Here is a 72,089-nt window from a genome sequence, read left to right on the forward strand (position 1 = left end):
TAGCAGGACAGACTGTCAGATAGGCAGCCATCCCGGACCACCAAAGGAGAATGTGGCAGATGAGGATGGAATGCCAACCAGTGATGATGCAGACATTCAGGGGAGACAAGCCTCTTCTGTTACATCAGAACTAAGCAGCTTTCCAGGTGAATCTGCAACAAGGCGAATTCTAGAAGTGGGATGTGGTGTGGGCAACACCATATTCCCCATCCTCCAGACGAATGCAGATCCTGGACTCATGGTGTATGGCTGTGACTTTTCGAGTGTGGCAGTCGACATCATCAAGCAGCACGCTGAGTATGACCCGAAACGCTGCCACGCCTTTGTTTGCGATGTTAGTGACATGGGAGCCACATTTCCCTTCCCCAAGGAAAGCTTAGATGTTATAGTCATGATCTTTGTCTTGTCCGCAATCAACCCCGATAAATTCCAATCCACCATCAATACCCTCAGTGGTCTTCTGCGCCCAGGTGGTATGCTGCTCTTCCGTGACTATGGACGCTATGACTTGGCACAGCTCCGCTTCAAGAAGGGTCGCTGCCTAGCGGAGAATTTCTATGTGCGAGGAGATGGCACGCGTGTGTACTTTTTCACCCAGGAAGAGTTGAGGACGTTGTTTACCAAGGCAGGGTTGGTGGAAGAGCAAAACCTAATAGATAAGCGTCTTCAAGTCAACAGAGGACGACAGCTGACCATGTACCGAGTTTGGATTCAGTGCAAATACAGAAAATCATGATTAGCAATAATTTGGGGGTAGAAAATAAACATGCAAAATCTTTTTAGTAATTTAGTGTTTTACTTGTTAAGATGTTAATTTTATGGTAAACAGAGCACAAAATATGGACACCTTGAGCAACTGAACTCTGTGATGTACTCCTACTCTCTCAGCATGTATGTTTGAGTTTTGAATGGTGCTCTCATTAGGAAGCAAATATCCCACTTGTTTGATCTGTATCTTCTGTGTTTGCAGGAAGTATTAACCCATTGAAGACGAGTCCTGAGAATGCTCGGTCAAGTATCTTATGGGAAACGCGGTTTATAGCAACATCAGCCCATCCTCCATGGGTTAATCACCATGAAACAAACCGTTGCCACACAGGCTACTCAGTAGAGACGTGCTCAGTCATTTTCCACAAGACATATTTTCTTCCTGATGTGAGATTAGTGACCTTTGGCAAAATTCATGATGGAGTGAGATATAATCTCCTCTGAAAATTTTTGCATATTATGTCACCATCATCAATCTCAAAGAGGTCGTAAATAAACTACTTATGGAGGATTACAGAGATATGAAAGATAATTCAGTCGGATTCCTAGCAATTTTGTCTGATTTTTTATGACTTACTCAGAGTTTTGAAGCATGAATTATGCCCTGAATCCCTTTCCTGCCATACCCACCTGTCACAAGACAATGGGTCAGTTCATAATTCCTCTCACAGTAAATACCAGTAATATTTCATACCCGATGCTTATTTCAGACTTGGATAAAATTGTTATTATCAGATATTTAACTATTTAATGAAAAACCATGTGTCACCTTTCTTTCTTTGTGTCCATATTGGAGCATATCTATCATAGCTCTCTGTTCTGAATTCAGCATGTGCTTGTAAACTTGATACAGTCTGGCTTCTGTTATCCGGCCATGTCAGGACCGGAGCCCCTCCCCATAAGTGATTGGTCAGATATGGGAGGAACAATGTTTATGTACATATGTACATGTACAAGCCAACCCAGTGGTAGCAAGGTAGATAGCACACACCTCAGCAGTGGTGTAATCATCTATGCTAGCCCACTTAATATCATAGTACGCTTTTTTTATGGAAATTCATAACAGACATTTATTTCTGTTGGTAATATTATTGGTAAATCATGTGAGTATTGGAGAACTTGTAATTGAGTTTGGAATATATATACAGTGGACTCCTGTTATAACAAAGTCCTCAGGACTGGTAGTCTTCTTTTATTATATCAAAATTTCGCTGTGACCGAACAAATAAACAACTAGAAAAGCACTCTGAGAGTGCAGACCTCCACCAAGCAGCTACTTTCCACCAATGATCTTGCTCTTCGATTTAGATCAGTGATTTTCACCCATACGTATGCATGCCGAAAAATAGCCTGATATCCCAATATAAAAGCCTTTGTTACGTCATAAACCCTTAGCTGCATGTCGTGCCTCGCCCTAGCGGAAACTAGAGCATGCACTTTAGTGCACGTATGAAAACCTCTAAAAGGCTCAGCTTGAACTCGCAAGTTCATTTACCCTACCTGCCAAAATATAGAAAATCCTACGTAAAATCCATAAAAATTTCTGGATCACTACCAAAATTTAATCATCTGTTCTTTGTGTCATTCTCAACCTTTCCTGCTAGTTTCATCCAAATCTGTGCTCAACTTTTTGAGTTATTTTGCACAAAGACAAACAAACAAACAAACCAACGGAATGAAAACATAACCTCCTCCCTTGGCGGAGGTAATAAAAAAACAGAGAGCAGGTAATGCTGCGGCCTGAATTTTTACTTTGTTGTAACCGGAATTTCGGTATAACTGTGTACATTACAATGGGAGTGCACTGTATAATTATACAAGTATATATATTTGTTTGTCTTCACTGCGTGAACATGTGCGGATGATAGAGAAATCCTGGTAAGAGATGGCCTGAGAATCGAGGTCGGACTATAGTTAGATTGCTTCAAGTGGTATGTTCATCTGATACTGGTCATTTATTTGCCCTGTAATGCTACCAGCATCACATGCATAAGTGCAACACTGTAGCGACAGACAAGGTGAGGATGCACCTAGCCCTCTTATGAGCTACTCACATGCATGGTTGTTAACCCGTTGAGGATGAGTCCCAAGTACAGTGTATACTAGGGCAAGGGTCTATGGGAAATGCGTGTTGTAGCAAATCAGCCCATCCTCAATGGGCTAATGGGCCAAAGTAATCAATGCCTTCAGTCTAGATGAATGGTGACCTACCTGACATTACCCTTTCTGCAGGTGCAATAGGTGCTACATCTGGGCCCCATGTCATAAAAGATGTTAGGATGGCAACTCTTGCTGGAATGCCAACTTTCAATAGCAACAGCCAATCACGAAGCTGGATTCTTGTCGTTGTCATGACGATTGCCATTCCAGCAAGGGTTGCTATCATATCAACTTTTTTATGAAATGGGGCCCTGGTGCTCACCTCTTGTGGTGTAGCTCTGCTTACAATAGCAAATTTAATTTTCTTTATTGTCATTATCATGTCATGTCAGATGGTTGCCCCACCTATAATGGTTCAGATTTCTGAAGGACCGAATCTCATACGACATACACCCAACCTTCTATTGGTGATCAATGACAACCAGCTCTGATGTCGTTCTTTGGCAGGTCGCTTCCGAATCTCCATAAGCTGCATTCCAGGCCATCTTCTTTCTTTAGTCACAGTGGTCCTTCCACTAAACTGGGATCTAAGTTGTCAAAGGTAGTCCTTTGCAGGTCAATTAGGACTTTTCGTTTGTGTGGACATGGCCGTCAGTCTCGTTTAGAGAAGCTCTAAATAGCTTCGTCCACTCGTCACGTCCACGATGTTATCACCCATTTCAATTTTCAGTGCACGCCGTTTGCAGAGTACTGCTATGATGTCATGGCCCCATCCCCTCCAGCGGGCTGGCGATTGGTTGCGCCATGCGATGATGTCATCATCACGTCATGAATCTAGGTGGCTGTAAAATCCCTCTCAGAAGTGTTAGTGATTCTGGCAGTGGACATGCTGGAGAACCTTGAGCAATTCCTTAAAATGACATCATTTCCTCAATGGCCACGTCCACAAGGTGAAATCGAAATGTCCCTAATATCTCTCCAGCCCCAATCAGAAACTCTTCTTGGAATAACTGCTTCCAGACGTAGCAAGTCATCTCCTTTTTTGCACATTCTTCAGCTCATGAGCTGTCGGGTTACCTCCGCAGATTTCACCACATATGACCTGTGACCTCTAGTAGACCTTGTTCTTGACAAGCCAGCACTATTTTCTCATGCACATGATCATGTAGACATAGAACGATAGTATGATACAGTTGTATCAATGTAACTACCATTAACAATGCAAGCGTAATATACTTTTTTTTTTGACATCTCCATAACTCAGCCACAAAGTCCAGTCAAATTAAAACTTGAAATTCTATAAGTGGATTAAAATTAGAAAGCCCACTGTATGCTTTGATTGATTGATTGTCTGTTTTGCATTTATGATAAAGATGAACTCTGAATAAAAGTCTTGACACTGCGTCAGGGTGAATTACAAAATTTATGTGGATTGCCTTAGACAACTATCTCTGGCATCGTAAATCATTGGTTACTTTTCATGCAGAGTTTCAGAATACATGTACATGTATTCTAAGTGTGTATGTGTATATTGCATTTGAGTGTGTTGTGAACAAATCATATTTTTGTGATATAGAAAACAATTCAATTTTGCTCGTAAAGATGAATTCTGGACCAATTAAACGTTAGTCTAAAAAGAAAGTAAATTTTTTTATATTTTTTTATACTGGTTAAAATTTGATCAATATTAGATGAAAATTCGGGAAGTTATGAAATGTTGAACTTTTGCTAACCTTAGCAACACAGTTCTTGAAAAGTTGTTGTGAATATGCAAATGAGTGAGCTAATTAAGTCATCACCTGACAGTTTTGTATTAATTGTGTACAAAAAACTGAGAAAAATTCACTTTGCTACAAAAGTGTAAAATGTAAGGTTTTTCCTGGCTGAATAAGCTCAATATAATGATCAGTCTGATATACAGGTATTATGATTTCACACTTATGCAAAATTGTGTTGATGACATCATCAACTCACTTCTCTGCATATTCATATTGACCACAAGAAGTGTTTTGTGAATACATGCATGAGCAAAACTTCACAATTCCATAACTTTTTTGATTTTTATCTGATTTTGATCAAATGTCACTGTTGTGATTTATAGAAATGTCCTCATTTCTTGATATACATTAACTGTCACTGCACTGTGTTAGGCATTTTCTGGAAGGTCCCATCAAGACATTTCAAGAACTTTCATGTTTTTCCTCATGTCTCACTGCATACATGCAAAAAGAGAGAGAGAAAAAAAAAGGTCACCGGTAATTTCTTCAGTTAAGGAAAGATTATTGTTGAGTAATTTTGTATGAAATTTTTTTTGGTATAGAAAAGAAATAGTACTGCCAAATTACTGTCAAAGTGGCGTGACAATTACTAACAAAACAAAACAAAAATATTTGTTGCCCATGTGAATTTAACTTGCGTAGTAATCAAACTTATAGAGACCACACCTAGCAGAATATATATATATATATATATATATATATATATATATATTATATTATATTATATTGAAACAAAGAAATGGAAAACTGACCAGAAACATATGATAAATAGTGAAAACTGAGTAAAAACAATATGGGTTTATTATCTAACCCATTTTCTTTGCTCAAAGTTTTCATTATATAATATAATATAATATATATATATATATATATATATATATATATATGCATATGTGATGATTTGTGAATGATTGCTTAACCCTATATTCAGAGATCATGTGAGGAAAAAAATGACATTTAGGTGATATTTCATTTAGCAACGATGTTGAAAAAGCGTACTGTAGAAAACAATAAAATTCATTCCATTCATGCACAAAACATTTGAGAAGTCCAATGAGAGTGATGGAACACTGTTTAAGAAAAGTACAAATTAGTGAATGGATTTCCCTAAATAAGACTGCGGATTTGTTACTCTTGTTTCAGTACAATGTACTAATATTGCACTTTCATTTTAAATGCGTTTTTGTGAGTCTATAGCCTAGGTCTTAAGATTTTTGGATATGACCCAGGTGATCCATTGCACATTTATTCTTCAATAGCACGTTTATTACCTCCTTTCTCCCTCCTCCCCCCCCCCCCATTTCTCTCTCTTTCCCTCTTTTTTTTTCAATTGGTCAAAGCTAAAGCTCCGAAGCTTCCACAGACAAGGGACAAATGAACTTCCTCATTTCTCTCACTAACACCGCATTCCATTACCATGTATAACTTGCTTTTTTGTGTCATCTCATGCCATTGAAAACAAGGAAGGGCATTTCAATAAAAAGACGCATGAGTTATGTCTTAAAAACAGTTGTGTAAACAGTTATGCGGGATAGCAGTGTAACATTCAAAACGCGCCGTACGATTTCTAGGAAGAAACTTTTACTGCAAATATCGAAGCTGAGATCGAGTGAACACAACCCATCCATTGTTACACATTGATAACATTGACGTATCTCTAAAATGGGCAAAAAGACATGAAAGAAAACACTATGTTGAGACACGAAAGCATATTACTGTTGGTGATTGAATTTCAAATGACCGAAAAAGTTACCTTTTTATAGAATATTGGACTGACTGCCAAAGAATTCATTCCTTACCGTATTTTCAAAACTTTTAGTCCACAGCCGTGCACATCAGAAATTATGATTAAACTAGAAATGTCGCTATGGCGACTGATGCCTCCGCCATAATGCATGATTCTCCCAATAGGTGTATAGTACAATGTCTTCACAATGTGTGACGACAGTTTCACATAACTGGCAAAATATTGAAATGACAGGTTTGTCAGAAATATCTTGAATGTTCATTTTCCTTGAACTGAATATGCTATTGTCTAAGAGTGCAGATACACATATTTAGGGAATTGAGAATTTTTACTTGACTTCTGACGGACCCTTTTATAAGTCTATGCATTGAGTAATTTCCAAGGTATGAAGAAAGAGTGTAATTACAGTACAAAAAAATTTGTTTGTTTGTTTGTTTGTTTGTTTTTTTTTTTTTTTTGGGGGGGGGGGGCATTGAAACCTGGCCTTTGACCCTTAACCTTTGACCTTTGACCTTCTGGCTGGAAATTTTCCGGAGAATCTCCATTAGGTAATGCATGTATATATCAAGTTTTAAAACTAATAATGCAAGCATTGCATATACTAGTGTATGAGGGAAATAGTAAAATTTTGAGGAGTTGACCTTGACCTTTGACCCCCGTGACTATTGACCCACGACCCCTAAATTCCCTAGATAATCCCTGCCAGTCAGTACATGCGTATGCACCAAGTTCCATGAAGATACATTGAACCATTTGCGAGAAAAGTGATATTGCAACATTTTCACCTAACCTTTGACCTTTTGACCTTTGACCTTATGACATGAAACTCTCTTTAGAGAATCTTTACACAGTAGTACATGTCTACACTAAGTTTCAAGAAAATACCTTTGGGCATTGCATAGATATGGGGGAAATAGCAACATTTTTAGCATTTGACCTTGACCTTTTGACCTTTGACCTCTTGCCAATGTCACTAAAATCTACTCAACTAATTGTACCATCATACATCATCCTTGGACCAAGTTTGGTGAACGCTGCTTCATCCAGTTTTGAGTTATCACGTAAACAGATAAATTTTAGGATTTGACCTTGATCTTTGACCTTTGACCTCTGTCCGATTTCACTAAAAAACTTGTCAAGTAATTGCCCCATCATACATCATCCTCCGACAAAGTTAGGTGAAATTTGCTCGATCCAGCCTTGAGTTATCGCGTAAACGGATACAATTTCATGATTTGACCTTGACCTTTGACCTTTGACCTTTAGCCAATTTCACCCAAAATCTTATCAAATAATTGCCCCATCATACTTTATACTTTGACCAAGTTTGGTAAAATTCCAGTCAATATTACTCAAGTTATCGCGTAAACGAAAGCGGACGGACGTACGTACGGACGTACGGACGGACGGACGGACGGACGACCCGAAAACATAATGCCTCCGGCACCACTTCGTGGCGGAGGCATAAAAATACAGTAAGGAAATATCCCAAAACATCATAAATGACATCTAAATAAAATGATAAAATATCCCCAAAACACCATAAATAACAACTACAAAGGGACAGAAATGTAACATTGGACAGTTTGCTGAATAAGAATATTGGTAACGCATCTTTCTGTCGTAAGGCCTAATTACGCAAAAAATATCATTTATATACTTCTCTTCCGTATGCGAACACTAAAAAATCCCGTCCTGTTGGTCATCATTAGTCCAGGTACAAATGTATAATGTGCTTATTATGGGGTTGATGCCCGTTTTTCGCTCTTTATCAATGAGTATGGTTATCATTATAGAGTTTAAGATAATTTACATCTTCCTTATAAAGGGAAATGCAGCGTCATAAAATGTTACCCCCGTGCCAGTTCTATGTTAAATTGAAAAACTTCTAATGATCAAGTATGAATAGACAAATTTTCTTCAAATTGTCAGGAAATGCTAAATTTTCTATATTTTGGTAGTACACTCTTGTTGATGTTACACACTGCTCGTGAAATCAACTCAATTGACTGCGTTACGAGATGCAGGGAAGACTTAAAGAAAGTACTATGTCGACGCTCTTTGCATGCTATATAACCTCATTTTAAGCAAAAATAAGCGCAAAGTACATTTTATATGAAATACTACCAATTATTGGTGTTAAACACCCATTGTACGCTCCTAAACAAAAACAAAAAAAGCCAAACAACCCCTCAAACCAATAAATCCAATACGAAAAAGAACAGAAGAGGCTGTTGAAAGCAACTTTACCATTTCAGTAGAAGTATAATACATGCATTTGTAATAAAAAAGTACAAAACACACACGAATAAGATATAAATGATATATATAAACATAATGAGTTAGAGATCTTATGGAAATTATGTCAGACTCAGGAAAGCTCTTACAAAAGTATGAAGTTTCATTATACATGATTCGTATAATGTTCTCATATACCTGGACAACGATAAAAGTGGATTATTTTTCCTTGGGTATATAGGTTCCAATATGAGTGAAAAATAGCGTTATCCTTGGGTTGTGCATGCTATGATAGTGATTTGGTGAAGACGTCCGACTTATTTAAGGCAAATTCTTCAGGAGAACAATTAAACTCCTCTTTGCACACTGTAGTGGAATTGTTCACTGAATACTAAGTCTTCAAAGTTACGTTTCATATTTATTATGCTAGTTTATGTTTGCCCCTTGCAACGCTATGTCAGATCATATAGCTAAAACTTAGACGGCCAATGCTAAAACAACAATTATCTTTTTTAAAACTTCGCCCATTATTGTTACTGATGTTTTGATTTATTACCACTTACTTTAAGCAAAAGAAGTTGATTCCATGCAGGAGGTGAATCCGCTCTGAAAAAGAATTTACCAAGATACATTCATTACGAGGTTACGCAATTAAACAGAACCAACCGATTGCAAATTATCAAACGAAATTCTCAGTCTTCTATTTACTTTCATGTCTGTTTTCTATGTTTTGCTGTTTTTTATGCATGAGTTTTGTTTTTCATTTCTGATGCATGCAGGTATTTATGTTGTATAGTTTATCCGCACGGACCTGTGGAAGAACAGTCTCCGGACTGAAGTATGTGCCGTGCTTGAATAAATGAATGAAATGAAATGAAAAAAGAAAAGATACTGTAGCAGTTTTGACGTTCTATTTTCTATGTCATCATTTAAAACTTCTTGTTCATATCTTAAATTACGTACTTTATAATTTAAAAAAAAGATAAATAAATAGCACTTGCGCAAATTACAAAATTTCTTTGTACAGTTGGTGGTTGAGAACTTTTATTTTTTATCTATCCATCCATCATTGCAACCTATCCATTAGAACGCATAATATAAAGCACATAAGTATGCCATGAAAAGGTAAAATAGCATACAAACTATATAAAGTAACATTTTCACCAAAAGAAACGAATAGGCCTTACATGTCCCGTTCTACAATAGATCAGTGCAATGTAGATGTAAATGGATGATATGACCAACATTTCATTTCGTTTTATTTTATATCCAACATAATGATTTCATCATTTGAATACACATGATAACACAGCAATGTAAATAAAAACAAACTATGAACTATGATACAAAAAAAAATTCATGACAAATACCAAATGACAGGTGTTGGAAACGGAGGGGACTGCTAATAAGCAGAGCTTGTAGTTTGCGGTCACCTCATAAAAATATCTAATGACAATTAAGTGACAATACAAGAACAACTGTTTGAAAACAAAAGAAGTGAGTAAGACAGAGAAGAAGTGCACACATGCAGACATATCCAACGTAAACCTAATGGAACACTGGAAATATAAAATGCACAAGATTTTCATATTTTGAACTGAGGGCTTCACAATTTCAAGGGTTTAATTTCCACATAAAAAAGTCTTGATCACTTGATACTGCAGTTTCAACTCCAAATCGAATGACACCGTACGCATGATTATGTACAATTTATTATGTATTTATTTAGTTATTTATACACGGCTTACGTAATTATAATGATTTTGTGTGTTACTTTCGTTCAACAATATTGATACTAATGGAATGACACTATAGCTGTGGGCCTATTTACTAAAAAAAAAAAAAAAAAAAAAAAAAAAAAAAGAAATATGTCATGTAAAAAAAGAGGAAAACATGCCAGAGTAAACAATTAACAATACGTACATAGGCCCTACGCATGTCTTGCATACAGAGGATTTGTTGTTGTTTTTAAATAAATTTTGTCATTTTTAAAAAAAAAATCTGATATGCCCTTATCGGTTAGCTCTGTTAATATCTTATATTATACTTATACACAATTCAAGACGTTATAACAAAATCAATTTATAGACCCACTGAAGGTCCTTGGAAATTTCATGGGAGACTATTAAAAACCCACGCACCCGGCCACTCATTGGTTGTGGTAAAATTATGTTATCGAGTTTTGGTGTTGTTGTTGTTGTTGTTGTTAATTGTTTAAGTAGAAGGATGGAAACTGGCTTCTATCCGACTAGTAGACAGAGAAAGAGGAATGTTTCATAAATATAGGGAAACAGTCACCGAACGTTAATTATTTGTTTTCATGGTGACGTTCACACTTACTTGCTAAGTTTTAAAGTTCTTTTGAAATACTTGCAACACTCTCTCTGCACTGATGAAAAAGCAGCGAGCACGATCTGAAACTCCTCGCAAACATTCTACCCCCTCCCGGCCCCATACTCTCAAAACTTGGCCCAAGCCTTATCCCCGCAAGAGCAAAAGCCGCACCCTCCTCAGCTTGCCTCAGATACAGCAGCTAACGTTGATCGAAACGCAGTCCCAGCAACAAAGAAGCATCTCCCTGCGCTTTCGCGCGAAAAATCCACTTGCTTCCTGGCCCGGCTTTCAATAGTGCCAACTCCCAGCTGCCAATCTTTTCCTCGCTACCTTTAAAGGTCAGTGGGGTCATACCAGTATGCAAATTACGGTTCACGTTTCCACGCCTCGCATCGATTTGTTTATCGATATATTGGGTCAAAGGTCAGTCAGAGTTTATGGGGAATGCGTACGCGCTGTCGACTTTGGACTTGTCCACTTTGCCTTTAGGGGTGTTTTGAGGTATTGAGGTCAAGGTCGGCAACGATGCATTCACGCAAATCAACTTTGACCGCTTATCAGTGCCTCTCATAATAGTTTCCCGTTACGTTTTATCTAAGGATACCATTTGCAATACGCTTTTGCAAGTTTATTGGAAACATTATGTCAATGTTACAGAGGAGTTTTGTTGTACTCCAAGAAGATGGGTGATTACTTCCTCCTCAAGAATGTATTCAGCGAGAAGTCCGCAAGGAAACCCCGCGAACTTACCGATTATCGATTATCAGGTCTATAATTCGTGTGACGTCATGACTAACTGTTTTCACTGAAGAGCACGGAGGTGAGCATAATCTAGGATAAAATTCAACATTATACTGCCTATAAAAATCGAAGTTTTTGGACTCGATAGAAAGTCTGGACTGTCCGTATCGTGAATGCAACGTGATGTAATTTTCTGTGCTTTGTACATGGTGAACTTGTGCGGTGATTTTTCCCTATGTGAGAGGATGTTGTCGGTATGTTTGACATGCATTCTGCACAGTGCAGGTAAAATTGGGTCATCGCAAGCTGCACTCGCACCGCACCGTACTACCACGACGGCGCAGCTCAACTGACAAGCGAGCACGGTAAGCGGTGCCATGTTGCAGCCGCGACCACGAACATGGTTGAAACAAATAAGGACTGCTGTTGAAGCAAATTTTCATGGCTCGTTTTGGTTTAACGATACGTGTCAAAGTCCTCTTACCATGTTAATGCTGCTTCATACATTGTATTAAACAGGCTGTCTTAGCAGCTAGATTTTCAGGTATAAAAAACCCTCTTGGTCTCACAGTCACACACAGCACACTGCACTAACTGTAAACCACTGGATTTACTGAAACTGAAGAGATATTGACCATGTTGACTAAGTTTACTTGTGATTCCTGTGCTGTAGACAGTACTTGTTCCTACCAACATTACTATCTGAAAAGGTCTCGACCTGTTAGAGCAGGGACTTCAAGATTGTGGTACTATTATGATGCAACTGTCTGGGTTTGTGGTTTTTAATTTATCAAATGACATGTGCATGAAATATATGCAGAAAAATGCACAAAAATAAAATAGGGAGGGCCGACTGGGAATTGTAACGATGAATGACCATGCTAATTGGGTCATTTGATACATTTCGATTTCATTGCGTAGCGTCTCGGCAAAGAAAAAAGTGGGGTATAATGTTCAGATGAACAAAACATGAACAAAAATCTATTCTGGACTAAATTTATATTATATTGTATGAGGGATGATGAGTAGACCTAACAGTTAGGAGAAGTAGAACTCACCGTTTAGAGAGAAATATGAGCTAATCATCTGCTAATTCCCTGGTGTCTGCTCCTGTATATTTATCTAAACTTAACTAAGGCATGGTCACCACCTTCTCCATTATTTTTACAGACAGCTAATGTTTAACTTTGCTCCACTGCTGATTCCACACCCCTCTTGTACACTCGTATCATTAACAATTCTCCTGCTTCATTCCTACACGGTCAGAACTAGTTTAGTAACAATTATGGTGCTCACAACATTTACAAGATCGCTGACTATTTTTCGTTCTGTGTCATTGGTTATAAATCCTGTGATCTGAGATATTGTGACTGTGAGTATCCTGCTAGCTCTTGGTCAATTGCAAACTTCTGATGGTTTTAGAATTTTATTTACAATTTCGTACTCCATCCTCATTTTTGTGAATATCTGTGAGAGAATTCCAGAGTTGTACTCTCTGCCATTGACAAAAGTACATGTGTACTATAATTACCAGTAGATGTTTTAAAAAAATGCTTTGATGTATTGCATGAATATGCATTGTGAAATGAAAAAAAAAAATTTAAGTGCCTATTTCTACCCTTTCCTTCTTTTTTTTTTTTTTTTTTTGGGGGGGGGGGGGGGAGGGGGGAATGAATTCATGTGCAAAACAGACTCATTGTAATGAATAGCGTTACAGTACGATTTCTAACACTATTTATTCCATGTAACATTGAGTAAATTTGACTTTACGATTTGCTGCAGGTCCTGACTTGACTTAGAGGGATAACACAGTTCTGCTTTGGCCTAACATTCACATCACACCCCCACCACCAGTGCCGTAGCTCCGAACAGCGCAGCCATGCAGGAGTTCCGGCACTTCGACCCACAGAAGCTAGAACTGCTTGAAGCCCGTATCAAGGGCAACCGTTCATCACAGCAGCCGATCCTGATCACGGATGACTCCAATCACAGCACGAGCAGCAGAGGTTCTCCCAACGATGAGGGAGAGGTAAGTGAAAGAACTGAGACATTAAAGCTTAGTGTTGCTTCACGTTCATAGTTGACTTGTATACAGTAAAATCAAATAAGCAGAATGGTAGGAATTTCATAAAGTCAGCCGTGATTAGAATTACAGCATTATGGAATGTCAGAGCTTCACTTGTATAATACACTCGTACATAAAAATTGGTTGCAGCCACACACCATTCGTAAGGAATGGATAAGCTAAGGTTTATTATAGCCTCACAATGCTACCATTGAAAAGACAAAAGAAAATACATTGATAAATGAGCCAAGTTTATAGTTGACAGCAACAAATATGTCAAATTCCTTTCCTGTAATAGCAATCAGTGTTTCAGATATTGCAGCTCTACATTCAGTTAATAATGAGAGGATACATTCTATTCCTTGTGATTTCACTTCAAAGAAAGAAATGAAGTAAATCATTGTTGACAGGTAGGAGAGGAGATAACCAGGGCTATGACATCATCACTTTGTCTGATTTGCATATCTACATGATCATGGCCAATTTGTTGAAAACACATGAATCATTGAAATTCCATAACCTTCTTTTAATCTACATATTGTATATCCTATTATCATGACGCCTTTGCTAGCTTTGTTTTAATTAAAGTCAACCACAAAATGGAATGGCATTTCACTTCAAAGGAATGGATAGACTTCTTGAGTTGCTCCTAAAGAAACCTTATCTTCAATGTGTGTAGTTGTCATGTAAAGTGTATGTTGTACAATGTGCAAAGGTGTACCGTAAGTGTGTGTTTTGAAAATGCAGTGTGAAGAGGTGAAATCAACAAGAGTATGTTAGTGAGGCAAATCACCTAAATGTACTACATGTAAATGCCAAATCAGATATATGCTTTGGTATAGTTTTGAGTTCTGAATTTTAGCATGTGCTGTCAAAGTATGTGGTTTTACATATGTGTGTGTGTGATCATCCATTTCAATTGTAGGTTGTGCTTTCTGAAACGCCAGAGAAGGAGAAGAAGAGAAGGAAAAGGAAAGGGGCACCAGATGGCGATCAAGGAGGTAAGACTTCTCAATTTGTATGCCCATGTGAGAATGAATTACAACTTCCTGGCATATCATATTTACAGATGCAGACCATGTCAAAGTTTGTCACATTTATATTCCTTATGTAGTAATTGTAATTTAATGGTGTAGTATGCCAAACAAAACAATTAACATCTCAGCTGAGGGCTGAATTATGTGTTACTTTTTACACTTAAATGGCATAGTGCAACAAAAGATTATTTACTGCTACTACATTTGCAGCCCAACATGTTTGTATGGGCAAAAACATCAGATATAAAGGAAAATCTTTCAAATACATGACATGGCACATCCAACTCGGGACAGCTGCATCGACAGCTTTCATGCAAGAGCTACAAGGGTCAGAAACACAGCAAAAGATGTTTCCAAAGTAACAGTCAATAGTATTGCCCCACCCACAGTGATGATGGTATTGGTGAAGATGTTTGCCATGTTTTGCTGTTTCTGTTAGACAATAAATACTGTAGCAAAATGATAATAAGTGGGATGAAAAAAAAAAAACAACCATCAAGTCATGCCAGTAGCAGTTTGGCTTTCTACATGTATTGTGGTTAGGTTTTGAGAAGCAGTGGCAAGGATGGTCGTGATACTGTAAAAGTTACAATTTTCATGGTGGTGAAATTTTTTGCACAATTTGCACTACCAGAAACCATTCAAATGTAATGAATGACATGACATGTACTGAGATATAGAGAAACACAACAGAAGTTGATGCCCAGATATGACATGTACATGATTTTGCTTTGTTTAAGAAATGATGTGAACTTATGGTTTCATATTGCTTTGATATAATGATCATAGTCTTTATCCCTTCAAAGACTATTTGTGCACAGTTGCTATTGCTTTCCTATGGGATCTCTTTTTTTTGGGGGGGGGGGGTGGGAGAGGTGTGTGTTTTTCCTCTGCACTATGGTAAACATCAATTCAGTTTGCTGTTGATATTTGATGATGCGCATAGTAAGGAAGCTGATAACTGAAGTTGTGTAGGGAATATGATGACATGTATTTACTATGACATTAATCCTATTTTTTGTTTGTTCTTGTCATTATCTCTCACAGGTGCAAAAAAGATCAGCGAATACTTTAGGGTAAGTTAAGAAGGGTAAGGTGTTGGTATAATTCTTAAAACAGAAACTATGTCTGAGGGGAATTTTGCCGTCAATGAAAGAATCGAAACAAAAGCAGAAACTTGTTTATTCAAGTCATACAAGATGTGCATGACCAATCATCAGAGCAGCAGATGTGATGTCTTGATGCTTTCAGATAGCCACCATGCCATGGACACGACTTGTGTTGCTCACATAGCTATTATCGTCTCTGTGCATGATTTTTGCTGGTTTCACTTTTCCTTTGCAAAGAAACACTATCTCAGCAATTAAGCTCAAGATGTAGCTAGGCCATGAGATATTTCTATGCAGAGGGATATGTTCATGCATATGATATCAATGTAGTTTTTTGTCAGTTTTATCTGACTCTGTTTCTGAATGCTAGGGAAGGAGACTTCGCGAAGACACTTTACTAGGTTGTCATACGATCATGTTATTTATCTGATTTGCATAATTTTGCTCTTGTTGTCGCTCCTGTAATGTTACTGCCTGCTCTATAAAGAAAAAAAAATCAGTGCTCTAGGATAGAATTTTCATTCAGCCTGTGCAATATTTGTTAGAAACTGGAGATGAAAATTATATGAATCTATTGGAATCATGCACTTGTTGTTTTCCTTTGTGACTTTCCCGTGAGCTTGATAAATTTGCTGTTTTTATTGTACAACATATGTGACCGTGCATCACAAAACGAACAAAAAGTCGCACACAGTGATTCTGTGTGAGGACTGAAAATAGGTGAAATGGGTCAACCTAGCCAATCTTGAGTTTTTCATATTTGCTGAAAGAGCAAGTCTTCTACATTATATTCAAGTTTGGGATCATAAAACAAACAGGAAACTGTGTTTTTAGCAGTTTTTCTCAAACGCTTTTTTTAGAATCTACCTCACATCCAACTGGACCCTATGGAAGACCAGCTTAATGTAGCTGAATATGGGCTATCCAGCCATCTTCTCAGATGGAAAATGAACAAACAAACAAACAAGAATAGTGTGATTAGGTGTGTCTAATAGAGTCCCCTTTTCATTTCTTTAGAAACCTTGTACACACTCTTAACTTTCAACTCTAGTAACTTTAGAGGCAATGATGCTACTACTTTGAAAGTTGGCATTAATCATGAACAGAATGTGTTAATCAAGCATGTTTAATTTCAGCTTAATCTGATAATCCCTTCATTGTTGATGCTCTTGTGGTTAACATCCTGTTTTTTGTCACATTCATCACACAGCTTGTGACAGGTTGGTCAAGATTAAGCACTTGAATAGACCCTTTACTTCAAAGCCTCTTTTCTCAGTCCACACTTTCCCATAGTGTGTTTTCTTTCTAGTATTTGATAGGTTAGGAGAGTCCATTTGAATTAAGTTATGCATCATTTTTAAAGCTTAGATTCTGCTCTTTTAGAAAATGCCCTTGCCTAAAAATCAATGTCTGGCGACTTTTTGTTAGGTTTTGTGATGCAGAGTCATGTATGATCATACTTGTCAGCTTTGTAGCACCTCCTATGGCTCCTCCCCCGACTGATGTTATTTGTCTTTGTGTGCGTGTGGTTTTTTTTTTTAGTCCACTACATCCAACAGCCCAGGTAGGGCCAACTCTGGCCTTGGGGTCGTGCCCAAATCACCTCCAGCAAGTGTGTTTCCTTCTGTAAGTATTGCTTCAGAGAGCAAAAAAAATCTGTTTTCACCATCGTAACTCAAGACTTGATGGAATGCACTGAATCTGGTTATTACATGCTCTACTTTCAGGACTACATTTCAGTCTCTCTCAATACTCTCTTGTATGAAGATCTTTCACCCTTCTGACATAAATCATACATGTAGGTTCTTCGCCTGATGAAAGAGACACACCCCATTATTTCCTACTACTTTCTGTCTGATTTTTTTGATTCCAAGTATCTATTGCCTTTGCACATGTGTTGTGGCTATGAATTCATCATGAATGTGTATATTACAAATGTAATGCGTATTACAGTAGCTCCTTATACTAAGAATTATCTTTCTCTTGGTGAAAGTGAAACCTAAGGGAAGAAACTGTAGTTCAATGTTCTGTACGCCAGTGGCCATTTTGTCCATTGATGTGGTACATCTGATGGGAAGAATGGACAATGATGGTGACAAATGGTAGCAGATATGCAGTACTTTTAGGTGTCACATTTTGGCATGGAACATCATAATCGAATGCAGGCATGATCATGTGTATCCCATTATGTGTGCATATTAACATTGAAATAAACAGCGTTTACCATACTTTGCTGAACAGTGACACCTTTAGATAAAAATGCCATATCAGACTAATTGAGAAGACATGTTATCACAATTCATAGCAATATTAATTCTCTTTCTTTGTTTCTGTCTGTTTCTCTCCATATTTCTCCACTTCGTAGCAGCTGTCATCATCACCGTGTAGCAATAGTAACGACTTTACGAATCTCTCAACGCATTCTCCAAAGACGCAAAGAGCGAGACCTGTGGATCTTAGCTCATCAGCAACTCAAGTAAACACAATCTTTTGGTAGCCCTCATACCATTGAGTTTTTCATCTGAAAAGGTCATGATTTCAGAATTAGAACTTGCAAATATCAAATGGCTATAGTGAGAGTGACAGAAATATTGTAATCGCTTAAAATGTTGATGCAGGGTGGTCCACGAGGGGTTTCACCATGTTGCTGCAACATGCTCAATTTCTTGTGCAATATCCTCAAAAGCCAGCAACATGCTGTGCAACATTCTCAAGAATTTGCAACAAGCTCAAAATAAATGTATTTAGATATGTGAAAAACATGTGCAAAACTTGCAAAACATCAAACTGCCTGGTACTTCGATATTTGTGTGCAAAACATGAGAGAGGACATTAAACGTAAGCAGCACAAGGAGAGATAAGCGGCGAAATATTGCGTGCATGCTCCTGATGTGCGCTCCACACGCATACAATTTCTGCAACATTTCCAAAATTTGACTTGCAACATGCTCAAATTTCAAGTTATGGACTACCCTGGTTGATGCATGTTATTAAAGATAATGATCCAGCCAAAGTCTGATGACAGAATTTTGTAGGTTGAAAGACGATTGCTTCGTGCAGTGAAGAAAATGTCTTAGCCTGAAACTTCAGCCTTTTTGCATATATGGGAAGTTAATTCATGTATGTGAATTCTTTCAATATGACAGCATTATAACTGTTTTGGCAGCATTATGTACAATCCTGACAGTACAGTACACAGTAATGTAAATAACCAGAATCATGAATGCATTCTTGCAGATAGTTGAGGCTAATCAAAGGTGAAAAGGCTGATTAATCTTCGAGAGACGTGGTCACATACAATGGACTACCATTATAATGAAGTCCTCATGACCAGCAGTTTTCTTTCGTTTTATCAAAATTTTGTAAAACTGAACAGATAAACAATAAAAGACATAGAGGTGATAATATTGCAGTATGAATTTTTGTTTCATTGTAACCGGAATTTCATTATAACTGTGTTTGTTATGATGGGAGTGCACTGTATACATAAGAAGAAAAAATGTAATTTTGTGTTCGTGTGGTCTGATTGATTCTCTGTATCCATATGCCTTATTATTGTTCACAGACTGACATGAGTTTTCATGACTTGGAGCAGAAAGAACGGCAGCATCAAACAGAGCTGAGATTGAAGGAGGAAACTATAGAAACCCTTAATAGTGTAAGCTTGCATTCATTACCTTTTACAATGTGTTTAGGAATGTAATCAAAGGAAATTAACAAATTGTGTGCTTTCAAGAAACATGTTCACTCTCCATTGTAAGTGCTTACATGTATTATACTGTAAATGTTCTATTTGTGACAAGAAATTATATGTGTACTTATCTGAAAAGCATGTCTTCTTGTGTGAATCATTATTTTATGATTTTGCCCTATTCATACATCTTGTCTGCTGTGTTGTACATAGCACACAGTTACAAGAATTTACTGAATGCATGCACACTTTAGTTAATAGGCTTTTTCCACACACGAATATCATAGGAATTTGTAGAAAATCTGGTTTGATTTTCCAAAGCTATACATCCTAGAAAATCACCAGAGAAGTCATTTAAAGGTTTGGCTGAAAAGGATTATATGTTTTAAGCATGTAATATGTTTCATTGTGCTGGCCATGCAGACAACTCAAGAATTAACAAGGAGGTTAGAAACAGCCCAGAAGCTTCTAGAGAAAGTGAAGGAACAATCAAAGAGGAGCACGGAAAAAATCAAGTCATTGCTGATTGAAAAGGTGAGATCAACACACACATGCAAAAAGAAGTACTGTTGATTGTTTTAGAACAAAATCTACATCTTGGCCCAAATCTCCTTTGTTATCCCAGTGATGAGAGAAATCCACATCAGCAAAAAATAATAATAAAGAATAATAGTAAATAAAATGAATAAATAAATAGATAAATGAAACCAAAAAAATCATAGTTTGTTTACATGATTTCTTTCTTGTGAGAGACCGTTTTTTCAGTAAGATGTTACAAGAAGAGTCTACAAGCTGATGCGTGTAGCTACTGAACTTGGTGTAGACAAGTCTCTGTATTGCTGTAGGATCTAAGGTGACTTTCAGTGTGCTGTTCATTTCTCATGTTGCTCTATTATCCAAATTTTCATTTTTAATTTTACTTTAGAACTTCAGACTGTCTCTGTACGAATGAGTCTTCTTGGGACTTGTTGTCACAAATAAAAGTTGCAGTAGTAATGACCGCGTAGTGAGGATGACCTGAGAGTAGGACCCTGTGTTCTCAGCCTTAAATGAGGCTTCAATGCAAAGTAGTTGCCACTTTGTTGCAATCAGCAAAATTTAGGTTTGAAGAACATTTGCTCCCACATGGATGTTTTGATTGAAATTGTCAGTCATATCAGTGAAGCGAAATATGAGAATTTGCACAATAAAACATTCAGTATACACTATTGTAGATATATGACCATGTTTTTGTCAAAGTATCATCCTGTCAGCTGCTGAAATAACATTTATTCCATTCTTTCAATCAAAAATAGAATTCCCGTTCTGTAATATTAAGCTATCAAGTCAACAATTTTATGGTTCATGCATATTCCTCAAATTTGAAAATGCAAATGTAATTCTATAAAATTTTGCTATGTGATTGTCATATTAATGTATGTGTTGCGACTGATTCTTGTAACCAGGCCAAAGTTGAAAACAAAGATGCCAGAACAAGGAGCATGGAGGACCGACTAAGACTTGGTCAGTTCACCACCCAGCGACAGGGCGCCAAGTTTGTGGAGGCATGGAATGATGGCTATGCATTCGCAGACCTTATCAAGTGAGTCAGGACAGACACATTTTTCTGACTTGTCTTTAGTTTCCATAACCTCTTTCAACACTCACTTTCCCTCTTCCCACTTCCCCCTCCCATCCCAACACACACAGACGTCAGGGGCGGATCTAGCTTTTTATAAAGGGGGGGGGGGGTTAGGGGTTGGGGACGGTATGCGAGGGAGCGTGGCGACCGAGCCTGAGCAAGCGACCGAGCCCAAGCGAGCGGAGCGAGCGAGGGGGGGAGGGAGAATTTTTGAAAATCTGTGTGTGAAAATGGTGTTTTTTTGCATCTAAAACACCACTATTTTTGGTATAGAGGTCATTGCCAAATTAAAAATTACAAGTTTAAAAAAAAAGATAAGATTTAAAAAAAAAACGGTCCCCAGATTTTTTTTTTTTTTGGGGGGGGGGGGTTGCAACCCCCCAACCCCCCCTCTAGATCCGCTTCTAGACGTTATTCTTTTCTATGCTTATTCACAAGTTGTTTTGGGGTGTTTTTTTTGTGTGTGTGTGTGTGTGTATTTTCATTTGTGACTGTATAAGTATACTCGTCATTTCATTGAATCTGTGGAAGGCAAATTCTTTGGAGGATACTTTGAATTTGTTGCCACTGCCCTGTCACATTTGCAGTATTTCATTCAAATTTGCCGTGATGGTATATCATTGGAAATTCTAGGGGTTTATTGTTTTTTATGATATAAATACCCGCTTCAGATGAGTGTTCTGACTTTTTACAGCAAGTACACATGTATAGTGGATGTTGGAAGCCCCACTTGTGTGTACTCTTCAAGCTACTGTAGTCTTTTGTGACACTGCCCCCTGTATCACATTTATGTTAGCAGTTCCAGCCACGTTACATTTCGTGGCAGTAACATAACATTTCTTGTTCTCTAATCCATTACAGTTTCTTCTTGCCAAAAAAAAGCCATCTTCAAACATACAATTTCTTTCTACTCTGACTTGATTTCTTATGCTTTTATTAATGTATACCTGTGTTATTACTTAAGAATTTGTCCACTGTGAAACATAACAGTTCTGGGTTTTATTGTTTAAATGTTTAGACCAAATCTAATCTTGCCAGCACTGAGAAAAGGCCATCACAAGTTTTAGTTCAGGTACAGCTAAACCTGTCTGTAACGGCCACCCAGGGGAGACAAAATAAAAGTGGCTGATATAGACAGGGTCTTTCATATAGCTTTTCTCGGGGGAAGGCCTATACAGTAGGTCGCCACTACAGACAGGTGGCCGCTGAGGCAAGTTTTACTGTATTTACAACTAAGCCTGTGCTCCCTAAAGATACATCAAAGAGATGTGCCCAAGTAGAATTAAAAGACTAAAGGTATCGTCTCGTTTCTCATTGTTCATGGCTGTCCAACTGCCAGAAGGCAAGAGGGTATCGCCAAGGAGAGGGAAGAGCTAGACCAACAGAAGAAGTCACTGATGAAGCGCAAACCGCCAAACAGCCCCCACCCCGGCGGCAAGTCACGCCCGAAGCAGAACGGCCCCGACGAGGCCTTTGCCAAGCCCCTGCCGGAATTCATGAACCATGTGGAGTTCTACGAGCGGGATGAGATCCTGAAACTGAGGCAGTCGGCGTTGAAGAAGGTTAGACCACACATGTGACTTGCATTTGTCAATACTTGGTGAACCGCAGGAAGTTTAATAAGATAATTCAAAAATCACACGAGACGTTATATTAAAAACAGAGAACCTTGGAGTGCGTCACGAGCCAAAGACATCAAAACCATGATTTCAAGCATTAGATATTAGTAACGTAATGAGCATATGCCATCAAAATAACGCAACATATCTTAATTGATTAAAAAAAAAAGGTGTATGCTGAAGCAAATATTCTTACTGTAAAAGCTGTTATTTTTGCGCACAAATATTTTCGCGAATGAGGAGGTCATAGACATTGTTGTGAGATGTTTTTCGCAATTTGACACTGATGCTACTGTTTACTCCTCCACTTAACTGTACATGGCGATATCTTTTGTGTGTTGTTAAATTCACGGCCCAACAGTGATTTGCGAAAATAACAGCTTACAGTTTTCATCCTCTGCACAAGATTTTTGTGGTCTTTGGATGGTTTTTGGCTTGTTCATATGAGTAGAACTTATGCATCTTTGCAATATATTTGTGTTAGTTGTGATGTGGTGCACATGACATGGTTTGTTCTGTACATTACTTTGTAATCAACCAGTCAGAACCAAGCTTTCAGACATATATTATACAAACTGTATGGCATTAACGACAGTGATAAACTCCCCTAGCATTTCAAAAAATGCATGCAAGCAAATCTCTCTGCAAGCCTACTTGAATGACTCGATTTCATTACAGCATACCGTAGTTTTATTGCCAAAATATAGTTCTCAGAAGGGCTCAAAATCCATTTTTCACCATTAGGAATTTGAGTGCGATACATCAAAAGGATAAATGAAGAACTTTACTTGACTGACATGATTTGCTAGGATGATGAATTGTTTTGGATTATTTTGAGATTAAAAATGTAAAATAATTCTGATTGTACGCATATGACTTTTATTCTAGAAGAGCCCTCTCTGTTCAGCATTGTGGGTAGGTGGAACGTTAAAAATGTGAAGATCGATCATACCCTAGTCATCATATTTTCCAACATGTGCATACGATTTGCTCTACCGTGGAAGATTGGTGGATGCTGCTGAGGCCCGGTTGATAGGTTATAATCAATAATCGATAATTGATTATAAAAATTTACATAGCAACCACAATGGTGTATAGTCAGAGACTTTTTTGTTGATATTTTCCATTTTCATTGTTACACAACTAAAATTGTGTTACTATGGTGTTCTCTCACACATTTCTTATGCATCAGTCTACACATTAGAGCAAAAATTGACGGTTCTGCAGGCACATGAGAACTGTGTTTTCACTTCAAGGGTACAGTTTACCTTTGGGAGCAGAGATTTTAAAAAATGTTCAAGATATCATATTTGATGCGTAGGTTTGTTGTACTACAAAACATCCTACCATATAAAATTTTTGCAATAAAGCCTAAATGTAAAGGAGATATCAGTATTTTTCTCAATAAACCGTAACTCTAGACGGTTTTGTCTGGAAACATTTTTATTATAACTATTGTTCACATTTTGTATATTTAACAATACTTAACATCAGTTTTACTGATTCAAATTTTTACAGTGGTTGTTTCTATCACTAGCTCATATTTTAAAACTATTTAAAAGCACTAATGCTGGGTTTTTGTTTCATCTGCAAATGGTAAATTATGCCTTTCGTGTTCATCATGTTGTGTAATGTCTTCAGGAGGAGGCAGACCTCCAAGCGGAGCTAGAAAAGCTGGAGAGGGAGCGCAACCTACACATACGAGAACTCAAGCGCATCCACAACGAGGACCAGTCGGCGTTTCGGGACCACCGCGTGCTCAACGACCGCTACCTCTTACTTCGACTCCTGGGCAAGGGGGGCTTCAGTGAGGTCTACAAGGTGAGACCTGCCTGGCTCTCTGCATCGCAGAAAAGTGGATTATGCTAATTCAGTTTTTCATCTGTAAAATGTTTGTATCTAACCAGAACAATTTAGAGGTGCATGTTCGTTCCTCCATGTGCTGGGAGTTACTCATTAGGTCCATTTGTCGTATTTGCCAGAGTATAAATTATGTTGATGTATTGACTGCACCTGAGAGTTTTAGCCAATAAACTTTGAAAAAAATAAATAAATAAATGAATTAAAGAAATAGGTTGATACTCATGATACCTATAAATAATGTTGAGGTCTTATTTTTCTTTATTCAAATAGGGGTAGTTGTAGTTCGTATTAGCAATTACCAAAAGTTATCAGCACAGCTGTCGCTTTGTGCTTGGAAGCCCGATGAGAATTGTAATGTGAAATAACAATCCAATCCTCTAAAGTTTAGAAGTACAGTGAAATCTCCTTTTATAACGAAGTCCTCGGGACCGGCAGTTTTCTTTCGTTATATAGAAATTTCGTTATAACTGAACAAGTAAACAATAAAAGTACATAAAGTGGATAATGTTGCGGCCTGAACTTTTACTTCATTTTAACCAGAATTTTGTTTTAACCGTGTTTGTTATAACGGGAGTGCACTGTATTTTATAATCCATGTGGCACTGATATACTCCATAATTGATATACCACCAAAGATGACTAACTTTTGCACTCTGGGTACCAAAAACATTCTAGTGGAAATATCCTGAGACAGACTTTCATTATTAGCTCAAATTGTGAGTTTACCATGTACGGAGAGCACCTCCTATTTTGGGAGACCTTCTGTCAGCAGAAATGCATCTGATACACCAGTGAACATGGTTATTTGAATGAAAGAACATGAGTAGGTATTGAAATTTTTATCAAAGTTGGGTACATCATTAAAACTAGATATTACTATTATGTCATCTGTAAATTGCCGATTTCAGTATTTTATGGTATAATAAAATATGCAAAATGACCATTGTACCTTGTGACATGCAATACACGCCACTGTGTTTCTGCTGAATTGGGTTTGGCTGATGTTTGAACCGGGTGAGGTGCACGTCTGTTCCCTTTTGTGACCCCTTCACTCCCCCCTCCCCCTTCCAGGGTTACGACCTCCGAGAGCATCGAGATGTGGCTTGCAAGATTCACCAGCTGAGTAAAGAGTGGAAGGAGGACAAGAAGGCAAACTACATTAAGTGAGTGTGCGAAGTGATCTGTGTCTGAAATGGCACTCTTCGTAATGTAGGCATGGATTTAAGGTGTCGCTTTCATCAACTTTTTTCTTTCGCCATTCTGTCAGTGTCGCATCCATCACTTGTCAATAGGGGGAGCTGTCACAATTATGAAGTGGATGTTAAATTGTGCATGGTCAGGTGCAAATTTCTGCCATTAGCATGGTTCCAAGCTTGAAGTCCTACGTCCTTTTAAATTTATAATGGTAGTAGGTCATGATGGCATCATTCTAGAATCACCTACCTAGCTGAAGAAACGATACTATTGATGATGTAGTATGCACATTCACTACTGGGAAAGTTGCAACTCGGCTGAGCTGCTGCATCATGCATTTATGAAATGGATTGTAAGGCACAACACACTGAAGGGCACTGCACCTTCAATGTTGGTTGCTTCCTGCACCGCACTGCTCACTGCATTGTTTTGCAAAAGCTCCTTATTGTTATTCATTGCCTTTCAACATTCACTGCAGTTCCTCTGACATTGATGGCACCAGGAGAGTTGAGGATGGCAGATATATGTGCTTTCATGTCTTCATACTGTCTACACTATCTCTACTTCATGGAAATGTTCTCCATTTTCTGCCTTGGAACGGGTTCCATGTTGAATTGAAACGTTCCACCAAGCTCAATCTGGTTGGGATTGAATGAAATTGGCACCATTGAACCTTTTTTTCCTGAAAATAATGTGAACGTAGCATCTAGACATTTCTAAATCATGTGCCTATGTATGACTCTTAATATTTTGATGTATTTATGTAGAAATTTAATATTTCATCAATGATATGTTCTATTTGTCATTGCTAGAAGGCCATACTATTTTAAGTGGCATATTTTGTTGAATTGATATCAGTGGCAGTGTCATTGGCCATTATGGGGCTCTCTTCCAGATACTTATTGATACAAAAACATGTTCATTTAGGAGAATGTAGAGAACAATTTTGTCATTACTAATGACAGTATTACTGTTTATATTATGGTTTTCTCAATGTCTTGGAAAATGAATAGTCCAGTGACTTGTGTAAGCCAAGCAGAAAGATGTATGACACTGTGATATTGTTCTTGTATCAATACTTTTATAATCTAATCTTCACAATTTTTCCTGCCATCAGACATGCCTTGAGGGAGTATGAGATTCACAAGAGTCTGGACCACATGCGGATAGTCAAACTATACGATGTGTTCGAGATTGATTCCAATTCGTAAGTAGTCCTCTACAAAGAGTTTCTCTTAAACTCTCTTGAAGATAATGTTGTGTGTCATGCGTTGTCACTTGAGAGCAAGAAGAACATGAACAAAATTCAAAGTCTGTGGAGATAGAACATTTTTGCTTCTCTGATTGTGACGATTCTAGTACACAATTTTGTACATACCTTTATAACAAAAGAATACAAAGAACTTGCCCATGGCTGTGCAGGACATGGCAACAACTAATGCAAGCAAAGCAGATTTCATGTATTGATATGAATGTGAGGGTAAATGTGACCAGCTACAACAAAAGGATCCGAAAGTCGGGGAGGACAATTTTCTGAAAATGACATGACATTATTCCTGTACTCTTCCACTTTAATTTCATATATAACACAAGTCATAAAAATACTCGGTTACAGAGATATCAATGATTTTATTAGCACATTTCGAGTGGTTGAGGAAATCAGCGTTACGAGAAAACCGCCTTTGAAGTTTTCCTTCCGACGCTATCACGATCAAGGGAAGGCAAGACAGTTTTCACTGCTTGACAATAGAAGATACATGTATGCTCCTAGCAACCTCTGCGATGTTCATTCAAGCTTAGCGCTGGCGGTCTACGCACGACCAATCAGTAACCACAATGCCCCGCACTGACCAATAAGATCACTCCCACGTTGCTAGGGGCGGCGTCTATCTGCGGCGCTAAATCCAAATCTTCAGACACGTTTCTGTTCCGTGGAAAGTCAGAAAATTGTAGCCCAGAAAAATGCTAATTTCTTGCCTTTTTTTTGATCATTTAGCTTCGAAATTTTGGCAGATGATAAACGATACATTAGACAACAAAGTTATTCCAAAAACAGAAATCAGATCGTTTTCACCGAATTTGATGATCTGACTTCAAACTCGATTTTCTCGGCTCAGCCGTCAGCGACTTTAGGATCCTTTTGTTGTAGCGGGTCACAAATATAGAGAATGACTCATTGATCGTCAGAGAAAGAATATCTGTATTTGAATACATGACAGCAAACTGGCCAGTTTGGGGAAAGATTGTGTATTATGCACTTCATGGAAATTTGATTTTAGAATAAAAAGTCTCCCAAAATATGGTGAGAGATGTAAGGAATCAAATGACAGGCAGAATCAAATCACCCCATGAGAAAATGAGTGGAATTTTAGCACAGGAAGTTGCACTGGTTGTGTTATTGTGGAAACCCAAGGATAGAGGAAATGAAGAGCAGATAAAAATGCAGAAGAAATGCAAGCCCTGTAACCTTTGTACCTCTTCTATCATGTAGATAAGATCATGCCAATCTTCTCAGAGGATGTGGAAATATTTAGACTTTTCCACTCTTGTCTAAATTGAACTGCACACCTGTCTAGTGATACAGTCTTTGTTTTCGTGATTATGGAAAGCCCCCAGTTTTGCCGTAATTTTTTGAAGATTGATTCTATGTGACCTATAAAGTGCAAAGCTTTATTCCTTTTTTTTTTTTTTTTTTGATGGAGGAGGCTTCCGTTTAAAATCTTATCAGTTTTTGTACTTTGGATTTGGCCATCTGTACATAACAATGTTTTGGAAATCTGATAGAATCACCATGCCAACCACAACTTAAAGGTTGATAATGTTTACAAGGCATGTAACCCTACCAGGCCTTGACATTATCTGTGGCTCGGGGCCACTTAAGATTGATGTCGGACCACCAAACTTAAAAAAACATTATCCTTTGATGGCCACTAAGATTAGGCCACTAAGATTCAAAGTGGATTTTTACATTTCCTTTTATTTCGTTCAATGTATTTCTACTTCAGGCCATCAAGCATTTGCAAATGCAAAGATTCTAGTGGCTTAGGCAGGCCACCAAAGAAAAAAAAAGTACTGTCGAGCCCTGCCTATGCTGTTTTTATAATGATGCGACTGTCAATGCTTCACTGTTGTAAAGGTTCTGCACTGTGCTGGAGTTCTGTCCTGGCAATGACTTGGATTTCCATCTGAAGCAACACAAGTTAATGCCAGAGCGAGAGGCACGCTGTATCATCATGCAGGTGGTCAGTGCCCTCAAATACCTCAACGAGAGAAAGCCGCCCATCATCCACTACGACCTTAAGCCTGGTATGTTTGATTCATCATTGGTTTACAGATTGTATGCAGAGGGCTGCCTTAGAATGCATTAACTGTAAAACCAACCCTAAGCTGAATGTGTCAGTTTTGTTGTTTGGGTATTCGCTATTTCTTATATGATACACGAGTAGACTTAAATTATTTTCCTTCTTTAAAAAAAAAAAGTTAATCATCTGATTTCCTGCTGTGTGTACTTATCACAAATTAGGTATTGTGTCTGTACTTTTTTTTATGTTTGACATGGCCTCATGGAAGACAAGCTTTATTCTGGTGAAATGGGTACCCTTTATAGACAACAGAAATAAATAGACCTGAATAGATAGGCTAATAGAAATGCTTTTGTCCTCTATTAGGTAACATTCTTCTATGTCACGGCTCAACCTGTGGTGCCATGAAGATTACTGACTTTGGACTGTCAAAGGTCATGGATGAGGAGCATTTCAACTCACAAGAGGGCGGTATGGACCTGACCTCCCAGGGAGCTGGAACATACTGGTGAGTTCAGGCAGCTCACAGACCTTATCAGGAGTTAAAGGAGACCTCCGGATGATTTTCAGACTTTTACATTTGAACAACTATGAATTAGTTATCCTAAGTACAGAGTTCCAGAACTTATAGTGATTGGGATGAGGAATAAGAATGTTTTCAAAATTTATAACAAACTGCAATGAACAAGGATTATGACATAGCAGCCTCACTATAAGAATGCATGATTTGGAGATCAAGGAAGCAGAGCAAAAGAAGAAGGCATGCATAGATACTACACAGGTAAACTGTTAAGCAAACGGAATTGTAATGGGATTACACTACTCGATTTCTGAAATATATGAGGCTCCTGCTCATGAATTCTTTATGGGGAGCCCCCTCTTGCATTTTTATGGTGAGGCTGCTATGTCAATAACATTGTTCAGTTTAATTTAGTTCCCTTGGTTTTTTTCTCTCTCTCTTTCACTCTTCTTCAATCCTGATGTTTGGAACTGGTAACATGTCTACATAAATTTCACTTTGCATGTTTGTATTCACAATGTGTTTGGTTTTCATTCCTGTAATAATATGTTGTGAGTTGCAGTTTTTTGCATATCTTTGTCTATAGTGTCATTTGTCATGTATCTCAATCAGCTTTTGCGAAAAGAAACTATATATGACTAGGCTATGATAGTCTGTGCTAGTAAAAATGATCCTCATTTCTGGTCACTTGAATATCAGATGAAAAGGGTGCATCAGATGTGTGTGAAATTCCATGTGAATTTATGCACCAATTTACACTTTTTTGAGCAATTTGTGAGAATAATGAAAGGAATTGCTATACCTTGTTTCTTAACCTGTTGAAGACTAGTCCCCGAGTGTACACGGTCAGGTGTCTATGTGAAATGCGTGTTATGGCAAAATCAGTCCGTCCTCAACGGGTTAAGCATGTGAACCAGTGGTTAGATAGAAGGACCTCTAACTGATATGGCCATGGATTTTTATCCCTACTCTGACACAACATGTCTTTTCCCTCCATGCCTCATAGGTACCTACCACCAGAATGTTTTGTGGTGGGGAAGGAGCCACCCAAGATCTCTTCCAAGGTGGATGTGTGGTCAGTAGGAATCATCTTCTACCAGTGTTTATATGGCAAGAAGGTAACAGTACATTCCATTTAACTCTTTGTGTGCTCTGTGTGTTTATTGGCAAAGAAACCCCCATAGCATTGTATACACTGTCCAGAGTACCTGGCACAGAAAGGGTTACTGTAAAATGAGAAATGTTCATGTGCATTTTAATTTCAAAAGAGCCAAAATTTGCGAAATGAAAATGCATGTGAAAGTTCTTGTCCACACTATATGCATTGAATGCAAGTGGCAATTCGTGAAAATTTCAGTGTTATCGATGTGGAATGCCATACACATTACCTCAGTTGGACAGTATCTTGCATGTGCTCTAAAACAATCAGTGACATTAACTGATCATTTAGAGCTCATTTTAACAATTTGTGCCACATACACCTTTAAAGTGATTATGATTATTTTCTTACACCACTTGGTGCAAATGCATTATACAGCAATTATGTCATTTTATTACTTTATAAATTTCCATATTCCATAAATGCCTAGTCTCCATGTAACTTCTCTTCTTTCTTTCATAGGAAGTGTGTCAGTCACTGAATAAAAATTTTAAAAGTTAGAGATCAGTTTGCATTTTTTTCCTTCACACTGAAGGAAAATCCCTTCAATATGAATTGATATGAAAAGGAGACATACAGTGTACCTGGTACAAAGTAATATGTTTTTTCAGGAATCGTGTCCAATACTAACAATGTTACTTATGTTTGTCTGTGAACTTTGCAGCCGTTTGGTCACAACCTGTCACAAGCGTCCATCTTAGAGCAGAATACAATCTTGAGGGCCACTCAAGTCCAGTTTAGTCCCAAGCCTACGGTCAGCCAAGAAGCCAAGGTTAGTATTACCATGTACTTGAGAATGTTGTCAGATTATTTTGAACCTAAAGTGATACACAGAATAATTCCAGTAGTCGGTCAAAAATCATGTTAGATACCTCAAGGCGAGAAAAATCCTTACCGCCCACCCAAATGAAAAACAAAAATTATTAACTTTCTGGTGTTCTTTTTTTTTGTTGTAGTACTCTCTCTCTTTGCCATAACATAGATCGTGCATTAAAAATGAATTTGTCTTTTTTTTTTTGGAGGGGGGGGGGGGGGGGGGGGAGGGGGAATGTGATCTGAACAAAAGGAGGAAGTGATGTGGTAGGAATGGATAAGTTTTTATGAAATGGGTTAATCGAGCATATTTGAAGTAAAATACCATTAGAATATCAATGAATTACCGTTCTGCCATTACTTCTGAATAACTGTTGCATACTCACACTCACACAGCCATTTGTTGCTCAGATTTGCTAAGAATATCACTATCGGTTAAATGTCCGTTAAGTAGTATCCTCCCCCCCCCCCCCCCAAACAAAAACAGATACATGTTGAACAAAAATAAATGAACTCTATTCCTGTGGTTTCATCATCATCCCGAATACAGGATTTCATCCGCCGCTGTCTGATGTACCGTAAGGAGGACCGTGCCGACGTCTTGGCACTGGCTAAAGACGTGTACCTCATGCCCTCCAGCAAGAAGAATTCGGCAGCTGCTGCCGCCCTCGCCACAAGCACAAGCAGCCCCTCCAGTCAGTCCATGGGAATCTCGGAGAACTCCACATAACCACTGCGAGAGGAGTGCATAGGCCCTTTTTTTTTATGCCTGTGAAAGTAGATGCGATGCTGGGTTTTGGGTGACTTTATAATGTGAAATGCCATGTGATCTGTGATGTCACAAAATTCACTGTGTATTTTTGCAGCTCATTGTATAAAGAAATCAGCGTAATGGGAATTCTTGCTCCAGAAACTTGACTGTATCGTAAGTCCAAAATGCTGTATGATGATTCCGCCAAAAAACATCTTGTCACTCTCCAAACATGCTCCACTATACTCACAAATGGCATTCCATACTCAACTTGGCTTTATGAAATGCAGGCTCATAACCCAGCTTCTGGTCTAACTTTATGCAGTGGAAAGAGGGCCATGGAAAAAGAGATAGTCGCTTCATTCATGACCTCATAACTGAGTAGTTGCTTCCTGCTTGCCCTCTCAGAATTGATGCTCCATCTCACCCTGATCCCCCCCCCCCCTTCCCACCCCCGCCACAAAGTGGCATCCAAGCACAGTAGAAATAAATCTTCTGAATGGGAAAGCGTACAAATCATCTGATATACCGCAGTGGTCTAGCTAGAGTGTAGAGCATGTTTTGCAGTCTGCAAATTTGTGAATGGTTCACATCCTAAATGTGTGTTCGTATATCTGTATGTCTTAGTGAGTACGTTGTGTATGGCCAGTATTAATGACGACCTGACTAAAATGTTCAGTGCTTCTTTTTTTTCTCGTATTTTTAAGAGGAGTAGTCCCGAGAAGGCTAAGCTTTAATAGTTGTTTATTTCTGTAAGTCTTGCAGGCCATATATGTCACATGCATTAAATGCAATCTCACAAAGTTGTAATTTATATGTAGTATTAATGTTAATCTCTTTTTTTGATATGGATAAAGTTAGAAAAAGAATTAGGGCAAACAATCTGAAGAACAGTAAACTGTTCAGCTTGTTTGCATTTTTTAAATGTTAAAATGTTAAAGCTGCAACGCCACACATGTCACAAGAAGATGAACAACCGCAACACACAAAAAGGTTTCAGACAATGTAAGCAAGATTTTTATTTCTCTATTTGTTTGTCTTTGGTTTTTGTTTTTGTTTTTTTTGTCTTCTTGTTAAAAAGCTGACTTCCACGTCTGAATAGGATTACGAGAAAAGTGTCACCATTTTCCTTTTCTTATTGGAATAGCTGAAAATGGCAAACCTTGGCATGTACATGGCTTCACTACACTTCAGTTCATGTGTGCCTACAGTGTAATCTGTGTGCTGATGTAAGCATTAACGCCACTGTGTAATGAAGATGTGAATGGCCCACTCATAATGTTTCAAGTCTGCCATATGCAATTGTACAGGAATGTGGTATGCTAAAGACTTAATATTTAAAATGGATCATCATCGATTTGCCAAATTCAGAGAGAGGAGGAAAAAAAAAATGTATGCTGTTTGTAAACAGCGAATCACTAAGCAGGTCTTAAAGACGCTGTAGTGTGGGTATATCATGGAGTGGTAAGGCGGGCCCATCTTGGATATATTGGAGAATCACTATAACAAATTGTTCTCAGCTTTATCACTGATCTCTATCTAATACCTCCATTCAACAGAGATTTTTCTCATCTGTCACTCGGAAGCAAAGTTATTTGCTTCCAGCCACCAAGTGAAGTGTATTGGATAGCAGTCTGACGAATTGAACTTGTGTTGGTCGACTATCAGGTCAGTGTCAGATGATCTGATAGGGCTAGATCATCCGATGAGGATCACCCGCGACATGTCTGACACTGACCTGATAGTCGACCAACACAAGTCAGATTCATCAGACTGCGATGCGATACACTTCGGTTGGTGGCCGGAAGCGACAAACTTTGCTTCTGAGGAGTGAACGATGAAAAGAATCTCTGTGGAATTGGGGTATAGGTACACACACAGTCAAAGAATCTTGACTTTAGTCAACCATTACCGATGAGCATATGCTTCAATGCTTAAAATTCGCTGACTGGTGCTGTTTGTGGTATTTGAACGTACCCTGGTTTGCAGCGAATGAATCTGGGCCCCGCCCATGAATCCCTATGCTACCTGATCTTTAAACCTGGAGAAGAGGCGGGAGGTAGAAGAATGACAAGCACAGTACGTAGTCTGCCTAAACGTGAAACTTTGCTGTAGAATGCCAGCAGGCGAATGCTATTTATTTTCAAAATGTGCGCTTGGGTATTCAGAGAGGCTGGGCACACTACTTGTTCAGGATGCGATTGACTTGCGAAATGGCGTGTGTTTGAGAAACGAGACGGGAGTCTTGGTGGCTGGTGTCACTACGAATAATTTATCTTCACAGGCTGCACCTTTTCATGGCTTCCTTTATCCTATAATGTCTCGTAACATTTCATCTTTGTTTCAAAGAACAGCATATTTTTGTAGTGTGCATGGATGAGAGTATTCGTGTAGAAAATGGGCTGTATGAGGTGTGTGGACTATGCAAGGTCACTATTAGACCTCAGGAGACAGCAATATGGTCGTGAGGTCGTAGAAAGCAAAGCTTTCAGTGAGAGAAAGAATGATTGATTTTGATATGTATGTCTATAAGTAATATAAGGAATATGTTGACAGAAGTAAAAGAAAAAAAGAATGAATGAAGGAAAAAGAACGAGGACAAACATTGTAAACAAGATTTAAGTACAAAGTAGGAATGTACAAGAAAGGAAAGTAGAAAACCAAGGAGGAGGATGTTGGGATTATGTTTGACAGGGAATGCAATTCCATCTTGTTTCATGTGTGCTTACTGTAGTGCCATTCTCAGAGTCCCTAAATTTGTACAATGGACCTCTAATATTATATTTGCCATTGCGGTGCATTTGACTCCGCGAAGGGGTATCATCTGGACCCCCTACCAGTGGACCCAGCAAGTACTGGGGGAAGATTTCTGCATATGTTATCATCTTGTGCTTATTAAACTGGTAACCCTGAATTTTTTTTGTGTGTATCTCATATTGCAGAAGGATAAGATGGAAGTGGTTGAATGCATCAAATCTGAGAAAGTTAAACAAAGTTGTCAATTTGAAAGAGAGACAAGAAATTTTGAGTTTTCGAAAATGTATTGCCAACTTGAGAATCAGATGTAAATGTAGCAGTGATTAAAGAGGCTTTTGAAACTTCTGTAACCAGAACAGACAAAGTATTTGAACAACAGTGGGCTAAAATGAATGTGATTTTTCTTTTTTTTTTCTTCTTTTTAAGTAGTCCCAATTGCCTAAATTGTAGGCCTCTTCATCCCATGTATACATTATTGTGTTTGACTTTACAGGACAGCTAAATAAAAAAAACAGTGCATGCATTCATACTTGTCATCCTTGATCTGTGTCTACTCTTACAAAGGCTGTTCACACCTTACTTATGAGTCCAGTCATATAACTTGAAACAACCGATCAAACCTATACAACAAATGGGGATGGGACTAAAGCCTTTCAAATAAAACAAGAAAATTTCTAAGCATTGCCATACTCAATGAGCAATTATATATATATCTATTGATACATCTTTGAGCGCAGCAATAACGAAAAAGAGATAATCCCCCAAAGTCTGCTCTGATTATAATAATCTTGTAGATAACTATGCTGATGGACCACATCTTAATTCTTCCCAGTATTATATGCAAATCTTAATGTTTGGATGGCAGTGTGCCCTATTAATCAGAGCATTATCAAATCATTGGACTCTAGCAAATTACCAGTAACAGGGAAAACTGATGACCTTGTGTATCTACTTTCTCCTATTCTCTCTTCTTTCATTCATTGTTCTCTGTTCTCAGACTGCTTAATATGTCTTCCAGTAACCAAAGCAAAAAAGAAACGCTTAGATCCTGTCACCAATTGTGAAATTCAATACGCCTTGTATAAGTGTTGGATCTACACAATAATTTCCTCACAATATTCCTCCTATCTGGGGGATTAGTGTGTAATTCCAAACTGATTGCTCTGCCTGGACATGCTAAAAGTGTCTTGAAAAAGTTAAATATATTATTCAGCATGGTATGTAATCATCAATCGTTGAATCATTCACAGACAGACGTCAGTGACATAGGAAAAAGGTAGTGCTTGCTGTACATGTGAAGCTATGAGACGTTAATTAATTTCCTGTCTATTTTTCTCTCCTTATTTCTTTTGTGATGAACTTCAGGCAACAAATATATTAGATTATGCATAAATCAACCCATCTCTCTTTCGTTCTATCAGTTCGCTGAAAAGAACTTTCATTCTGTAACTTTTGTGATGTACTGATGAAAGGTGGATGAAGCGATCTTCAGTATAATGATGTGATGATTGTTCAAAAGCCACAAGGTATTTTTGTATTCATTTATTTACTGCATATTTTGCAGATCATATAAAATCTTACTTCATGATGTGCATGTCTTGTAATGCTCCAAGCCTAATGCAAATATTGTGGGACATGAATTGATGTTCCATGGTTCATGTACATTGAGGTACATGGGGCAAACTTCCATCATGAATAAGACACACTGTTCAGTGATTTCCCGTATAGAATATCAAGTATTGAGAAGAATGCACTTGATAAGATGTAGCTTGCAACAACCCAAGGGAGTACAGACATGTAATTACTGTCATACTCTGAAGTGGTCATGGTAGCATACATTTTGTGGAAGATGGCTGTTTGGATTGGTAGAAATACCAGCATTTGGTGTGTATTACTCACTCCCTTTTGGTGTTGGTAAATAACAGGAAAAAGTTTGTATGTATGCGATAGCTTTTTGCTTGCTGGGGGGAAAAAATGAAAAGGAATGTGAAGTTTAGAGAAAGATAGTGTAGTGTATTGAGAGTTTGATGGAGAAATAGAAAGGAAAGGAAATTGTTAATTTGAATGAGTAGAGCATCACAGGAAATGTATTTCATGACAGATGAAATGTGTTTGACCCACAGATCACCACAACTTGAATAGAAATATCTTGTGATAAATAATGGATACTTCAAGTGCTCTGTAGACCTTTCATTTCTCTCATTCCTTTAAAGTGCAGATCTAATTACATTCATCATGAGCACACCAAGTGCTTCTCTTCTATACTGACACACTGCACACTTTAAACTGAAAAGTAGATAGTCCTGATAAAGTCCAGTGACACACATTTTGTGTACTGATAGTTCTTGCATGTATGAGACTATGACCAAGAGTAGTGATTGAAGTTTGAAATCTGGTAAGGAGAAACTTGGAATGTGTTTGAATATTTGTATTGTAGGAACATTATTTGTTTGTTCTTGACTATTTCAAAATGCACCACATCATTCATAAGCTGACTACATTCTGTCAAGTGTCAGCAGTTTGACTGCCAATGTTGACAAGACTTGCAGAATGTTCTGTGGTTACAATGTACCTCAAAGTGTTTTTTGCTTGCAAGACCATGCCAGAAGTTTGATTTGTTATGCGCTGATACAGACACAAAAAGGATTTTGATGCCTCTTGCTGCATAGTGACAGCAGAGGCAGTGTGGTATTTTGTTGCCTGTAGGTTGCCTGTTGGTTGACCATGAGGTTGTCTGTGTAGTGGGATGTGTCCATTTTGATGACTGTAAGTAGTCATTGTTGAATCATCAGAAATTATGTTTCTCGCATTTTCTTCAATCTTTTTCATATAATTTAAGAAACGTGATGAAGTTTTATGAATTAGGTAATTCCCTGTACATTAGCATTGATGCAAGCAGGGGCTGCTCATAACTGTTCCCGTGTGCCTATAGTAGACATGAACTGGCACACAGGGTCTTTGTTGTTGTTGTTGTTTTGTGGGGGTGGGGTTCAGTTGACCCATGCATGATCAGATAATTAGAAATGCAGTCACTGCTACTTGAGAATACAGAAATTTGATACAGCACATTAAAATAGGCATAGTGTAGCAGTGACTGTAGCTACCTTTTTTGCCGTTCCCTTGGCAGCCATATCACCCTCTTCTGTTCACATTTTCATTTCTGTTGGGCAAATTACATAAACACTCAAGTAATTAGAACAAGATATGAATGAACTTACATTGATGAACTGTACACAGTAATAACAAACTATCACCAAAGTAGAACCTATGACTGCATATGAAATTGATCTGTGTATGTGTAATACTCCCTCTATACCCCCCCCCCCCCAAATCCAAAGATATGTACATGTATTAGCGTTGGATGTGTCAAAAAGTATATACACTCTTTGTCATGTTAACCCGTTTAGGACTGGCTGATTTTGCTATAACACATATTTCCCATCGACACCTGACCGAGTATACAATGGGTTAATATGACTTAATCTATGTCATCAAAAATTGTCTTGCCTATTTTTTCCAAGTCTGATTTCCATTGTCAGGTGTTATCAGTAATTCCCTCTGCATTTTCATTTTTCTTTTCTAATGATGGGTTTGTTTGTCCACAGGCATCTGGTGTGCTGAAGAATAGAGGTGTGTAATTGTAGGTATAAAGAAGGAAATTACTAGTAGTTGGAACAAGAATACAGAACACAAGAAAATGAGTTGGTGTAGAGGATCTGTTCTATCAGTTGGAGCATGTTGGCCCAAAAAAACCTAACATTTTTGTATTTATTGCATATCTGTAGAGTGTCTCTGCAATGACATGAAGTACAGTAATCTGATAAAACCTGGACGGTGATATTGGTTTGGCTTTCATGGGACGGCTCCAGCTTGTACTGATCCTGGTCATTTGAGTGAGTTGTGCGTGCGTGTAGAAGAAAGCACATTCAGAGCATTGTGATAGTACATTGATTGTATCTCTTGCGTCATCACTATTAATGTCAAGGAAATTCTGCATGCTTTTGGTCCATAGTGAATTGGTATGCCCTCATCAGGATTTAAAAAAAAATGAATATTTATTGGCAAATATTTCACGTAATTAGAGAATTTCATGTTTTGACCCCTTAACTCTCAGATCTCATGTCATTTGCATTGACAATTGCTTGTCTGATATTTAAATTGCTGTTGGCGTATGTAAAAGGGAAAAAATGATATTACTTTATCTGATGAAGAAATGTTTAAAATGTCATTTAAAATTTCAAGTATTGAAGAAAAGCTCTATTTGTTTTTGTTTTGTTGTAGTCCGCACATTGAACTCGGTGTGAAGAACTCCAAAGGTATGAGCAGCTTCGAAATATTGATGTATTTAATGTGCATGGACAAAGCGATTGTACAGGTACTTCCCCATCATGGCGTGTACAATGGTTAATAAACCTGACATGTATGTATGTATGTAACATATGTAATACATACGAGTATGCATGAAATACAGAAATCATACAAATTGGCTGTTCTGTGTGATTTTGTTGGCTCGGTTCACTCCTCTTTAGTAAAGTGAGTCGTGCTGTGAAGCATTTTGTGGTTGCAACCCTCATGACAATTTCCCATGGATACCACTTGCATCATATTTATGCCTAATATTCAGATGGTGCAGATTTTGTGAAGATTAAAGTGGAATGAAACGAAATAAGATTGTGGATGGAGTGAATGCAGCAAATTAAGTTGAACACACCAGCAAAGTTTGAGAAAGATTGGAGAGTTTATGTTCAAAAGTTATGAATTTTTAAAGTTTCAGTGTAGAGATTGCTGGATGAGAAGACTACTACAGTTGCTGACGTCATGTATAAAAACAATATAAAAAAAATATGAAGAGAATTCCACAATATGTATTTGTGTGTGTGTGTGTGTGTGTGTGTGTGTGTGTGTGTGTGTGTGTGTGTGTGTGTGTGTTTCGAAAGTACACATTCCCTCAACTTGTTACTGACTTATGTTGCAGGTAATATTATTCCCCTTGCTTTCTGAAATAGGCAAGTCGAGGGATCTTTCATTGAGCTAGAAAAGTGAAAATACTGATTGTTCTTTATATTGTCTTCATGTCGTTTTCCGTACGTGGCGTCACAAAATGATGCAGTCTTCTCATCCGGCGATGGCTACACCAAAACTTTAAAAATTCATAACTTTTGAATGGATTCTTAATTTTTCCCAAGCTTCGCTGTTGTGTACTACTAATAATGCTTCATTGGATCAATATAATATTATATACATTATTTGGGATCCACGGTAACCCCCGAAGTTCAAGGGGGATTCCCCAATCCCTCAATAGAACTCTACCGACTGGTGAACAAGTAACTGCCGACTAGATTGGACAGGCTGAAGTACAAGTAACGTACATGTGCATGTATTATGGAAGTCGTCAATAGTTTAGCCTTTTGCAAAAGCAGCTCGCAATGGACTCGCACACAGCGATCGGAGCGAGCTTGCAAGCTCGCTCCGACCGCTGTGACTGCACGTCCACAAATTATTGACAGCTGCCTTTGCAAAAGGCTATCAATGATTAGGTTTTTAATCCCCTGTTGATAGCTGGGCCTGTAGCCCAGATTTATAATGAAACATTCAAATCAAATTTTCGAATAACTTTGCTCAATTCATATGGCAACGAACAAGTCTCATAAACTGGCTTATTGCTCTACTGTATTTCATCGAGAGGCAAGTCCTGGGGGCATTTCATGAAGCATTTTTGTCCGACAACTTGTCGGACAAATTTGCTCTCAGCCAATCAGATGCAAGGATTTCAGTAGCTTTTTAACATTTTGTTAGACGAAATATCTGACAAAACGCTTCATGAAATGCCCCCAGGGCTGACCTTTTCCTCTTGTTTTTCCCTTCATGAATAATAGGAGGCCTTGTGTGAAGCAGGCTCTCGGCAAATTGAGTTGCAGAAAGCAGAGCTATTCTTAAATCGAACTGAACAGTTACTGCCCATGCACAAGTACAGAATGTGATCTTTTTTTTTTAAAGCTAAAGTATATCACTTCGCTGATCCCTCGTATTTACCATTAAGTTCATTCTAATATCCTTCGAATTTAGGTTTACGGGTATAATAGCTTCTGACCGCACGAACACTGAAAATTGATGGGGATTTCAGGGGTGAATATCGTATTCCGGCTTTCCATATGAGCTCAGTCGGTAAGAGCACCGGTCTAGCAATCCGGAGGTCCCGGATGTGAATCCCGATGGAATCCCGTTTTCTACGCCTATTTTTATTTTGATATTGTTTGACAGTACTATCATGTTTTAAGTTACAGTAATTTCTGTAAGCAAATACCGAAATGTGAAGTATAAATCGCTCGTTAAAAAAAAAAAGATAAAAAGGGTTTACACTACATTGTGTATGCAGTATGGTCTTTATTCTTCCACCCTTTTCCTCTTTCTCTCCCTCTTTCAGCCCTTTCTTTCGCTCACCTTCTTTCTTTCTTTCTCTCTCTCTCTCTCTTTCTACCTTTCGCCTAATCTACTTATCCAGTTATATTGACGAATTTAAGAAGAATCGGGAAAACATGACTCTCTATAGTATTATGTATATTTTGTATTTTCCTTTCATATAATAGCAAAGTGAAAATTAACAACGCAATGGTCGCAGTCGCACAATGAGTGTAATATCTTCAGACAAAAAACAAAAAACAAACTGCGTTTTTATCAAAAACATATACTCCTGGTAGTGGTGTTGAATACCCTTTTTTCACTGCCGTGTCTTGTCAGAATTCCAGTCCAGTCAAAAGTTAGTCTGAAAGGAAAGTGTATAAAATTCTATACCCACAACAGAGAAAATTTTAACAAAATCGGAAACCAAATTTATAAAAGAATGAAATTGTGAAGTTTCGCTAAGTTTTGTAAAACAGCTGTCGAACAGTTTATAGGGATATGCAAATTTTTCCATTGATCGTGATTATGTCTGACAGAAATTCAATTTTCCGTTGTAAAAGTGTAAAACATTATCTTGTTCCTAGTTGAATAACTTCAAAATCATGACCTGTGAGAAATAATAGCATTTGAGACTACACGGAGGATACTTGCTTTTGAACAAGAAAAAAAAACCCCGGAAATTTCAAGAATTTGTGTTCAAATTATATGGAAACTTATGAGGCAATGTCATCAACTCACTCAATATATCATTCCTATTGATTGTTCAAGAACTGTTTAGGGAAAATAGTCGACACTTCACAATTTCATAACATCCTTAGATTTTATCCCAATATGATCAAATTTTTACTGTTGTACTTGTTAACTTTTACTCTTTCTTTTCAGACTATTAACTGGAACGAAATTACGAACCAATAGTCCATTCACCATGACATAATATACAGGTATCAGCCGCCAATTTTTAAAGTTTTAAATATGTTTTGTTTTATTGTGTACTTGTAAAAGAATATACGTTGCAAGACGGTCTTAATGACGCAAATACTGCAAATGATGTGGTATACACAGTGGTTGAACAGCACAACGTATGTGTTATGGTCAGTTCACAAAGGGCATGCAGGTCACTGGATACCTTCCAGTCCTGCAGGGCGAATACATTTAATTCCACGCAAATCAAACTCTACTACAATGAAATAAGTGGTTCACTCTGTCATGGTGTTTGTTTTGGGGTTTTTTCTGTCATTTGTCTGACTGTGCTATGGCGGGGCTATTTCATGTACTGTATATCCGTCGACGAATGATCGTTTAAAGAGGCTACGAGAACGGACGAAAAAGCGAAAATAAAAAGGATAATGGGGAGGACTAGTTTAGGAAGGGCGGGGAAGTATATAGCTTCCACTGCCACCAGACAAAAGACTTCCACAAAAGACGTGTCACCGCGCAGTAAGTTTTCCTTTTGTTCATAACATGACACATAATAAATGTATAATACTGTTTTTGACTGAAAAAAAAAAATGTGCCATCAACACTGCTCTGAACATCGTCATATCTCTGGTTCAGAGGTACATGCATCGTATCAGTTGCATCGAACCAGACTCGATTTATCCTCTTCTCCATCTGTAGCTTCTTTTCCTCATCCAATCCCAGCCACGATGCAGCCAAACATTGCTCCAGCTGCGGATGATGAGATCCATCTTTTCATATACATTTGTAGGAAGAAGATGTAGTGTGATCATCTTCATCACGTTCCGTATCTAAGTTTTCTCTCTGAGAAACTTTTCACACTTACAAATCCTTTTTCATGTAGAATTTACACAGGTCTGGTTAGCGACTCTCATCGACATAATCAACGCACTTTTTCTAGCCATCACATATACTTCACACTTCATCGTTTGCGTCTTTTTCGCGCAGTTCTTTAAATGACGTCTGCTCCGTAGCTCCGTAAGTCGTGTGCGGTTCCGCGCCCGCTTCCTGGCTGAGTCGATCATGCTGATGGTGGTCGTGGTGATCAAATTTTTCCGCTGTGACCTTGCTCGACCCTGAGATGGAATATGCTGCCACTGCAGCGTGTTCGGATGTCGGCACCGCAGTGCCCCCCTCAGGGTGCCTCCTGCTCTCCGGTATCTGGAAGTCGGGCCTGTAAGCCACGAAGGACACGATAGCGGCAAAGACGACCAGGCAGATGCCGTAGGCGTTGGCGAGGTGTCCCGCTGGTACGATCTGCTTGTAGCTCTCACTGCGAGACGAACAAGAACAAGCACACAGATTAACAACGCAATGCAGCGGTGGCGAACCGTTTGCAATAATCAGTATGACCAGCAATGCTGCAAAGCAGATAAACGCGCTGAATTATCAGGTAGACTGTGGCTCCGTAAAGATCTGTTGCGGCTATCTACAGTTGACAGACTAGTGCGGGATACAAAATTGATGGCCACTGGCCGCTCAAGACAGGTGGTCACTTTGCACAGTCTTTAGCATGGCATTTCTCTCGTGGGTTTTTCAGTGGCCGTATACGGCAGGTAGCCGCTAAGGTAGGGATGACTGTATTTAGCATTTCATATAATCTTTGGGTGAATTTCTACATCACTTTCAAAAGTGAATTCTAGGTTTATGCTCAAAGGCATATCTCCCTCCTCGTCCTTCTTCTTCTTCTTTCTCTCTCTCTCTCTCTCTCTCTCTCTTTTTTTTTTTTTTTTTGGGGGGGGGGGGGGGGGCAGCTGCCCTTGCTGCCTATATATATACACAGCCCTTATTGATTGCTTATATTAGAGGAATTGTAAATAAAAGCACAATAATTGGAAACAATCATGTTACCCGTGGAAGAAAGTAGGCCTACAATACGAACAATCCAGCATAAATATTTGTACCACGGACCTCGGCTTTGTATTGACCAGGGTGGCTAAAAAAAAGGGGGGGGAAGAAAAGAAAAGGGCTTCGTAATAACTTTAAATTAAGGTGGAATGGAACATTGAGTAATATTTGAATATTGTGATGTTATATATTACACGCTCGAATCGAAACTTACACGAAATATATGGCCATCTCATTGGCACCCGTCACGCAGGAGCCTATGGAGAGGGCAAATACTAAGAGTCCAAAGAAGGCGTGGTTGGGAAGCAGTCGATCCTGCCACGAGCGATCCAGTCTCCTCAAGGCTACCGTCATCACAATTCCGTATATCCACTACAAGCAATAATAGCATAGATAGCAATTCAGTAATTCGGAGCAAACTCGACTAAAACTGTTGTTCTACATCTATTCAATGTTCTTACTAACATGTTCTTTGACAATTCATACGTAAAATGGAGTACTATACATATTGCAGTTCAATACTACGATCTCGAAATTCAGTGGTCTTGAGGATGTATGCCCTGAGCATTTTAAACAACAAAAATCAAATCATTTCTTCTTGATTTAATACGCCATTGTGGTATCACAGCGTAAAATCAACAACAACAACAACAACAATGATGGAAAGGATGGTGTCATAGATCGATGACAACATTCATTTCAAGCTGAGATGAAAGTTACTATATAGAGAAAACTTACCTGACCAAAGAAGAGAACAATGGTGCCCATGCCAAGCCAGCTGTGGAGTGAGTACATGTCCTTTCCCGCCAATTCAGTGGGTCGTGAGTCCTTGCAGACGAACGCCGCATGAATACCGATACCGATCAAGATGATCACGATTGACTGTATCGTGGCGTGCACCGCCTTCTCGGCGACATACGAAAGGCGAAGTCGGTGACACACACGGAACGACAGAATGCCTAGGAAAGAAGAAGAAGAAGAAGAAGAAGAAGAAGAAGAAGAACAACAACAACACACACACACACACAAATAATATTAGATACGGGACTTTAGAGAATGCAAACTCTTATCGATTGATAATGTCTAAACATCATGTGCAGACGAATTATTCAATTTTGAACTTTTGTCACGAAAATGACTGGTGAATTGACTGATGCTGGAGTCTGCTGAGAACTTGGGGTATCTTTTTGCTTTAAACTTGTTTTCTACATCGAGTTCTCGTTACGATAAAGGATTATTATCAAATGATAATATGATGGTAATAGAATAATAACGAAATAACTTATGAATATCCAACGTGATGTCTACGTTGTTTCAAGCGAATATTTGTTGACGATCAATCAAAACAAAGTAGTTCATCACAATAACACAGAGATTCAAATTGCAATCCAAAATCCATGCAATGTATGGGCCTATAAATGAACCATTAATAATCCAGGTTACTGTTTGCCATTTTCACCATCTTGGACATTAATAGACGCTGCAGTGTATAATCATCTAAAGCAGTATTCCGTAAACATTTTGGTTTTCATTTTTTCCCACATTAAGCCTATGGAGTCTCTATATTATAGAGACTCTGACCCTCATTGTTCGGAATGTAAGCTGGTAACAAAACCATATTAAAGTGAAGATGAAAAGGCAGTGGTCAGTTCCTCGACTTACCTTCCGCATAGAGAAAGGCCATGCCGATGGTCATCAGGAGGTAATGGTAGCCCCCGATGCCGCTGCGACACTCCCAGTCGTAGCCGCCTCCATGCTCCGACAACCATGTAGCGATGAGAATGACCCCGGCCAAGCCCAGGACTTGCGACAGGAGGACGAGTGTCCAGAAAAGCGCCTCCATGGTGACGTCAGAGAGAGGTCAGCGGTGAGAGGTCAGAGGTCTCGTGAGATGCTACTAATTCCCGTGAGACTGTGTATTCCTTCATGAGCAAACACATGAATACACTATAAATCCATTGACTTAATTAAACGATTTACTACTTTATCCAATTGATTTTCACTTTTAAAACCACAGTGGCTTTGTACGGCAATCATAGAATTATACCCCAGACTTATGTCCGACTTAGGAACAGCTATAAATAGCAACTAATATTACCGGTTTCATTTTTAACAAATATAATAAAACGATATATATAACAAGATTTAACAATGATTAATTCATTCTTAAATCTATAAAAGCACAAGTAAACCAACCACTGGACTCTATTCAGTTACTAACTTCAAGAGCGGATATGTAAAGAGGAGCACCTTTGTATAACTAAAGGGGGTGTAGGCGCCTCCCCCCCCCCCCCCCCCATTTTCACTTCTTTTGTTTTAACTGAAAATGAAGGGGGCGCGCTAACACTAAGCAACGTCACGGTAAAAAAAATTATTAAATAAAAAAGTTCTTGTCGAAGAGTGGCATGATATATATCACTGGATACCTGGGGGTGTTTCATCAACGTTTGTCAGCGCTGACAAGTGTCAGCGCTGACAATTTCAGCAAAATCCTTGGTTTTGATTGGCTGAGATGCTCTGGTCACTGACTGTTACTGTGGTGATTGTCAGCGATGACAACTTTTTGCGCTGACAAACGTTGATGAAACACCCCCCCCCCCCGATCAGCGATGCAACAAAGTTAGCACCCTTTAAACACTATTACGCGATACCCGCTATCGCAAAGGAAAGTGCAATGATACATTATGCATGATGTGTTTTTATTGTCTCGACACATGACGTCTCATATCATTGTGATGTCATCACAACAGTCAACAGGAAATGGACGGTAGCCAGGTGCATACTACCTGCTCGTGTTGCCAAGTCCCTTTCTAAACATCCCCCTCATGTTCCCTTAGCCCTCCCGTAACCCCTCCCCCTCCAAACCCGGCGCCCTCATAAAACAAAATGACAGTTGCGCGAGTTCAATATCCCCTAAAATGATTTCGTCGAAACCTACACCTCTCGTTCATGACCCATTTTTATCGCACTGTGACTTGAATAACACGTCATGATGCCTCTTGTCTCAGCAGTACTCAGGAAATGCATGTGACGATACAGCCAAAGGCCTATATGTAAATTGAAGATAAATTCCAGATGAATGGGTAGAAACAAAAACGTCTTAACTTGTCAAAAAAAAAACCCTTCCGTGTTAGTATCACAGAATCGGGAAAATCAGAATGTTATAAGTAGAACGTTCATTCGCTTTGGTGTTCCGTACTTTTACCATCCTATACTATAGGTCATGCCGATGACCATGTTATTTTGTGTTTATGTATATTACTCGTAAGACCTTTCTGCAAAATCATACCATAACGCAATGATTAGCATGTCTTGAAGGACAATTTGAGGCTATATAACAAATCGTACGCAAGAAATCAAGTACATTTCACTGCAGCATTAAATACAATACACATTTCACAACAAATCATTGTCACTTATTGATCCCTAACAAACACACTGATTCTTCATAAAATGGCCGAACCGCTTAAAGCAATGCACAAATTATACTGCTCTTGTTGTGCAGTTAGATGATAAAATCATCATTCAAGTATAGTTGAAGAGTAATAATTAAAATTCCACTGATGACTGATGTACTACGGTACACTTGGTCATGACTAAGTTAGGCCTACACTCACCAGACTAATTCACAAACCGAAGTCATATTAAAGTCAAGATGAAAAGCTTCATCGGTACTGTGAGCATGGGGAGTTTAATCAATATCTACAATTAGCGTTGGACTAAACTAAAGAAGTTAATCCAACAGCTCAGTACGACATCACAATAACGAGTCGGATGAGAGTACAGTACTTTGTGTATCAACACTTACCCTCTGTATAGGAGTTTTACAGGCCGTGTGAGAGAGAGAACACGCACCCCTTTGTTGTGGTCGAGAGGAGTTTGAAAGGGCGGTTTCACAGGAAGTGTAGTGGGGCAGTCAGTGAAATTCTGTCGCGTTATCAGCTACAGGATTAATGCAATGGAACTATACTACACGGCAAGACGACCAATAGTCAGGTTAAATCCCTTGAAAACCGTTTCACACTCAGGGTATATAAGCCAGTGACGCATAGTGACAATACATGCTGGGTGTATAGAGTTCGCTTTGTTCCCGACACTGTTTCTCGGCAAGTATAGGTCTGCCTGTATCAGCGCGATTTATCGCAAAAAGTTAACCGGCGACCTTTCGTGATCCTGTCAACTTTTCCGACCGCGATCCCGGCGGAGTTTACGTGACGAAACTAGTGTTTCTAGTCACCAGAGAACGTGCAATAATGTCCTCGCTTTTGCGACTGGGGTTTCACTAACCCCGGAGCACTCCAAATTTCAAAGTTCATCCAAGATAAGGGTAACGTTCCCACAATAGTTCACAATTATGTAAAGAGCACTTCGGTGATGAAGTCTAGGAGAATGATCATATAGAGTCATACCTTTATGCCAATTATGGCAGATCATCTGCTTCGGAAGAATTGCGTAACATGTAGTACTGCGATCTATTTGTCACCTATAGCAGCAGCGAATCTCCGAGAGCATTGAGTATTAGAAGGGAAGTGAATATACGAGCGCACGGAGCTGAGGGACAAAATGCGCACGCGTATTATTGCAGTTTAAAAACTCTCGGTCAACAGTTCCCCTTCCCCCAAAGTAAACTTTGTGAAATTCACAGGGTACTTTTCTTTTGTCGCTAGTCGTACGTTATGCTAAACCGGTTCAAAAGCATGCTATAGGCCCAACTGTCACTGTATGAAAATCCTCTCTCTCGGTCGACAAACGATTTAGGCTTGGTGTGTGCTAATCTTGCCATCTAATATAGACTTGGACGAGCATTATCAAAAAGAACCTCTGTGGCTTTGAGGGGGAAACTTGAACGGAAGAAATCAGACAGAACCGTACTATGATAATGATAATAAAAATGATAATGATAATATGAAGAAACCTAATAAAAAGTGACACTTGTAGTTTATAGTAGTGTTTTTGAATTCCCAATTTTCTTTATCTGTTTTAGGTGCGCCGATTTAACTCCCTAGCTCTCTCCCTCCCTCTCCCTCTCTCTCCCTCTCTTATAATCTATCTATCTATTTTTCTATCTATGTTATCGAAATATCTAGTGAATTTTCATGCATTCCCCATTTATGTGTAATGATGTATGCGCAATGCTGTGATCAGGTGAGCAAAATTCAAAGTTCTAAAATCGCTCAGAAAAGGAAGGTTGTTAACTTGTATACCACTGAGTTTCATGACGAAACAGTACCTCTGGTAGCATGTAGCACGGGTAACTGTATCATAGTCAGAGTGGTAATAGTGCGTCCAACGTTTCCCATTCACTTTGTACACAAGTCTTTACTAATTAGTGTCCTTGCATTCTAAAGGAACTCAATTACGAAAACGATACATAATAATAGCATCAAATCGTTCTAGACCTGCATGTAATAATTTGGCAATCCACGGCATCATTAAAAGGGTTGTAGACCTAGTCTTAATCAGGGAGGTGAGAGGAAAGGGTTAGGTTTCCTCTCACCTCCCTGTCTTAATACAGTGAACTCCCGTTATAACGAACACGGTTATTACGAAATTCTGCTTACAACGAAATAAAAATTCGGGAAGCAACATTACAGGCTTTTTGTTTTTTATTGGGGTTTTTTCCGGTTATTTCGGTTATCCCGAAATTTCTATACAATGTTAGAAAAAAATGCCGGTTCCGAGGACTTTGTTATAATGGGAGTCCACTGTACTGCACAATATCATACCACTGACATGCAAAGTTACGGAAGAGTGTATACAATAACCGTGTAGTCCCACATCAATGCAGAAGTGTGAAGTGACGACTTCGTCACATCCTCTTATTTTCACGTGTCTATCATGTTAGTTGCGCCTAACCTATCACTGCTTCTTAGAACCATGGTTAACGATGCGAAACAATAAAATTCCATAAATTTCGGATTTGAGTGCTTTAATGTAGCCTACACCATTTTAGTTTAGGCCTAGTTTATTTGTGAAAGCCAATTTGATAATGGCGTGGCATGGGGTTGCACTGGAAAACTATATCGAGAGGTCTACCTTTGGAGCACACACCTCACGAACTCGTTTTTACCCTCATTAATCAACTGATATTGTACCAGCTGAAATTAATTAGATTCTTTACCATTGATTTTGTATTAGTTCTTGTGAACACGGCTGGTTTGTCACGATTGCTAGCTCGTCTTATCTGTCTTCGCAGTCTGCGGTTACATTTCTAAAGTTCATTGATCATCATTGTTTAGCTCTACATCTCTGTTGCGGCTTGTATGATTGTCATTCAAAGGACTTGCGGAGAATGTAATAGCATCTCGATAATGTCAAACATTAAAGTGTATATCTGCAAGATGTACATATCTGCAAGATAATGAATTGTTTGATTCATTTCAATCTGCGTACAAGCCTGGTCATAGTGTAGAAACACTGTTAGTCAACTTAACAGATATTGTGTTCAGAGAATTAGATAGTGGTAACATCACTGCTCTTATCATGCTTGATATGAGCTCAGCTTTTGACGCAGTCGATCATGCTATTCTGATTCAAAGAGTGAGATATTTGGGCATCAAAGGAACTGTCCTTGATTGGTTTATATCCTACTTATGTGAACGATCTCATTATGTCAGAATTGGTGATTCTACCTCTTGTAAAACTATGACGAAGATTGGTGTACCTCAGGGTTCTGTTGGAGGCCCGCTGCTTTTTTCTCTGTATATGCAACCAACTAGTAAAGTATTTCGCAAGCATCGTATTGGTTATCATTGTTATGCGGATGATATACAACTTTATTTGTCTTTTAAACCCACTGTGTCTTCATTGCCATCCGCCATTGCAAAACTCGAAGCATGTTTGTAAGACCTGAAAATCTGGCTTACATCCAATGGCCTTAAACTAAATGATGATAAATCTGAGTTTTTGTTATTGGGCTCAAAGCATGTGTTAAGAAAAGTTGATAATCAATCATGTCATGTCAACATCGGTAGCACTTGCATTACTCCGTCGAAAACAGCCCGTAATTTAGGTGTCATGTTTGATCAGGAAATGTCATTTCGAAGTCATGTAACACAAATTCAGCGGAATGTTCGATATCAGCTTCGTAATCTAAGTTTCAAAAGGAAATATTTGTCTAAATCTGCAGCTGAGATACTTATTCATGCTTTGATTTCTTCTCGGTTGGATTTTTCGAATTCATTGTTGTGTAATCTTCCGAAAAAAGATGTCACAAAACTTCAACGGTTGGAATATTCTGCTGCCCGATTGTTAACTTTTACTATAAGTTTGATTCCAATCACCAGTTCTCCGTTCCTTACATTGGTTACCTGTAGAAAAAAAGGGATTATTTTCAAGATTCTGTTATTAGTACATCATGCAGTTCATTCTTTTTCCCCCGTATACATAAGTACATGTAATTCTCTTCAAAAATACAATCCGACACGAAGGCTACGTTCATCATCAGATACATTGTTACTCCAAACACCCAGAGTAAAACATGGATGGGGTGATCGTGCTTTCTCCGTTATGGGACCAAATTGTGGAATCAGTTCCCTATTCAGTTAAGGGAACTGTCATCTACAGAGTCATTCAAATCCAAACTTAAAACTTATCTGTTCCTCTCACACTGAGGACTGTAATTGCTGTATGTCATTAACAATATTGTATTTCTAATTGATATCTGTTGTATTCTTTATTTGGTATATATTTGTTTGTTGTTTGCCATTTTCTTCTTTGTTGACATGTTTGAACATGTATATATGCATGTATATTTATCTTTTCATTTTTGAAACGCCATGAGCACTGAAAATGGACCTGTGCGCTATACAAGTAGCCACTATTATTATTATACTAATGGTTTAGGATTCGTTAAGGTAGATGCCGCTTCTGCTCACCAAATCAGATATCTCATAATTTCATTTCATTTATTTCATTTCCAACAAGAATATAATTGCAGTACAACAGTTTACATATTCATAGTTATAAGAAATCAGTGCAGTTCACGTCATATGATAAAGGCAAATATTGTGTATGGGAATACAATAATAAACTGTTACTTTCCTGTGTCATAGAAAATAATGCATGGCTGCAAGTAACAGTGAACCGTAGTTATTCTTTTTGAAGACGAACTTTTAAGCAAATGTATGGTCGAATACATGAAAATACATGGCTGTTGAAACACTTCTCACTTATACGTTATAAACTTGATTCCAATGGTAAATAACGACATTAGATGCACAAATGGGCAGAATCGTGTGGAGATTTTCTTATTGATAGTCATGAAAACTACACTCCATTAGTACTTGAGTACATTTACCTGAAAGTTTACATTTGCCCTAACATCTTGTTGATGGTAGATAGAATTCCAATAAGATATTACATATCTTGCAGCATTTAAGCCTATATTGATTGATAATCGCCAATAATTGTTCCCTCTCAGAACGAACTATTGCACAAGTCCACAACAATGTTTATTACACTCATTAAAATTATGTCTCTATAACAAAATATATCTGCTATATCAATTGCAGATTCCCAATAGAGTATCGTATTGTTTGTATGCCTTCTTCACAACACGCTTTGTATAAAAAAAAAAGTGCAAGAGAACGAAGTTACTCATCAATATCAAGAGAAGAAAAAAGTAGTACAGTACTCTCCGCATAATCGGGTAGGCTCGGGCAGAGCGTTTCTTACCCGATTAAGGGGAGTACCCGATTAACAGAAGAACCCGGCTCATTCACAATGGACACACACAATGTGTATGTACATGTACATGCATTGTACACTGCACTAAACACCTGTCTGTCTATGCAATTGTGAGTGCCAGCTACATGTGTAATGTTCGTTTACGTGTGACAAGTCGGTACGTGTACACGTGCTTTCATGTTTAATCACTCCCCAAATGATCGGTCTGCTTTGCAAATTAAGCAGAGAATGCGATTAGCCGTGGAAAATTTGACATTCGTGATTTCTTAAAGTGTTATATGCGATGATAATGTGGGTAGAAACGAGATAAGAATAAAATTATCTACCCATTTATGCGGAGAGGCAACCCGATTATAAGATAATTTTAATGTGCATTGGAACTGATTCTGACATTACTACCCAATTAAACGGAGTACCCGTTTAAGCGATACCCGATTACGCGGAGAGTACTGTACTGTATTATCACATGTCACGTGCACAAAACGATCGCTTACATTAGTACTAACAAATACTATGTAGTATCAAACTTTGAACTTGCATTGATTCTCAGCTATTTGAAGCACGGCATGGTATAAAAGCAAAATCCAATATTATAAAATAAATGTTGATACCCGTCAATAGTTGTTCCTTCTTAAAACGAACTACCGAGCACAATGGGTAGTTGCTGTTGATAAACTTGTGCATAACTGAGCTTGGTCATATTGTATGAGGCACATGGTACAATACTTTGAGCATTTAGTTGTTCCTTCTCAAAACGAACTATTGCACAACTTCACTGATTCACAAACACAGCAAACAGAAAACATTAACTGGACGTGATTATAGAAAACAAGCAAACAAATAAACAGAGCTGACAGTCTATCAACATGAAAGGAAAGTAACAAACTATATGTAATGATTTGATATCATGAGACAGGACTCTGCATCACAAAACTCACACAAATAAGTTGCCAGATATATGAGACCTTTTTTTGTCAAGATCAAAATCCGAAAGAGGAGACTTTCATGTTTGAAATGACATAGTGACGTGATTCTCCTAACTCATTAAGGCAAATAATGAAATGTGATACATGTAGGACTGCCTTATATAGGAGATTAAGCTAAGGGTAAATTCAAGTGTGCCGAGTCAACCTTGTGTGTGTGCTTGGAGAAAAATCGCGATTCAGAACTCCTTTGCAACTACTATTACAGAGATTATTAAATTAACCTTTAAGATTTGGTATGTTAATAACGTAATTTTCGTGAATTCGACGAAGTATCAAAGTTACTGCTGAATGTTTTCAAAGTACCTGAAATGGCATTTATGCACACTTTCACATACTTTCAGATTTGTGGGTGGCCATCGGAGAATTGGAACAGACATGGAAAATCTAGATCAACAAAACATGTTAAGCACGACATTCATTACATTCATTTTACGCATACAAACTTCTGAATATCAGAAAACACTGAAACTCCCAGACCACCCTATATTGACCTAAATAGCTCTTTTCAGGCCCACTGGAAAACGAAAATGTGTGACTTTCGTGATTTGGTGATGCAGAGTCACAATAGCGACAGTAATAATAATAAGAGTCAGAGTGATGATAACATTAATGTTGATAATAATAATAATAACACTAACAATCTAGCTGTTATTATTAAATTCAGTAAGTACCTTCTTTTCATTGTAGGATTAGCCAACCTTCGGAGTAACACAACACAATGTTCGGAATAGTGAACCTTCGGAATAACGAATATTTACCGACTTGATACAACCAAATTTAATATGGCAAGGAATATATACCGCTGTAAAGAATGCCAGTCCCAAACTTACCACAAAAAAAGGGGGACTAACGATCATGAGTCAAACGAGACCGAAGTGTTTGCGTCCATTTGCATATAAGTTATTAAGAGTTAATGACACCCATTCTAAATATTCCTTCCTGATGAAAAAAGATCAACTGTGTTTCTTGAATTTTTTACCAAATTTCGATCATTGTTTACAAGCATCAGTAGGTATACGTATCTTTTTGATTTTTTTCTACATTCTTTAAGTTTCTTTGACTTATAAACGATAATAAACAGACAACAATCAGTTACCATTCAAAATGTAAAGGACATCATTCTGGAGTGATAACAATTACGTTTATCTTTGGTGACTTTCATCAGACAAGAAAAGAGAACTATGGCAGACATTGAGGACTGGCCAACTTCTTTAGGCATCCCCAACGACGTCCTTGTTGATAAGGCTCTGGTTGATGGTTGGGTCTGGCCGGATGGCCTGGTATTGGTCCCTGGACAAGATGTAGATGACGGTCACCACGAAGGTGACCATAAAGAATCCAGCCGAGAGGTAGACGGCTGCTGGTCCGGTCAGGAGGCCGAAATCCGTGCTCCTGTCATCGCACACGAAAGTGAGGAAGGAAATCAAAAAATTAGAATAAAGAAAGAAGGACAAGGAAGAGGAAAAGGAAAGAGAGAGGGATGACAGGAGAGGTGGATAGAGGAATAGACAAAATGTGGAAGACAGAGAGAGAGAGAGAGAGAGAGAGAGAGAGAGAGAGATCTGTGGTGGTTAAAATGAGAATAAACACAATACAAGGGTATACATTGATCTCTGAACTCGCGCTACGTGGAATGAGTTAAAAAAAAAGAATCAAAATACACAGTTTTCTTGGCGCAGCATAAATGAAAATGAAATGAAATGATTCAATGAGGTAAATCCATTATATCACCTTCTCATTGTGAGAAAGAACTTACACTACAAAGTTGGAGAATGAGGTCGCTATTTATGAATTTGACAGCTTTTTTCAGTGGCTGTTGTGTTTTGATTTTTAGGGAGAAGTATAGCAGCATTCGTGAATTTCCATTGTAAAGGCCCTTGCCCTTTCCATATTTAACGTTTTAGGACTATGAATAGTCTAGATCTGCTCTTTTGGAATAGCGCCTCCTCTTTCTCTATTCAGTTCCATCTTCGCCAGGATCTTGTCGCCATTTTTCGTCATTTTCGTCCACCCAAGCTCCTCCTCCTTCTTCCTCTCAGCCCTCTCCCTTTACTATTGCTTCAATCTACTATTCTATTAGATTAGTATTATTTGTGAGGCTGATCATGTCATATTTTGCAAATTTGCAGAAGCCTGAACAAGTTGAGTGTACTTTAGTTAAGAAAGAAAATATTGTAACTCGTACTGGTAGAAAAATTAAGCATCCAGTGATACTCGATCTATAGTAGTTGTATGTTACGATTGTTTGGTCGTATGGTTCATACGATTAGTTAACATTGCTTGCCAATTTGTATATCATTATATATATGTTTAGTAGGTATAGACTATTTTCTATACATCATTGTAATATATCACAAACATGTATTCTTTGTTAATGTAATGACCATATCTTGTATATATCTGTTGTACTCTCATACCCCGGAATGGGGTCGGAAGAGTCAATAAAATCTTTCTCTCTCTCTATTCTTCTTCTCCTCCTTCTTCCTTTTCTTCTTCTACTTCTTCTACTACTACTACTACTACCACCACCACTACTACTACTGCTACTACTACTACTACTACTACTACTACTTGCCCTGTCAGAGCTAACTCACCACTGCATACCGGAGAATGACGTCGCGGCGGCTAGAGTGAAGGCAAGTGTCCCAAAGAAAGCGTGAGTTCGCATGTACGCTTTCCTTATCCACTGCGGCGACATTGGGCAGACAAAAATGGCGGCAGCAAAAATAAACTACAAAGGACATACAAAAGACATACAAAGGACATATAATTGAACTGAATTGAATACACATGTTGAATGTACAACAACCATGTCGAAAATCGTCACGTTTTCTGCACGAAAGTCATCTTTTGGCCAATGTCATGCACGCTATATATTTGTGCATTCAGCAAGATATTCTGCAGGTACGGTAACGTAATTTAGTAAAGACCAGTCTAACATAAAAGAAGAGGAATTTCACGATATTTAACGACACATGACACGGAGAGAGGAGGCAGTTTAGAATGATAGGTCTACTTAGTAGTTGTTTCTTAAGACTATAACTTACGTAATATCTTTACAATAGGTTAAAGGTTCCGACGAATACTCTAGAACTAGGTGCACATCACGAGCTCATCGACACCCACGAGTTATACAGCCCAAGACCTGAACACGAAGTGAATATGGCCTTCGAGCTTGACATCAGCTAAGATAGACCGACGAGCTATAGGCCTATATACAGTTCATGAGCTATACACACTGGTTAAAATAATAAGGCCCATTAGCTCGACACTACGAAAACAAGGTTCACGAGCTCAACACAAGGGAAAAAGGCTCATGAGCTCGGCATTGCTTCTTAGGGCTTAGAGTACGTATTTCTGCTGATAGCGTCGACCTCCTGGGCCTTATAGTATTTGCCTGGTGTACAACTCCGATGGGCCTGTTTCACTAATGATAAGGTCTTCTTTATCCAGGGCAGCCTCTTCAGTGTTGCCACTGCTCTACCAGAGGGCCCTGTCATTATCATTACCCTAAAGTGTTGCCAGGTACCCATTTATACACCTTGGTCGAGAGGGACGTGGCGGGTAAAAACACATCTTGTCCAAGGACGTAAGCACTAGCCTGGAATCGAACTTGGGTCATTCGAGTGGGAGTCGGGATTCTTATCCACTATGCCACAGCGCCCCCATTTACTTCATGGCTAGCTAATGGACCTGTTTTACTTGGTTTCGAGCTCGTGGGATATCGATGCCCCCCCCCCCCCCTCCCCTTCCCCTTACTTCCGGAAAAGAATAATTCAGATTGAAATAGAATGTACAGCCTTCATTTCTGTCCTTGAATTACGAATTGACAAGGCAAGGAGGCAAAAGGCAAGGAGAAGGAAAGAAGACAAAGAATAATAGTGGCAACAATAATCAAAAGGGTGAAAAGTGGAAGAAGGAGATAGACGAATAGGCAAATTCTGTCCCTTTCATGAGATAAACTTTAAAGTTGGATTGATCATAATTTATTTTACTTTGATTTTTGATCAACAGCTTATAAAGGAATTTGGCTGTGAACACCGGCTGTTGACATAATGTACGGGTCATGGGCCAACGCTCTTTGTAATGCTCCATCTTCGATTGCCTTGTCGTGAGCGAAATTGTGTAGATTTTTTAATTTTCATATAGAATGAGAAAGTTCTGAAAAGAGGGCGTAGGAGATCAATTGATAAAAGAACAAGAAGAGGAGTGGAAGAAAAAATACATTAAAATGAAGAAGAAAAGGAACAAAAATATTTACCTGCAGACCGAACAGGGCTATTGTTGAAAGCCCAATCATTCCATGAAAACTGTTGAAGCCGCTGTAACCTGTCGAGTGCGCATGCGCCACGGCAAAATAGATGCCCAGTCCCGTGCAGACGGCCACTGCGAGCATCAGGGCCCCATGGAGTGCCTTGATGACTTTTCGCTGGACGGAGAGTCGGCTGAGAACGCGGTATGTGATGAGCGCTATACGTGAGGACAGGATGGAGCAGTATTGAGAATGTATCAATCTGCAACAAAACTTTGAAGAATATACTCCGTACATGCGCTCTCAGTCAGCTGATTGAGTCATATAGTTTTATAATACAGGGGAACCCGGGGCAAAGTGGACCAAAAATTTCTGTCCAGCCAAAACGGGAATCCAAAGCAGAGTGAAGCATGAGATTTTTGGTTTATATTACCTTGGTACTGCCGCTAACAAATGGCAGTAAAATTTTGTTTTCAAATTATCAGTTTTATCAATTACTGTGACCTTAAAAAAGTATGAAAATTCCATTTTGCCCCAAACCACTGGGGCAAAGTGGAAAAGTGAAACACTTCTTCTAGAGGTTATAATCTTCTATGTAAAGACCTATTTACACAGTTTTGACATTCAAGAGTATCTGTAGGCCCTACATAAATGACCTTTTTTTATGGGTGGTAAATTTCCATTAGATAAATTTAAGCGTTTTCTAAAACTGTACTTGAAAACACAATTTGTAATGATAATTCGAGGAATTATGCAATTTTCGTGAACTGTTATGTCACGTGACCAATCCCAGAATAGTGATTGATGACGTGTAAGCACGAAGTTGAGATCAGATTCTGCCAGCAATTCATTGTAGCAACTGTAGGAGAACATAGCTGCAGCAAGGCATGCGGCGTGCGGCCCTGCTGCACGGTGTCGAGGGTGGAAACGTACCAAACTTCATTTTACCCATAAGCCCATTAGTTAACATGATCCACCATGCGTAATCCACTTTGCTCCAACCATGTAATTTTCCCGACATACATCACTGTGATGTCGGTCAATATTTGCTAGCCCTGATACCACGATTTATGGCAGCTTAGACCCATGCATCGTTACCACTGTTTTCGAGATATTTCAGATAAGCATGATAATTTTGACATGAAATATATGATTATCAATTATTGGTTTTGAGGTATGAAAAACAGACATTTTCCCTAAAAGCGCACATACAATGACTTATCTGCACGGCTCTAACATCAAAAGATGCAGCCTCCTTAGAGGGTCATTCGTGCATAAGCTTTAGATAAGACTGAATATCCATAGGTTTAGTGGGGGTGTTTCACTTTGCCCAGTGTTATTCTCTGCCCCCGCGGGTTCCCCTACATTTACTGGTATATTCACTGAATGAGGGTTTTCATTGATAATTTTGGCCGTAGTATTATGTAATGCCATACTTACAACATTATACTGGCCATTACAATCCTTCATGCGATGTACAATCAAATTTGCCTCAGTGGCCACCTATTTTATACGGCCACTGAAAGAAAAGAAAATCTCCCTCCCTGAGAGAAAAGCCATGTAAAGACACTGTCTCTAGGGCCACCTGTTATAGCGGCCACTTTTTCCGTCTCTCTTTCGTGGCCGCTATAGACAGGTTTGACTGTATATTTGCCAGATTTATTATTTTGCATAATTATTTCATTTTGCTGCTTCTCACCGTTACCGAAGACAAAGACCATCCCGAGGGTCATGACGAAGGGGTGGAGGTTCATCATACCAGTCGACGTCCACTGGAAGCCGGGTGTCGAGTAGTATCCCGCCCATAGCGACGTCAAGATCAGGGCAAGCAGACCGAAGATCTCGGCAGCGATCACCAGGAGCAGCAACAACCGCCTCGATACCGCGTCCACGAATGATGGTGCCGGTGCGTCCATCGCGACGAGGGTGAGTTACGGGTTGTGCCTTCAATGGTACCTCTCTTTTCCTCTTAAATCCTGACTACTTTAAGAGAAACTGGGAAAAATGTAGGTGATGACAAACATTACTATGTCGAGTATTACAAATGGTAATGCTGGTTGGATATATCTAGCGGTTAATGGACGCATACACTCATTGGTAGTCAGATAGACAAACTGGTGGATTATGTGTAAAATGATAGAAAAAGAAAGAGCTTCATTAAATAATAATGATAGGTACCACCCACAGGTTACCTGCTGGATTATAATATTTCCTTTGGAATCTCACAGTCTCTCAGTCAAAAAAAAAAGACTTAAAAGAAACCCAAACTCGAAGAGAAATGTGGACTGAGTGAAAGCAGCAACATTAGAAGAACACATCAGTGAAAGTTTGGGGAAAATCGGACAATCGGTGCAAAAGTTATGAATTCTTTAAGTTTTGGTGGAGGAACCACTGGATGAGGAGACTACTAGACTACTAGAGATTGTGACGTATGTTCGGACAACAATATAGAAATATAAACGGAATTTAAAAAAAAGTTTACTTTTCTAGCATAATGAAAGAGCACTTGACTAACCACTTTCATGTAATAATTGCTACCCCTAACTATAGGTTTTCCCAGTCCATTTCATACTTTTGTCACTCAAATTTATGAATGTGCATTCAAATTCACACAGCGCACGAACGCGAAAATATTCGGGCATTCAAATTCAGAATCCGAGCGATCAATTTCATTGATGGGCATCCTATTTCGTTTTCGTGAAATCAAATTCACGATTGGGCATTCAATTTCAAAATGCGAGCACCGACTTTCCTACTCGTGCATTCAAAGTCATGCGATAGTCATTGTGATAGTCCCAATGAGCTTATTTGGAGCGTTCAATTTCATTTTTAGGCGATCAAGTTCCCATATATTTTGTGCAATCAATTTAACGAGGAAATGGAGTAGCCTTGTTAAGAAAGGAAAAAGGGCCAACACAACCAATGAAGGCTTGCATATAGTGTAATCATGATTGTTTACCTTTTCTACATTGTTCTCTGTTTCATTTTCCATCAAAGAAGATGGCTGGATAACCCATATTCAGCTGCAATAGCTGGTCTTCCATGTGGGGCCAAGTTGGATGTAAGCCTGCTCTTTGCGATTAATAAATGAAGTGCGATCTTTTACGTGCATGTGTTGTGACTCTCTCACACATGAGACCTCCATTTTATGTCCAATCCTAGGGATATGTGCCTGTATATTCCTTTTCGCTAAGCGCGAGTTCAAAATTTTCAATAAACAGGTGGACCTCTACTGCAAAATAAATAATCATCAAAAATCCCAATATATTCAAAGCCAAATGAAAAACACATGCATACACGGCCCCAAACTAACTGAATTCAGGACTTCTTTTAGATTGAATGCAGTTATTTGGAACGTGGTTGTCTATTCACGAATTTGAATGACCGACGAGATTCCGTCGCCAGCTTGACATGAATTTGTATGCTCATTGATGAAATGCGTGCTCCTCTCTTTATTGTGAATGCTCCGATAGTGAATTTGAATGTTCCGATAGTGAATTTGAATGCTCCGACAGTGAATTTGAATGCTCGGGTATAGTGAATTCGAATGACCGGATTTTGAATTTGATTGCTGATTAAGTGCTGCGAGCGTGGAATGCATGAAATCGAAAGCTCGGAATAGTAACTTGAATGACAAAAATATGAAATTGACCGGAAAAACCTATATTATGTCAGTATCAAGTTGATGGATTTTGTGGAATTCACTTTATACTTTCTTTATATTGTTGTCCAAACATGACGCCATAGTCCTCTAGTAGTCTTCTCATCCAGTAGTTCCAACACCAAAACTTAAAAATTCGTAACTCTTGCATCGATTGTCCGATTTTCCTCAAACTTTCACTGATGGTGTTTTACTAATGTTGCTGCTTTCACTCATTCCACATTTCTCTTTCGGTTTGGGTTTCATTTGATTCGCCCTATAACCCAAATCTCGACAAATTCGCTAAATCTGATCATGAGATGGAAATGGATATGGAAATCCTTGGTATCACATAAATTACTATACGGTACCGTGACGTGATTTTTACCCACATGAAGCAAAATTGCACGAAGAGAGTGATTGGTTCACATTATCCAAATAAAGTAAAATGGTAGGAAGATGAGGGGCCGGATTGGATCACAAGTGTAATATACGGTATACGAATGGTTTCAAAGGTGCTGTCTTATTGTCTGGTATCGTAATAAGCGCCCTGACGATGAACCAGGTTAATTCCATGCTTATTCCCGTCCTTGGCATCTTCCAGGGGACCCTTTTGTTCTCAATGTCCTCTTTATGCCACCTTCACAATAACGTATGAGGATATTTAACTGCCCATTCAAAGATATAAAACATGAATAATATTTCATGAAATTGCAAATAGAGTTGGGTCCCCTGAAGTGCAAATACATGTTGATTTGTGTTGATCTATGATACCCTCAACATCACTTTTTGCGATGAAACAAATATCTAGGAACATTCCATATATTTTTAACGATTTTTTTTCTTCTATTTTTCTTCAGATACTTTGGAACGCCCACATAAAAACCCTTCCAAACCAATATTCCTCAGATGAACTCATCTGCCAATCATTGCTATAGTACTGATATGTTAAACAAAAGACATCGGAATGCACCTTCCCCTCGACTCAGCATAACTTGCATGTTTCTGTGATATTAAGCAAATATGACGGTTCAGTTTAAATTTATTTCGTATTTCCACTTTCTCAATGATGAGATTACAAAAATGATTGAAACTAAAACAAGAATACAAAATATATACAATCATGTCATTTGATTGAAGAAGAAGAAAAAAGAAACCACACTGACAATGTATAATCATGGTCATATCATATAAAGATGTCACAAAAAATATCAGAAATATGGTGGGGCCTACATAAAAGCTACAACGCTTGTAAAACGGTAGGTTCCCGAATTCATAGGCATATGAATCATACGGAGAACGGATATGTGTGTCTTGACCAACTAAAGTTATACTAGTACAAAAATCGATATAAAGAATAAACTAATGAACCACATCCCCGGTCATGGATATCGCTCAAACCAGACTGTATGCGGATCTCGCCGTGTTTGAAAAAGAATGCTATATATTTGATCTATCGGTACCGTTAGATATCTTGGTGCTGTGGACAAAGACAAAAGACTTGGAGTATATAAAAAAAAAAGTTGCTAAAAACTTGGTAGTGTGTGTCCACTAAGTAATAGCTGTTTCAATTTGCGTTTGAAGGTGAATAAAGATAAGGAAGAAGTAATATCTCGAGGGAGGTCATTCCAATATCTGGGTCCAGTAAATAATATTCATAATTGCTTTCTTTGCAAAAATAGTGCAAGTACGGGGAAGGTGATAGGCGTCACTCTGGCGAGTGGGGTAACAGTGAATAGAGCGATTCCTTTTGAACATGTGGATAAAGATAGATGGTAATTCATTAGTTGTTAGTTTATACATGAAAATTTCGAGATTATGATAAAATAGGTCTGGAATTTTCAGAATTCTTTTTTTGATGAAAAAAGCAGTTGGTATGAGAAAAATATCCGGCGTGGTTTATGATTCTTATTGCACGCTTTTGAATACGGAGAAGGGAATCTAATAATGAGAGAATTGCATTTCCCCACGCCAGAATTCCATAATCAAAGTGTGGAGATATTAAAGAAGAATATACACTCTATTCCGATATTTCTGGACAAGATTTTATTTTATTAACCTGCTTTAAACATAATATAATTTATTATGATTTTCATGTGGGACAACATTCAAAGAATTACTAAATACCATGTTGAATTTTTGCTACGTTCAAGGATAATTTGTTTGCATAAATCCAGGATTGCACAGTCCTGAGCTCAGTATTCATCATATTAATTAATGTATTAGGGTCTCGATGTGAAAAAACAAGCTTGTGTCATTGGCAAAACAAATGAATTATACAATTTGCGATGATTTTTTAAGATCGTTTATGTATAAGATGAATAAAAGTGTGTAATTATTGTTTTCATTAGTGAGCGTTTTACTGATTTTTTAACCTTTGCGGCATGAGCAAAAGTCTTACATTTTGTCCTTATCAAGATTCTAGCATAACACAGTATGTAAATTTGTGCCAAATAGTGATTTTCTTTGAATGAGAGAGCGACGTGTATGCAATAACTATTAATCTACTATGTGACCAATGCCTTAATGCGGTCCTTTAGCACGTTACTTTGAGTTTAATAACATAGTGGAAACGGTGGAAGAGACGCTTGAACTTTTCATGAAACATTGAATTTAGGCCTACTAAGTATATCATTGGAATATAGGCCCTTCGTTACGTGAACAGACATTTAGCTGTTTCTTTTGGTGTGTGTTTTTTTAATTGTTGTGATTATCATCAGTTAGTTGGAATGTTTTCAAATATCTTATTAACATGCTTAATCAAATTTCATATTGTTCTGCATAGATTATGAACTTCCCTCGACTTGAACTTTGCCCGTCATATAGGATTCATTGAACCCATTGAATAGAAATCGCAGTATCATTGAGTAAATAATCCTCCGAACACTGTAGGCCTACTTCGTTGACAATGTAGCACGTGCTGATGGCGTGTTGCTTGATCTATATAGGGATGAAACCCCCCCCCCCTCCTTAACGAACTTTCTTTATAGCAAAACTCACGCCCCATTAACGCCTAATATACCCTCTGCAAAATGTCACCCGGAACAGAAAAGAAGAAGACAAAATTAAGAGAAGATAGACCATTTTGGTCTGACAGCGCCAGATCGACGAATCAAGAACAGTTGTTTTAAAACACCGTGTGTTTCCTTCCGGGAACGATATTCTGAATGTGACGAGGGTAAAACAGATATTTGAAATGCCTCAGTAATTGAGATTATCCAACAACAAAATTTCTTTGCCATTAGAGGGACTGTACAGTACTGGTTTAGATGGGGATTCATGTTTTGAACATTCCTAAGTGAGATAATGAGAAACCTCTTATGAAATATGATAGAGCATCTAATTTTAAGAAGGATTCAACGTTTATTTGATGAAAATCGGTTTTCAAATGGCCGAGATATCAAAAAAGTAATGATAATGAAAGGCGACAGGCCAGGCCTGGATCTCTTTGTTTCACCTTGTTTGTGGATATCTCAGCCATTTCAAAACCGATTTTCATCAAATAAACTTTTGATACCCCTTAGAATTGCATGCTCTTTGACATCTCATAGAGTGGTTTCTGAATATCTCGCAAAACGTTAAAAGCTAAATCCTCACCTCGACCAGAACTGTACAGTCCCTTTAAAGCCTAGCAGCGAGATGACCACACATAATTGATCTGGTGACCTTTGAGATGTCCATTCATTGTACCAGAGTAATTAGCGCAATCGTAGATATACATCAAGCAGTGTAATAACAACGATATGTCATGCGATTCAAGACTATACCTATCGCTGGGCTACAACTACCACTCTTGAGGAAAAACAAATAAGCTTGAGAAAATACGATTGACTGCAAAAAGGACATCGCTGAAAACTTACAAATCTAGCATTCTTGATACCAGGCATGTGTTGAAATAATTATACAGGTAGAATTATACGTTTGTTTGCTTGGATATACAGTAGTGGGATGGAATACAGAAGGAGAGTTCGTACGAGAAAGAACTTAATATTTTTCAAAGCCACATTCCACATACGAAGATGGCAACATTCATCACTGACATGACTGAGGCCTAATTAATGCTATCATCTTTCGTACCCGCGTTGCTTCATATCGTCATCATTCTCCAACGCCTTTCAGCCTCCTCATCCAGGTCATTTTCACATCATTTCGACCGCGGCTGCGTATTTTAGTCTACACAAATATACAGCATCATTAAATGCCCTCCTTGTATCTCTCCTTATCCCCCATTGAGTACCCGGTACACATTTAGTTCTAGATATATACGAATCACGAATCTTCTCCAGATTAAAATCTGGATTAAAACTCTTCGCGTAAACCTCACTTCACAGAATGATGATTATGAACCATATTTTTGATGGATAAAATGCATTTCATTCCAGCAGACGACAATAATAAGGACAAAAACTTACCCGCCCATGTCCGAATGTGCGAGGACGCACCGTCTCAAGCTGGTGGCACCCCAAACACTGAACCGCGTATTCGCTTGATTGACTTCAATCTGTGATCGTGATAATTGTACATGATCGTATCCACTAATACGAACTGCGGGTGAACTTTAGACTTGTCAAGAATGTAGGTGTAACGGTGGCCCTCCTTATAGTATTTCATGTGCGCAGGTTCGCTACTGAAAACTGCATGGAACTTTATGAGAAGACGTAATGATGGCTCATAATGTTGGATATTGGCAGCATAAAAACAAAAGAAGTCAAAACAATGTATATCATAATCTCATCAAGAGCCATTGAAGGTCTACCGACCTCGGTGGTAAGACCGTGGAAGTGTGTATATTGGATATTATTGGCTTACGTTGTCGGTTGCCTGTGTGAATTTATGCATATTCAGGTAACGAATCCACTTTTTACCTTATACTTGTTCAAAAGCAATTGCGACTTTTTGCAGCCAAGAGTCTATATATGTGTGCGTGTGTGCGCCCCCTCCCCCATGTTTTATACCTATACAGTGTGTAATGTGTAAACCACGTGTCCTCTCACGGTCACATGCACTAATCAAATCATAGTTTTGAACTAGGGAGGTGACTCACCTCCCCGTTTGAACGAACGTTATAAATATCTCATATACAAGCATTTTTGTTTGCATTTCCTGACATCAGACAATATAATTCTGTATCATGAAATAGGCCAAGATCATGGATTTGATCCGACGTGCAGGTACAAATAACGCTGTGATAAATTAGGAGTGGTGGGTGGTTCCAGCATCGTTTTTTTTTCTTTGCCAACCAGGTCCGCAAACTTTATATTGTTTTGAACTTTCATCCGTGCAATAATGTTACACTGCTGGCAGAAGGGATGATTTCGTGTAACACTGACAATCCAAATAGGCCCTAAAGATAATTTAAGCCTTACTTTACCATAAAAAATAGAACATCAGACAAAAGCATAGCAACGCTATAGTGGATACATACGTATTATGTTGTTGTTGTTGTTGTTCGACAGAAAGAAGAAGAGGTATCCGTATTCATCAATATCATATGAGCTCCCTCGTGGAGACTTAATGAGCTCCTTTGTTGAGACAATATGAGCTCCCTCGTGGAGATTTGGTATATTTAGTATTCTTGTTTTAATATCTCTCTAAGATTTATAATGTTTGTTTTTATGTTATGTGCTGTCTGAGGCAAATTATTTGTATAGGGCCCCATATCTATTCTCTCTCTCTTCTTCCTTTCTTTAAAATAACAGCAACATTGTTGTTGATGTTGACGAAATAATTTTAATGCTTGTAAAATCGGCCGAGTTGACATTAAAAAATCGGCCGAGTTGACAGAAGGCCAAACTTACTGACGTCAATCACAAGTCGAGGATGCTTAACAAAAGGCTATGTCATACGATGTCCAATGTTGAAACATTCGTCGCTAGAAATCTGTTAGCCAGCTAATGGAACAATGGCTTTCTTTCTAAATACAGAATAGATATTTCAGAAGTTGTCTTACAGAAGAGAGACAAATGAAAATCCATATCATTCAAAACAAATCTTCATTTCGAATGTAAAACGAAGAAAGAAAAGAAAAGCGAAAAGGAAGGCCGGGTTGACGCTCACGCTCACGAGAGCTCCAAGATGAATGTTTTATTTTAATCAGAGGTGCTATTGAAGTTTTTTTTTTGTTTTTAAAGAAAAGAAATCAGAAATATATACATTTTCGGGGGATTTTGATACGTAAAAAAGCAAGGTGCGTCATAATTATGTTGCAACTAGGCAGTACCGCTTACGGAACCCTATATGAGCCCTATAGCGAACAAGCACTATCATACTCTATTTTACTCTAGTATATACCCATTAAGGAACCCACATACATTACTGTACAACCTATTTGAACTATTTCTGCATAGAGACAGAGCAGTGTGCAGAGCAATGCGCACCATATCCCAGAACCATCATGGGGATCTTGTATAAACTGGGGATAACTCCGCATTCCCTAGCGAATGGTAAGTGTCGGATCTGATCTGGATACATTTCGAAGGAGATGAAGGCAGGTTTTGTTGTCGTTGTTGTTGTTTGTTTTGTTTTGTATTTTGCTTTTGAGTCACACAAGCACTTGTCATAAACATCATTATCCTGTGCAGGTACAATGGTATATGATGCACAACAGTGTAATGTGTACCATTTCTATCATTAACAGGAGATGTTTTACTCATCAATAGTGCTCTGGCTTGTTGGGAATTGCTTCTAGGCACCAATGTTGGATAAATATATACATTGCGATTTTTTTTTAAAGGAATGACTGTGGTAAGTAGTAACGGAGCAATTTATGCTACATCACTTATGTAAATCTATACTGTATAATACTTTATCTATCATACACTACATACACATATATCCCTGACACATCTAATCACATATAATTACAGTGTATTATGTTGCCCTCCTCATCCCCCCATTTTGTTCCTGTATGACTGCATGTTTAATGCACTGTGACTGATACAATGTAAGTGTTATTTCATGTACAGATTTTGACACAGTTAATGGGTTGTTATGTAGAAGACCTGCCGGTCATGGTAATTAATTTTATCTTTATTTTGGCCTGGCAGCCCTGTTTTCTATGTCACAATCTATTTTTTTCTCTCTCTCTCATTTGTGCTGTGTCTGTGTTATAATTTATCTTATTTTTATTATGCTGAATCAAATTAGTTTTGTGTTTACCCATGTACATGTGCAATGTCTGAAATGCTGAATGAAATAATGATGATAATGATGATAATAATAATAATAATAATAATAATAATACTATTACTACTACTACTACTACTACTACTACTACTACTACTACTACTAATAATAATAATACTAATAATCATTATCATTATTATTATCATTATTATTATTATTATTATTATTATTATTATTATTATTATTATTATTATTATTATCATTATCATAATCACAATTATTATACATTGGTTATACATCTTCTGTTCCTGGAAAGGGAGATCTTGTTCACTCTACTCATTTTTTTTGGATACACAATTAGACCATTCGAGCAACCATATATCTCCTGCCCATTAGAAATTCCTGCCACCGTGTGTTGGCCAAATCTGACCACGTATTGTAAAAACAAAAAGATGAAACTAAGTATGACCACTGAGCTTCCCCCCAACTTGGTGTCACCTTTAATAGGTGCTTTATTTGGCTACCACTATCACTGTCATGTACAGTTGAAGTCATTAAAGTCTAAGAATATGTATATCATCTGACCTGGCTGTCTGGCTTTTTGGTCTGGAGATCTTTGATTTCACATTTTGGCCCCTGAGACCCTGAACCCGAACCTACAGCAGGGCCACTTGTTTCTACTCAAATAACTTTTTGTACTCCCAGCCAAAGGGAATAATTCCTGGTAAGATGGTTACAATGACCTTATGTCTACTGGAACATAAAAATGGGGAAAACCTAATGTAAAAAATGAGATGAAAAGACAAGGACAGCAGATGGCAGGCAACCGATGGCCAGCAGCAAAAGGCCAGCAACAGGTGGCAGGCAGCTCATGGCAAACAACTAATGACAGACAACAAATAGCAGGCAGTCAATGGCAGACACACAATGGCAGGCAACCAATGGCCCCTAACCAATGCAGAGACTCCAACTCTCCCATTTTCGACGGGAGATTTCCCGCCGAAAGCCCATTTTCGCAAAATCTCCCGTTCTCCCGCTTGAGATTTGATTTCTCCCGCCCTGGCTCTGTGTCTCCCGGTGGAAAGGATTTCCTACTTATTGCCATCGTATGTTGAAAAAATAAACCTTAGATAGCACCAGAGAACATCTAGAACCCTAGGAACTTCGCGCTTCGCACACATCAACTTGAGGTCTCCCGTTTGCTAGGGGTTTCAGGCGGGAGAATCTCCAGATCAGAAGGTGCTTGGGGTTGGAGTCTCTGCCAATGGCCAACAACGCAAGGCCGGCAGGTCATGGCGCACAATCTCATGGCAGATAACACATGACAGGCAAGAAGTACTCACACAAACAAACACACACAAATGTGATATGCTGCAGAGAAATGCACAAAACGGCATTTTACATGCCATGCATCGCACACTGCACAAGTGCAAAACAAAATATCAGCACACTAGCTTACTTCTGTTAACACATGCTCAAATAAATGACTCTGAGACAGCATATCTTTTGATTGCACTGTTTGCTAATTATTTTAATAGACTCTGGTATGATGTACAATTACAAAGAGCAAGATATCACACATTCAAAATACAGGTTTTGTACACAACTCAAATACAATTTAACATTTTGGGAACTATGCATGTCATACCATTCTTTAAAAACACAATTCGGTACCAAAACAATACAGGATGCTGAGTTTACTGTAATGTATTCCTCATACCGTTTCAATGTGAATTCAAATTACTGAACTTACTGTTAAAATGGACATTTCTGCGGTGTTGAAATTTTCGTGCATTTCATGCAACTAGAAATTAGGACACACACAAAAAAAGCACACAAATATATTTGCTTGCCATATATTCCAGTAGTTGATGTCTTGATTCCGCGGAATTAAAAACACATGTAACTCATCTTACCCGGCCGAGTGCGGAAAATTAGTCGCGCGAATATATATCCACTTTTACAGTAAGCGACACTCATGAATGTCTTCAAAGAAGTTTTACCACGACTTTAATGTCATTGGTTATCTAACAGGCTTACCGCAAGAATTAATGATTCGATTGAAGATATGCTGTTGCATGGAGAATGCAAGAACATTTATCTCTGGTGTACTACAGTGGGATCCACATTGTTTTTATTTTTTTCAGTCCTGTGAGATCAGTTGAACACAGTGATCCAAAGTGCATTGGAGCAAGCTAAAGTCAGGGGCATCACTTTCACAGTGTTACAGTATTTTTGCTCATACATGTGAAAAGAAGGCAATGAATCTTAATGGAATACTTGTTGCAAACATGTTTACAAGCTGCTGCAGTGAATTACATTGAATCATGTACAAATGCTTTCTTGCAGCTATATGATTAAAATCAAATCAAAGTCAACATGATTTCATATTCTTTATTTCTTACCTACTTATTTTTTTTTCTGATCCATGATGACATCTCACCAGAAACAAATTTCTGTGTGATTTTAGTTTGACTTATTAAACACAAATGGGGGATGTACAGTTTGACTAGCTTTCATCAGATGTGATATGACACTTCTGTAAATATATCTTCTTACCTCAAAGTATATAACAAATAATGCAAGGGTGAGAGGGCATGAGTGGAGATGCAGCGCACTCGAGGGTATTTACAATGGTGTAACATGCACAGGGCACAGTCGACTGCATGTGACACAACATTGTGAACACCTGAGAGTAAGCCGCATCTCCACTAATGTCACAAACTTAAAACCTGTGCATTATTTGTTTTATAAAATGCTTCTATGAACTATTTTTCATTTACCTTCATGGGTAAATATCAGTCAGCTACATGTAGAACTTTTTCAAAAGTCAAGATGTCCAAAGAAATGTTCCAAACACACTGTCCAAACGTGAACTTAAATATTGTTAACACTGAAGAAGTGATTGAGCACGTGTGGTCTGTAAGTAATTGAGTGCGCACTGCTAAAGTATGCAATTGTGACGTCAGTGAGCGTATCTCAAA

The 72,089-nt window shown here is 38.4% G+C and overlaps 4 protein-coding genes across 6 annotated transcripts in view; 2 read left to right on the forward strand and 2 right to left on the reverse strand.

Annotated features, from left to right (window-relative positions):
* LOC139728572 (tRNA N(3)-cytidine methyltransferase METTL2-like) overlaps nt 1-1,459 on the forward strand; it is a 4,768-nt gene extending 3,309 nt beyond the window's left edge. The window contains exon 4 of the mRNA XM_071639509.1: nt 1-1,459. This exon is cut by the window's left edge and continues 193 nt beyond it. Coding sequence (XP_071495610.1) covers nt 1-736 — 736 coding nt within the window. The 3' untranslated portion in view covers nt 737-1,459.
* A 10,283-nt stretch (nt 1,460-11,742) lies between these two features.
* Nucleotides 11,743-32,785, forward strand: LOC139728542 (serine/threonine-protein kinase tousled-like 2). 3 transcript variants are annotated; one of them, XM_071639479.1, is made up of 18 exons: nt 11,743-11,785; nt 13,489-13,735; nt 14,697-14,772; nt 15,856-15,884; nt 17,460-17,543; nt 18,283-18,393; nt 19,483-19,575; nt 20,032-20,142; nt 21,054-21,190; nt 22,569-22,791; nt 24,490-24,669; nt 25,783-25,874; nt 27,023-27,112; nt 29,042-29,211; nt 29,574-29,715; nt 30,734-30,845; nt 31,551-31,658; nt 32,250-32,785. In XM_071639479.1, the coding sequence occupies exons 2-18, from the start codon at nt 13,586-13,588 to the stop codon at nt 32,427-32,429; spliced, it is 2,088 nt and encodes a 695-aa protein (XP_071495580.1). In that variant the 5' UTR covers nt 11,743-11,785; nt 13,489-13,585; the 3' UTR covers nt 32,430-32,785. The 3 variants fall into 3 exon arrangements, with proteins under 3 accessions (XP_071495580.1, XP_071495579.1, XP_071495581.1); XM_071639478.1 differs by having other exon boundaries at nt 11,759-12,071; XM_071639480.1 differs by having other exon boundaries at nt 11,759-12,071; nt 18,286-18,393.
* A 10,696-nt stretch (nt 32,786-43,481) lies between these two features.
* LOC139728543 (transmembrane ascorbate-dependent reductase CYB561-like) lies at nt 43,482-46,257 on the reverse strand. Its single transcript, XM_071639481.1, has 4 exons — nt 46,077-46,257; nt 45,153-45,373; nt 44,629-44,786; nt 43,482-43,839 (listed from the first exon to the last, which is right to left on the reverse strand). The coding sequence occupies exons 1-4, from the start codon at nt 46,255-46,257 to the stop codon at nt 43,482-43,484; spliced, it is 918 nt and encodes a 305-aa protein (XP_071495582.1).
* Nucleotides 46,258-55,299: 9,042 nt separating this feature from the next.
* Nucleotides 55,300-66,437, reverse strand: LOC139728573 (lysosomal membrane ascorbate-dependent ferrireductase CYB561A3-like). The gene is made up of 5 exons (XM_071639510.1): nt 66,393-66,437; nt 60,040-60,335; nt 58,350-58,558; nt 56,683-56,819; nt 55,300-55,480 (listed from the first exon to the last, which is right to left on the reverse strand). The coding sequence occupies exons 2-5, from the start codon at nt 60,254-60,256 to the stop codon at nt 55,300-55,302; spliced, it is 744 nt and encodes a 247-aa protein (XP_071495611.1). The 5' UTR covers nt 60,257-60,335; nt 66,393-66,437.
* Nucleotides 66,438-72,089: the final 5,652 nt, after the last annotated feature.

The sequence above is a fragment of the Diadema antillarum genome, unplaced genomic scaffold, assembly GCF_040938485.1.
Source record: "Diadema antillarum isolate AM-2024a unplaced genomic scaffold, OU_Dant_1.0 seq00000183_RagTag, whole genome shotgun sequence".
In the NCBI taxonomy this organism is placed as follows: Eukaryota; Metazoa; Echinodermata; class Echinoidea; order Diadematoida; family Diadematidae; genus Diadema; species Diadema antillarum.

Bases quoted from the DNA above. Each gene is read 5' to 3' on its own strand.
- LOC139728542 (XM_071639479.1), top strand. From the start codon at position 13,586: ATGCAGGAGTTCCGGCACTTCGACCCACAGAAGCTAGAACTGCTTGAA. The intron at 14,773-15,855 runs GTAAGACTTCTC...TATCTCTCACAG, and splicing joins ACCAGATGGCGATCAAGGAG to GTGCAAAAAAGATCAGCGAA. The intron at 24,670-25,782 runs GTGAGACCTGCC...TCCCCCTTCCAG, and splicing joins GCTTCAGTGAGGTCTACAAG to GGTTACGACCTCCGAGAGCA.
- LOC139728543 (XM_071639481.1), bottom strand. From the start codon at position 46,257: ATGGAGGCGCTTTTCTGGACACTCGTCCTCCTGTCGCAAGTCCTGGGC. The intron at 44,787-45,152 runs GTAAGTTTTCTC...TATTGCTTGTAG, and splicing joins TTGTTCTCTTCTTTGGTCAG to TGGATATACGGAATTGTGAT. The intron at 43,840-44,628 runs GTAAGTTTCGAT...TTCGTCTCGCAG, and splicing joins GAGATGGCCATATATTTCGT to TGAGAGCTACAAGCAGATCG.
- LOC139728573 (XM_071639510.1), bottom strand. From the start codon at position 60,256: ATGGACGCACCGGCACCATCATTCGTGGACGCGGTATCGAGGCGGTTG. The intron at 56,820-58,349 runs GTAAATATTTTT...TGTCCTTTGTAG, and splicing joins TAGCCCTGTTCGGTCTGCAG to TTTATTTTTGCTGCCGCCAT. The intron at 55,481-56,682 runs GTGAGTTAGCTC...GTGCGATGACAG, and splicing joins TCATTCTCCGGTATGCAGTG to GAGCACGGATTTCGGCCTCC.